This window comes from Suncus etruscus, chromosome 2, assembly GCF_024139225.1.
Source record: "Suncus etruscus isolate mSunEtr1 chromosome 2, mSunEtr1.pri.cur, whole genome shotgun sequence".
In the NCBI taxonomy this organism is placed as follows: Eukaryota; Metazoa; Chordata; class Mammalia; order Eulipotyphla; family Soricidae; genus Suncus; species Suncus etruscus.
The window spans coordinates 91,686,133-91,758,221 of record NC_064849.1 but is presented as its reverse complement, the minus strand read 5'-3'; the positions used below and the strand labels follow the sequence as shown (position 1 = coordinate 91,758,221).

Here is a 72,089-nt window from a genome sequence, read left to right as displayed (position 1 = left end):
AAATAAAAAAAAAAAAAAAAAGAAAAGAAAGGGAAAAAGGAAGAAAAACTTAACAGTACAAAACAAAGAATCAAACAAATAACCCCAAAAGCACCACAGCAATAAAGAAAACAACTAAACAATAACCACAGTCCCAAAATAAAAACAAAACAGAGTTCAAAAAAAACAAAGAACAAAAACAAACAAAAACAAAAACCAATAACTAACAAAATTAATTTGTGCTTTTTGTTTTTTGCATAGGCACAATAAATATTGGGGACATTAGAAAGGGAATTCCAGGGGCCGGCGAGGTGGCGCTAAAGTTAATGTTGCAAGCGTTAGCCAAGGAAGGACCTCCGTTCGATCTCCCGGTGTCCCATATGGTCCCCCCAAGCAAGGGGCAATTTCTGAGTGCTTAGCCAGGAGTAACCCCTGAGCATCAAACAGGTGTGGCCAAAAAACCAAAAAAAAATAAAAGGGAATTCCCTTGGCCTAAGAGATACAGGGTTTCTCTGCCCTTGAAGTGTACTGTCATGGGAATAACTCCAGGCTTCGTAGATGCTCTTCGACTCTCCCCTAAATTCTTTTGTGGTGTCTGGAAACTTTCTGTTCAGTCCTGTATGATAAACTCAGGCCTCTGTAACTAGAGATATTTGCACAGGTATTTGCACAGGCCATAGGATGGAGCCTAGGATGGAGTCTTTCTTTACAGTTCTAGAAGTTCTGTTCCATCACTGTTGTTTTAATCAATCTTTTGTAGTTGGTGATCTTGGTATTTGCACCAATCCTAGGATGAAGCCTTGTATAGAGTCTTTCATTAAGTTTGCAGAAGTTCTGCTCAATTGCAGTTGTCTCAGTCAGACCTCTGGAATTAGAGATCTTTGTTGTTGTACAGATCATAGGCAAAACTCTATATTAGGGTCTTTTTTATTGGTTCCAGGACATGTTCCCAGTCATGGTGTCACAGTCAGTCTTCTGTAATTAGCGATCCTGGATTTTGCACAGATCAAAGGATGATGTGTCTTCTGATTTCATCTTATTGTTAGGTGGTGATGTAAGATAAGCCATTCTTAGATCAAGTTGTTGCCATTTCCTCATTGTCAGAATGTCATATCAAAACTGACACATGTTGATGTCAGAGCAGTATTAAGAATGTCTCAGAGCAGTTTGGTTCCTGGAGCTGTTGTGGAGAACTGTGTCAGTTCTATGTCTGGGACCTAAGGTTCGGGGTTGGATGGTCGCTGTCTATTCCCTGGAGTCTAAGTTCGGTTCACATAACATATGTTCAAGGTGGGAGGTGCCCCTGTTTTGTAAAATGTATGAGTTCTTATCCCTTGTAAATAACAGATTGCTTCTATATGTAAAATTACCCCTTTTTTAGTATGCCTTTGCAAGGTAAGCACCCTACCCACTGAACTTTCCCTCTGGCCCTACCCTTCTTTATTATACAAAGAAATTTTTATGTTTTCTATTTAACCATAATATTTTCTGTACCTCCAAAAACATGGTGCCTGATGTTTCCCATCTTTATGTAAAAGAGTTTGGGGCATGATGAAATCATTCGGGAAGACTTTAAAAGTTTTTGTTTCTTCTCTTCAAAGAGAATCAAAAATATGGTAAATTTTTTTGTTTCGTTGTTTTTGTTACAAAATATTGACAGATCCTTATGTGGGCATGGGTTTTCTTAGTTTAATTAAGAACTTTTGGGGTGGGGTACAGACTTAAATTTTTGTTTTATAAATAAAGGAAAATTTTGTTTATTGTTAAGCTACACCTATTGGTGCTCAGACCTTAGTCCTGGCTCTGCACTCAGATTACTCCTGGTAGAGCTTGGGGGACCATACAGGATGCCAGGGACCAAACCCAGGTCAACTGTGTAAGGCAAATGCCCTTTTTGCTATACTATCACTCTGGACTCTAAAATAAAAAAATATTTAAAAACACAGTGTACTAAGTATAAAGTAAAATATTGGATTTGTGCCTTGACCTTTAATTCTTTCAAAGTCCTTCCATTCCTCTTAAAATGCAGAATCTCCCATAGCCTGAAAAGTTGCATAAGTGAGAAAGGAAAATGTACTTGTCAAGGCAGAGAGTGGAGCTAAGTAGGTGAGCCCATGAGCTGTTGGGCTAGACACAACCCTAAGTGGGTGACCCCATGATGTCATGGGCTGGACTCAGTTCTAAGTGGATGAGCTCATGAAGGGACAAACTGGACTCACCGCTGAATGGCCTTGAGATGTCCCTTAATGGCTTCTTATGTCTCCATTTTTCTTTTATGTGGGTGTGTATGTGATCTCCCACGCACTTCACAGGAGGCCAGGATCATCTATCAGTGGTCCTCAAACTATGGCCCACGGGCCACATAATGTATTTGTATCTGTTTTGTTTCTTCATTGCAAAATAAGATATATGCAGTGTGCATAAGAATTCGTTCATAAGTTTTGTTTTTACTATAGTCAGACCCTCCAATGGTCTGAGGGACAGTGAACTGGCCCCCTGTTTAAAAAGTTTGAGGACCCCTGATAGATAATGATTAGCCTGGGAGTTTGAGGTTGTGAGACTGATAAGGTGCTAGAAATAACTTAGGACACAACCGTGATCCCGGCTCAAGCACCACACCAAGCTGTGTTGGGAGTTTCTAGGTTTTCACTCAGTGGTATTCAAGGAACCATATGGTGTTGGGATTAGGACTGAGGTTGGACACATATAACCCCTGGATTATCTGCCCAACCCCTTCTTTGACTCAGTTGTTTATGTGCAAAACAGGCATTCATCTTATATGGTCATTCATCTTATATGGTCAGATTGTTGCACTGAATTCAAACACAAGAAACACTTGGAAACATTTCTGCCTAGGGAGGTAGTAAGCTCAGCAAAAGCAGGTGATATTATTTGTTGTAATCATGAGGCTGACTACAAAGGGAAAGTGTATCTCACCAAGTATTCTCTCTCTTTTTTTAAAATAATATCTTTATTTAAACACCATGATTCCAAACATGAGTGTAGTTGGGTTTTAGTCATAAAAAAAAACACACCCCATCACCAGGTAACCTTCCATCGCCAATGCCCCCATCTCCGTCCTCCCCCACAACCCCCCCCCCGCCTGTATTTGAGATAAGCTTTCTATATCCCTCACTCACTGACATTGTTATGATAGTTCTCAGCATAGTTATTTCTCTAACTGCACTCAACACTCTTTGTAGTGAGCTTCATAACTTGAGCCGGTCCTTCTGGTCCTCATATCTGGGAATTATTTCAATGTCTTTTATTTTTCTTAAAACTCATAGATGAATGAGACTATTCTGTGTGACTCTCACTAAGTATTCTCTTACCAAAAGATCTTGGTGATAGCTTCTAGAACTAAAAAGCAAAAAAAAAAAAATGCAACACCTTAAGTGTGGAATGTTTCCATTAGGTGAAAGAATCTAACTTTTGGTCAATGATATAGTCTTGGGTATTTTTTAGGTTTGAACAAGATCATAAACAAGTTGCAGTTATCCACTGTGAAGGAAACAGACCATCCAAGTTTTTTTTTATTGTTTATGAAACACAGTTATATATCATAATAAAGACAAATCACAATGAAAAAACATGCTTAAACACACACTAATTACATAGCCTTCAGAAGGAAGCTAAGATCCTATTGTCCTTATGAATGCTTAGTTCTCAAAAGAAGAGTGTGATATTTTAAAATATACTGAGAAAAATTGTGAATTATAGTGTCTGTTGAATTGGCCAAGACCAATAATTATCTTGAATTCAGCACTTGATATAATCAGAGAGAAACACTAGTGTTTAAGGCTAGTTCACTTTGATTTTATTATGATTTTCTTTTGACTGTTTTCTTCCAAGCAAAGTTGATGTGGATAATAATAGAGATTTTAGCATCTGTTGGGTAGTGAGATAAAGTAGATGGCATAATTTATGTATTTGCACTTATTCAATATTATAGCACTGACATTTAACATTCTATGGATTTTAGGAATAAAATTTTAGGTTTCAACATCTATATAAACTAAATGGTGATCCTCTTCAAAAGTCATGTCTCCATTTATCACCATGCAATTCACTTCCTTTACTTTCTCTTCTGAAAAACTACCCATCGTCTCCTTTTATTTTAGAGTTAATGTTTTAAGATTACTTCTTTCTATTACACATAAGAATGAAATAGCACAATATCTGTCTATTTCTGTCTAACTTATTTTACTTACCATAATGCCTTCAAGGTCCATTAATTTTGTTGCAAATGGCACAGTTCCATATTTTTATAGATGAGTGGTACTCCACAGAGAAAACTTCTTTTTCCTTTAGAGACCCTGAGGGCATTTAGGTTGGTTTCCCTATTTTGTCTATTTCCAACATTGCGGCAACAAATAGAAATGCTTATACATTTTCAGAGTAGTATTTTTTGGGCCACACCCAGCAGGGCTCAGAGGTCACTCCTGGCTGTCTGCTCAGAAATAGCTCCTGGCAAGCACGGGGGACCATATGGCACACTGGGATTCGAACCAACCACCTTTGGTCCTGGATCGGCTGCTTGCAAGGCAAACACCGCTGTGCTATCTCTCCGGGCCCTTGTTGAATTGTTGAATAATTATACAAAAATGAGATGACCAATTTCCTGGCAATTCTAATCTTATAGGGGACATAACCAGTGGTGTTCAAGGTTACTCCTGGCAGGTGTGGGGACCATATGGATGCTGGGGATTGAACCCGTATTGGCTGCATGCAAGACAAATGCCCTACCCACTGTGTTATCACTCTTGCCCTTCTAATCTTAATTTTATTGCAGTATCTACCATTGTTTTCCACAAAGACGGACCAATATCCTAGGCTCTACATTTCTCTTCTCTCCACATCATTTCCTACATTTATTTCCATCTTTCCTTTATAGGCCCTGCTGACAGCTGGTTATCTCATTGTGACTTTGAACATGAATTCCCTAATAAAATTATGATGACACTTTTCATGTTCCTGTTAGCCCTATGTGTGTTTCCTTGGAAAAATAACTCCTCAGATCCTCCTCCGACTTTATTCCCATTTTAGCACCCATACTTTGTTCCTATCTAATTATTTAAGGGGGAAAGATATCTACCATGGAAGAAGTAGGAGATTGGCCATTTCTGATGTGGTCTAGACAAAAAATCCAGTATGGAGAGTTAATAGCAGGAAGGCTCTGCTATTAAATAATAAATAAAAAATAAAAAAATAAATAAATAAACCCAAGAGTGAGAATCCCAGTGGTATAAATTTATATCTGCAGGACAGTATCTTGAATGAGCTCTTTCCCCATGAAAGATATGAGTTTCTGGGGCCAGGGAGATGCGCAGTGGTGGGGCATTTGCCTTGCATGTGGCCAACCCAGGATGGACCTGGTTCAATTCTTAGCATCCCATATGAGCCTTGAGCTTGCCAGAAGCGATTTCTAAGTGCAGAGCAAGGAGTAACCCCTGAGCATCGCTGGTGTGGCCCAAAAAATCAAACAATAAATAAGTAACTTGATTTGGGTCTTCAGGGCCACACCTGGTTAATCGGGCCCTGGGGGGAGGGGGGAGAAATCCCTCCCTATGCATCCAAAAACTACAGAGGCGCAGCTGGGCTCAGAACACTCCGCATGCCAGGATTTCTGGGTCTTTGACTGGTATGTTGGGGGCCCTGGGCAGGACAGCTAGCCACAGGCCCCCTGGGCTGAACTCCTAGTCCAGGGGACCAAGATCCCCCCAAACCTGGTGGGTCTTCAGGGCCACGCCTGGTTAATCGGGCCCTGGGGGGAGGGGGGAGAAATCCCTCCCTATGCATCCAAAAACAACAGAGGCGCAGCTGGGCTCAGAACACTCCACATGCCAGGATTTCTGGGTCTTTGACTGGTATGTTGGGGCTCTGGGCAGGACAGCTAGCCACAGGCCCCCTGGGCTGAACTCCTAGTCCAGGGGACCAAGATCCCCCCAAACCTGGTGAGTCTTCAGGGCCACGCCTGGTTAATCGGGACCTGGGGGGAGGGGGGAGAAATCCCTCCCTATGCATCCAAAAACTACAGAACCGTGCGGGGGCGTGCGCGTACTTCATGTATTAAGAGTATTCCTTACTGTTATGTTACGTTTTACGTATCCAGAATCTTTATTTTGTATTGTGCCCTTTCCCACATCCCTACAAAGCTCTTTTATATCCCTTTACTCTCTATCCCCCCCAAACATCTCTAATCTACATTACTCTTTTTAATCAGTAGTGTACAAGCCTTATCACAGACCAAAGCCGTGTATTGTGTGTAACAACCCCAAACTGTTTCAAGATACATAAAATGGACACGTATTTCTTTAGAATATTTTGTGTTTTTTCTCTGACAGCTATAATTCTTACTAAATGTTGTCTTATATAGTGATGATTCTAACCACTTTTCATCTTCTCTTTTTGAGCTGTTTAACAAGGAATCTTAGAGAAAGAGTCCCCCAGATTAATGCTTATGATTGAACCATAATTGTTCTTATCACCCCCATATGCGCCAAGAACACCACGTGGCATTGCTCCTTTTTTGCATAGGCACATTAAAATGGGAAAATACTATACATATAAATAAGATCCTATCTAATAGAGATTGGTACAGACAAATCTTATAGTGCAAAGGGACCTTACACCCTGAACATTGACATAACGACCTGGCACAGACCTCAGAAGAAAGGGCATTTCCCTGAACCAGGGAAGCCATCCACAAAACATCCAGGCTGGTCTATAGCATCACCTGGAAGCAATCCTCTACCAAGGAAGACTCTACACTGCTCAGACATTGTCCTGCACAAAAGAGACTTCCATTAACACTGAGAAGACTTAACAACAACAACGACCTGCTTACAGGACAGGGCTCCCTGCGTTGCACTTTGACTGTGAGGTGAAACCAGAGGACGCTCCACATCCTGACTTCAATGTTGGATATATAGATTCCAGGATCTTTAATACAGAAGCTTGATACCAACAACAGAGACTGTGTGAAAAATATAAGTGTGTTGGCACTACAATGTCTTGGATTGGACGATCTAGCTTGCCTGGAGCCTAGTGTTGGTCTTGTGCCAGGAACCTTCAGGGGTCGGGTCTTTTTGTATTTAGACCAAGGTTATTTCTTTCCATGTCCCTCATATTTTGGTGGGCCTATGCAAACAACAATTGCCACTCTAACACCATTTTTGCTGTGCTCCTTTGACTCTAATCTTTAAAAAGAACCCACTTAAGATTTGAGGTTAACTTAAGCTAATATGCATGAATATGGAAATGTAAAAAAAATGCTATGCCTATAATGTTTAAGGAGTTATGTAAGTTTTATGGCTTTAGATTGCCTTGTGTGCTGTTAAGAAATATTACAGTGTGTTACAATCTTAATGTTCTTTGGATGAAATTTCAAAGTTGGGATATCAGCAAGGGGACTTCTGAGAATTATGTTATGTATTGTCCTTCCATTGTAACTTTACCTTGTCCTCTTTCTTTGCATCCTTGTTCTCATAATTAAAAATAAAAAATTAAAAAAAAATTAAAAAAAGAAAGATATGAGTCTCAAAGAAATTTTAGCAGCTGGTCCATCATAGTGATGCATACATTAGTTGGAGAGAGTTCTGTGTGCTTCCATAAAGGACTCAGCTCTGTTATTTCCACTATGAGTCCTTGGGACAAGGAGATGAATTTATGCTGAGACACACTGGCTTACTCAGGGGGGATATGCTTAGTAGTGCCAATTATAAGGAGTAATTAAGGAGATGCTACTGGATTGGGCAAGGTCAGTGGTCCAAGTGAGATCACTTCCTACCTGTGTGAGGTCATAGACAAAGCCCTGAGTTTCCACATTCTTTGCTGTACATGGCAGTAAGGAACACTGGAACACTTGCAGAAAGCCTATTGAACACTTGAGTGTAATGTTTGTGGGCACCACCAACTGGACACCCATGGAACAGCTGTGGGGTATCTGCAGAGCAGGCCAGAGCCAAGTGAAACTTGCTGGTGTTGCTGCAAAGTCTGAACACACCTTCTCCAATTCATCAGCCATCCAGAGCTCTCTCCAAGAGACCCCTGTCAGAGAACACTCAGTTCTCAATTACTTAGTGATATAGAAAGGGGACTTCAAATATACAGGAGCAACATACATGGTGCATACAGTTTGTGGAATGACTGAGGGATGTTTAGTTCTTCAGTGTAATATAATCATTGTAGGTAAAAGCTGGAGACTCCAAAATACTTTCACAAAAGTACCAAGTGGGAAATGACCAGATTGTTTTGGACTAGCATAGAAGATATTTTGTGGAATTTTAAAAGGCTTTTGATTGACTCTCATCAACACATGATTGACATTGGATTCATTAGGCAATGCCCAATGAAATGATTTTTTATCTTTCTTCTCCTCCTGCTCTTCCTCCTCCTCTTTCTTTTTTCCTTCTCCTTCATTTTCTCCTCCTCTTTCTCATTTATCCATATTACTTTGCATTTACCAAATGAATCTATTTTCCATATCAAATCAACTGTCTAAAGCCAAATGTTTCATCCCTAGTGAGAGACCACAAACATGTGTGGCTAGACATCATTTTCCAAAATTCAACTCTTTCCTGGAAAATGAGCCTAAGTAGATACCCATTCTTTGATATCAGTCTTCTTGTGACTACTTTTTTGTAATTTTAAAACAATCTAAAAGCAGATGTAAACAAGAATTCTTGATCATGATGTGCCTGTTGGTAACACTTCTCTGCTGAGTATTTTCAGATACACAAGTTTAGTTGAAGTTTTGTGCCATACAGAGGAACTGAGTCTACATGCCCACCAACTTTGGAGGCTAAGGAAGAGGAGAATCTTCCATCCTCCCTGGGGAAGGTGCTGTAGGGACCAGCAGAGAGGGGTATTTCCAAAGGAAGAGGACAACTGGTTACAAATGTCACGAATCAGCAGATGAAGGTCACATGTTGATAGCCAGTTGTTTCCATTTTAGACACAGCATCAGTCAATGCCAGAAGGTGCAAATATGAATGTCAAGTGGCAGTGAGTTTAGTGGGAGAGAGAAGGTGACAGGACAGGAAGGTGGGAGAGGAAAGACTTTAGAATGAGCTGGAGGAAGTGAGCAGGTTAGGGGTTCCTTTGACAATGACACAAGGCATCTCTTTTTACTATGCATAGTGGTTTTAATTTACCTTTATTATTTTGTGCTGGGGACACTTTACTTTTAATATAAAAACATGAAAACAGAAACAAACTTAGGGTGGATCTGGCATGGCAAGGGGAGAGATTACTTTCTCCTTGCTTAGTTTCCTGTGTAGTTCCCAGGGCAGGGGGCTATTAGGGTCCATGTAATCCTAATATAATAAAATGCTGCAGCATTTTAAATGCATTTTAAATAAAATGCTACCAGCATCTGATGCCATCTCCAGAAATGATCAATGTACAGCCCCTGAGACAACAGGTGTAGTAAGGGGCAGTAGAAAGGTCTATGAGCACAAGAGTGAGGGTAAAGAGGATTTGAGAAGAGGATGAAAGGCCCAGTGGGTAGGGGATGAGCTTTGGCTCAGACAAGTCCCTGTGATTGGGCAGTCAGTGGATGCCAACAATCTAGTCCTGGGCATCAGAGTGAGTACTCAGTGCTGAGAATAGAATCAACTGGCTCTGAGATACTACCATGGCCAGCCTCACAGTGACCTTGGTTTACTTTATAGAATGTTTCTTGAAAACAAGTTTTACCAGTGTAATGGAACTAATATGGACCTAGGGAAGAGAAATTCCCATTGTGGGACTGGGTAAGACTTTCTGGCTCTTGTGAAGGTCACCTTTTGTGGAGGAATGCCAAAGTCATTTGGATCAGACAATGACTTATTATTTGGCTCAGCTGAGGGCAGGAACTTACCTCCTTTGCCTGACTTAATTCAAGTTGTACAAAGGCAAAGATTAGATGTCTGGAAACAATGGAGATGAAGGGATTAAGGGCAAAAATTCAGGGCATGTCTAAACCCTACATTCATCCTTCCAGAATTGAGCATCAAGGTTTACAGAATCTTGATAGCTTGAAGTTGGAAACCAGGTTAATAGGACCCACTGTCAAATAAATGGAGACAGTAGTAAGAAGGTTGCCAATTTTTGTCTCTTTTGAGAACATTATTGCAGCTGCTAAATTACTCTGGAATTCCTCCTTTGTGATAGGGTAGGTTTTGATGAGAGATTCTATTTCTTCTGGGAAAGGTGGTCTACGTTGCTTTTATTTCTCTCCTAAAAGACTGTGACCAATGTATCTCACAACTAAGCCTTCCATTTCCTGAGGCTCGCTTTACTAAAACTAAAAGAATACCTTTCAAGAAAACTTTAAAAGTAAGAAAAAAGTGTATAAGTAAAACTTTATCATCTTAAAATGTTGCAAAACTTTTCCTAATGCCCCCTAAATGAAATTACTTATTAAATAGAAGCTTGTTCTAATTGGAATTAAAGTGGACTGTACTGAACCTATTCTTAGGAAAGTTTGTGGGTTTGTATATTTCACTTATTTTAATCCATTGAATTTAATAATTAAAATAAAAAGCAATGAGAGTTTTAAGAATGTGACATCTAGGTAAATCAGATGTATAAAACTTTTGAGTTTTTAATGTGTTTTAATTTATCTTATATAGCAGATTCCAACTATTGTTCTAAAATATTTATTTTTAACACTGAGAAACCGGACTTTTTATTTATGTAATTTTTTAGGATGATTTATTGCAATTATTTATTTTGATTTGGGGTTACACTAGGCAGTGGGGGGTTGGGGGACAGCTACTCCTGGGAGTGGCTCAGGTGGTGCCAGAGATTGAACCTGGAATCCCAGTCTATTATCTCCCTGATTCAGCTTTATTACATCCTTAAAATGGTAACTTAACATGATGACTGTATTCTGCAAAGTGGGAAATAAAGATATCTCAAGTCTTAGTTCTTCACCCAGTCTTTGCTGTTTTAGTGAGATATATGGTTTTAACTGCACAGTATTTCTTGAGGACATTATATGTTTGTTTATTTTATTTTCCTTTAAGCTATACACCTGGTGGTGCTAAGGGCTTACTCTTCGCTCTATGTTCAGGGACCACTCCTGTTGGTTTTGGGAGGCAATAAGGGTGGCCAGAGATCAAACTCGGGTTAGTAGTGTCAAGGCAAATACCCTACCACTATATTATCACTCGGGTCCTATCACTAAAATATCACACACATAAAGACCTTAGGGACCGCAGAGATGAATCAAGGGGCTGAGCATGCAAGCTCTGTGATGCCCAGAATCAATCCCTGGCACTATAATGTCCCCTAATATTGCCAAAAGTGATCACTGAGCACCAAGATAAGAGTAAGCCCAGAACATCATGGAGTGTGGCAGAAAAATCACAAGACAAGGGGACCCGAGCTCAATTCCTGGCATCCCATATGAACCCCCAAGCCTGCCAGGAGTGATTTCTGAGTGCAGAGCCAGAAGTAACCCCTGAGCACTGTCCCCCACCAAAAAAAAAACCAAAAGGGAAAAAAATCACAACAAAAAACAAACCCCAAGGGGCTGGAATGATAGCATCGTGGTTAGAGTATTTGCCTTGCACTCAATTGATTTGGGTTTGATCCCTGACATCCAATATGGTCCCCCAAGCCTGTTATGAGGGATTTCTGAGCAGAGAGCCAGGAACCCCTGAATGCTGCCAGGTGTGGCCCAAAAGCCAACAAGCAAACCACCCAACCAATAAAACAAAACAAAAACCCCAAAAACCCCAACTACCAATTAAAAAAGAAAAACTGTAAAGCCCTAGGATTGTGGCTCAATGGCAAAACACACATCACATGTGTGAGGCTGGATCCCCAGAATTACAAACAATAAAACAAAACAAACACTATACTCCCTCCACCCCCCCTCCCAGCTAACATTTAGGGCACTCTTTTCCCAGCAGTGTTAAGAAAGAACATTTTGGTGTTTAAAAGTCTCTAGAATAGGACTTGAAAAAATTCCTTTCTAGGCTATACCTACAGGTGTTACCCTTTGAGCTCTCTCTCTCTAGTATAAGAACTTAAAACATTTCTCTCTTTCTCTCTTTTCTTTTTTTTTGGTTTTTTGGCCACACCCGGTGATGCTCAGGGGTTACTCCTGGCTATGTGCTCAGAAATCACTCCTGGCTTGGGGGACCATATAGGATACTGGGGAAATTGAACCTTGGTCTGTCCTACACGTAAGGCACACCTTACGGCTAGCACCACCACTTTGGCCCGACTTAAAACATTTCTGAGGGTATGTCTACGGTGGTGCTAAAGACAGAATCAGATGAGGTATATGCAAGACAAGTGCCTTAACTTACTTACTCTCTCTCTAGCCCTGAAGAGGATCTCCATTAGCTCACAGATTCAGTGAATTGGTAACACTCACCAAAGAGGTGAGATAGGAGAGGTGGGTTGAAGCACTTTTAATCACAGAAGAGTAAACATAGTAAAAACCGTTAATAGCTCTTCAGTGGCTGTTGTCCTACTCCAGCCCTCTGCTCTGTCTCTCCCACCCTCCTCCCCTCCCTGCGTACCATTGAGTAAGGAACAGGATTTCAGCAGCTGTCCATGTCACTTCAGGTGGCAGGTAGAGGATCTAGCAAGGAACACAGTAGTCCTGGTTATCCATCTTGGTTGTCTGTTTCGTATATCTTCATATGAAAAATTCCAGCACTCATGGAGAAATGTACAGAAACTTGGAAATGAACTAGATATGCTTCATTCAGATGGCCAGGGCCTCAAGAGCCATGGGCAATAAGGGAGGGAGATAGTCCAGAGTCAGCATGAATTAAGGTGCAGCCAAATCTGGGATTGAGATGGGTTCAAAGGTGGACCAGGCAGGACTTAGCCCAGAACTGTGCCCCAACCCAGACAATGGAACTCCTCATGCATATGCACAAATGTACATATACATGCATAAACACAAACACACACAGAGCAAATAACATTACTGAAAACCTGGAGACTATTAAATATAAAATGGCAAAGTTTAAAAAAAGTGAAAATATCTGTTTCTCTGATTTTTCTCTGTGCCTTGCAGACCCTCTATTCAAATGAGTAAAGGTGGTGGTGGGCTCCAAGGGTAGGTTGCCAATGGCCCTACAAGTTCGTGTTTGCTGAAGTTCCCAGACTATTTTCTTCACTCTTCAGCCCAGTAGCCGCCTCTCACAAGACCATTCAACCAATTGGCACCATTGCTGGAGCTGCTACCACAGGGGTTTTCAGCGTTGGTGGTTGTATCTTCTTCCTCTGAGCTGCTCTCTACATCACTTCGATTGTCCTTGGGTACCTTTCCCCAAGGCAAAGCTTTGAAAGCAATTCGTGTGATCAGGTAGGACCAGATGACATGCAGAACCTGCAGAATCAGGAGAAGGCCATTGAACAACTACCAAGATGGATAAGGTCCAATGATCTCCCAACTCTCCAAAGAGTGTCGTGTTCAGAATCCAAAACGGATAGATTCCTAGTCGAGTGACCACAAAAACAGCACTGAAGATGATGAAAAGGGTGTCACAAAGTCGCTGATACTTGGCATAATTGGCCAGCTTGGCTGCTTCTAGCAAAACGTCGGAGACATCATGTAGACACATGACCAGTGTTCCCACAGGAACCATGTTATTGATGTAGGAGAAGGTGATGAGCCCAATGGTGGCCAAGTGATGCACAAACATGATCAGAGAATCCTTTCTCTTAATGTCTGTAAACTGAGAAAACATAAGAGACCAATAAAAGGCCAATTCCATGATATAATAGTAATAAAGTCCACTTGTGAGAGGCTGATATGGATAGCTATGCCAGCACTGTCGAGTGTTCCATAACCAAGAAGACAACCAGAGAAATCTAATTCCGTAGCAAAACATACATAAATAAAAAGTGAGTCTCCACGTGCTTTCACAGAATTTAGTGAGCGTTGGAGGCTTTTCCTGATTCCTCCGGTGACGAAACCAGCACTGGATTTTTCGAACATCCCAGTCCAGTTGCTTTGACAGGCCCTCCAGCCTTTTCTCATCAGGATACTTGGCAACAGATATGAACACCTTCTCAAGGATAGCATTGGGCTGGACCAAATATGGACCACTGTCCTGGATGCCAGCATGGAGTGCACAAGGTTTGGCAATAAACCAATCGAAGATCAGCCGCACGGAGAACACGCAGCCGCCAGCTGGAACACCACCAGGATGTGGCGGGCCTGCGGGTAGGCCCAGGTCGGCCCAGCTCACGTTGCGTGGGAGCCAGAAGCGCTCGCTCCACAGCCAGCCCCACTTACACCCCGCGGCCACCGGCCACCGCTCCAGCCTGCCCGTGCCGCGGCCATGGCCAACGGATCTATTTATGTAATTTTGAAGTTAAAATTTATTTTTTATTTATTTTTTTTTTGGTCACACCCAGCAGCGCTCAAGGGTTACTCCTGGCTCTACACTCAGAAATCGCTCCTGGCAGACTTGGGGGACCATATGGAATGCCAGGATTCGAACCACTGTCCTTCTGCATGCAAGGCAAACGCCCTGCCTCCATGTAAATCTCCGCCCCTGAAATTAAATTTTTAATAAGACTCTAGTTGCTTATATGTCTTAGGAATAGAATGTTACCACACTCACATCAAAGTGTTCCAGCATTATTGCCCATTTGACTCTTTTGTTTGTTTGTTTTTTGGACCACACCTGGTGACACTCAGGGGTTACTTCTGGCTATGCACTCAAAAATCGCTCATGGCTTGGGGACCATATAAGACACCAGGGGATCAAACCACGTTCTGTCCTAGGCTAGCACGGTCAAGGCAGATGCCGTACTGCTTGTGCCACCATTTTAGCCCCCATTTGACTCTTCTTGAGTCTTCTTCTTCTTGTCTGTTGAGATGATCCAGAATTATATGACTCTGAATTTCATCATTTTGCTAATCTTACTCTCAAATAGCTTAGGTTGACTTTCTACTTGAAATTTGGCAAGTTTTTTTTTTCCACAAAGATATTTAGAATGAATTTAGAAACCTATTGAAGTTTTCTGGCTTAGATATGCCAATGAGTTTTTCCTAATAATAGATCTTTGGTTTGATTGTTTTGGGGTTATACCCAGCAATGCTCAAGGCTTATTCCTGGCTTTGCACTCAGGGATAAACTTCTGGCAGGTTCAGGGAACCATCTGGGATGTTGGGGAGATTAAACCCAGGTCAACAGTATGAAAAGCTAGTGTCTCACTTCCTCTACAATGGCTCCAGCCCTATGGATATTTTTAAAAAGCATACCTGTATTAAAAAATCAGTAATGTTTATTCTTGTTAACTATCCCCCAAACAGAAAAACATTAATCTAAAAGACTATATGCATATACATGTTCACTACAGTACAATAGCCAGCTCTCTCTCATATTGAGAATTTAAGTGTACACAACAACATAGCAATGAAGGGCCAAAGACAACACAATGATCTGCACAACCAAATTGGGAGATGGGGTATTGAATGGGAGGGGCATTGGGATCATTGAAGGACAGGGTACGTTGGTGATGATTGTGGTATTGGTGTTAGAATTATATGCAGGGAATGTAATTAATGATATAATAAATCACTGCATCTCAATCAATTAAAAATTTAACAAAAATAGATGATGTCTTGAAATTGTATTAAGGAGGAATCTTGTTTTGCCAATTTAGGGATCCTTGTTGTGATGGGAGCAGATACCACTGTCTTGGGGATCACTTTGGAAATTACTCCCCTCATAATTCAAGATCCAAGATCCCAAAATCCCAAAGCAGCTTTGACTTTATGCTTACCTTATCTTCTTGTTGAACTGATGTCTGAGGTCTTGTTTCCAGACAGGCTATCTCCACCTTGGAAAACAGAGCTCAGAACAACTTGCTGTAGAATAGTGCTCTCCTCTTCCCTGCCCTCTGGACACTGCTGTGTGCATCTCCCCTCAAGTTCTGGAGTAAATAGAACTTGAGATAGTCTGCCCTTGAGCAAGTCCCAGGCAATCTGGACACATGATGAGCAAGAAAAGGGATGAAGAATTGACCAGTTTATCAGGTAATAGCAAATATGGTCAAAGGCTAATGATAGATTTGAGTTTCATAAAAATTTTCTAATTCACAAAGAGAGCACCTTTAATTTGAAATTTACCATTGTGTGTGTTCTTTTAATACATAAGACATAGACTTGTAAAAAAAGAGCAAGGGGACAATTGTCTTTTATCTTTTTTAGAAAATTAATTTTTTGGGAAAGCAGAGATAGTAATCAAGGCTTTTGCCTTGCATTTGGCTCAGCTAAATTCTATCCCTAGCTCACTCTATGATCCTCTGAGACACCAGAAGGGATCTCTGAGGTCAGATCCAGGCATAAATCCTGAGAACTGACTTGTGTTGCACAAACACAAAACAAAAACATGCATTCATTATTTTTGCATTTATTTTTTAAAAACGGAAATAATCTTATTGGTTAGGCATTCAGTGCTGCTACATCATGCTATGATGGTCTTTTTCCAATGTGGAATTAACTCTTTACATGTTCTTATGATTTCTTTCATAACATTTGTTGTTAGCTTCAAAATAACCTGCTGATTGGACATGACAGTCACTAATCTTTTCATCTTCCCAATTTTACAGACAAAATCACACTGATTTATTTCTATCCCAGAGCAAATTCACTTATTGAGTCAATACAATGAAAATCTTCTGCCACTTAATACAGTATTTTCCTCAATTGAATCAAATCACAAACAAACTATTTGGCATTTTCACAACACTTAAAATGCCATTAGGGCTCTATGTTCTATGTAGGGAAGATGATGCAGTGCTATGGAATAATTCTGGATCGCCAGCATGGAAAGTCTTTACTCAGTCTGGCTCTAAATTTGAAGTATCTTTACAAGGAGGATGTTGTATGCCATGGTTAAAGTAGCTTTGTACTTCAAGAGTATTAACATTTATGTGATGCAACTAACTGAGCTCAATAACAATAAAATATTTTTTAAAGATTCCTGTTCTAAATAACTTTAGACACAAAACATTTAGCTGCATTGAAAATGCTTTCATATAAGTTACATTTAAACAAGTAATTAAGTTTGATCATCATTGGGAAGGGAGTGGGGCCACACATAGGGATGCTCAGGGCTTCCTCTTGGATTTCTGCTCAGGGATTATACCTGGAGGGACTTGGAAGACCATATGGGGTGCCAGGATTTAGCCAGGGTCAGCAATATGTAAGACCAGTATTCTACCAACTCCCTGTACTCTTTATAGCCCTGATCATTTTCATTTTGAGAATAGTGTACCTCCCAAGGGGTGTTTCTGAAACAGTTGGCCCATGATTCAATACAAAAATATCGTGTTGTTTGGCAGTGGTGGAGGACTTTGATTATCCAATATTTATGCTATAATTGACTCTTTTAAAATTTGTTTAATTTAAACCATTGTGAGTTAAAAAGTTATTCATATTTGGGTTTCAGACATACCATGTTTCAGCACCAATAGCACCACCAGTGTCAACCTCCCTTCATCCATCTACCCAGACCATCCCATGCTACGACTCCACACCCCAACCTACCAGCATAGGAAGAACCTTTTTAAGTTTAGTTGTTAAAGTTTGAGTCTCATGATTTTATCGATGATCACTCTAGCTTGAAGATTCAGTTATATCTTTTTTGGGGGGGCCACACCCATTTGATGCTCAGGGGTTACTCCTGACTAAGTGCTCAGAAATTGCCCCTGGCTTGGGGGGACCATATGGGACACTGGGGGATTGAACCGCGGTCCTTCCTTGGCTAGCACTTGCAAGGCAGACACCTTACCTCTAGTGCCACCTCGCCAGCCCCTATATCTTTTCTTAACACCACCAAATGCACCTGAAAACCCTTGCCCCCCTGTCCCTTGTTTTTTCATATTTGTCTTTCATGTTTTCCTCAACAATTCCCATTTAAAATATTCCGTTTCTTCGTGCAATTATTCTAAATACCATATGGAAATGATATATCCAGTGTTTATCTTTCTTCTTCTGGATTACTTTATTTAACATAATATCTTCCAATACCATCCATATTTCAGTGAATTTCATGAGGAGTAATTGATTTCATCTGTCTTTGGGTGATGTGAAAAAATTCCTAAAGGTATCAAAATATATTTGTTGTTATAAAGAAACATCACTGGGGACTTTGTATAAAAGTTACACACTTCTTTATTTCCTGGGGACATCGGATTCATTGAGACTCTTGGGAACCAACATTTGTTTTGCTCTGTGTGCTTCTCCATAAAGGAGCTTGAAGTTCCAACGTGCACTATTCAGGCACTGCTCTGGGGGCAGGAATGCTCTCACAATTCCCGCCACTCTCCAAGCCAGCGCCAGGTTTTCAGCACCATGGACAGCTCTCACTGTTCCTGGGCAGGCAAATAGATGCCTTGTTAACAGCAGCTGCTGCAGATCTGCTTCTACCAAGGAGAGAATATGTTGATGATGGGAAGGAAGAGAAGGAGAAGGAAGAAGAAGAGGAGGGAAAGGAGGAGGAGGAAGAAAATATGTGAAAGCTGTGAGGAAGGGAGGAGGAGGAGGTGGAGGAAATGTGAAAAATGTGAGGAGACAACACTGAGGAGGAGGAAATGTGAAAGATGTGAGGAAGAGAGGAGGAGGAAGAGGAGGACGAGGAGGAAGAGAAAAATGTGAAAGATGTGAGGAAGAGAGGAGGAGGAAGAGGAGGACGTGGAGGAAGAGGAGAAAATGTGAAAGATGTGAGGAGGCAACACAGTTTTTAGTCTTTTAAGATTTTCACAGGGGCAAATTTAGGAATCCCTGAAGAAGGGGGTGGAGCCACCATTCCCCATTTCCCAAAAAGAAAATACGGGGCACATTTCTTAAATTGTGCATTTAAGCTCCACAGATAGAATAAATGTTTAAGAAGCCCACACTTACCAGAGTAGGTGTTTGGATGCTAAGGGAACAGATACTTTCAGTGGTTGGTTTTGAACCAGGGAAAATTTTCTAGATCTTTCCAAAGTTTCCTGTATTGCTGATGCAGTGTTATTTTTTTAAATTATTTTATTTAAACACCACGGATACAAGATTGTTCATAATACAGCTAGGCATTTTTTTCAGTTACAAAATTGTTTATGATTGAGTTTCAGTCAGTCACACAATGTCCAACTCACTTCACCAGTGCATATTTCCCACTACTAATGTTCTCAGTTTCCCTCCTGCCTTTCTCCCCTGCCTGTCTCTGGGGCAGAATTTTTCTTCTACCTTCTCTATTTCTTTCCCCCCTTTTGATACTGTGGTTGCAATAGTTACTTAAGGGATATCATGCCTATCACTTTATCTCCTTTCAACACCCAGTCTTTACCAGAGTGATCATTTCCAACTCTGATTGTCCTAGTGGTATCTTCTCTACCCTACCAGCACTTCACCCATTCTTTGTGGCAAGCTTTCTATCATGCTGTGGTGGTCCTCATGGCCAATTGTCTCTATTGACTCTGGATATTAATACCAGAATATCTTTTATTTCTATCCCACAAATGAGTGTGATTATTTGATATCTATCTCCCTCCCTCTGACTCATTTCACTCAGCATATTACTATCTATATCTATCCACAAATAAGCAAATTTTATTACTTCATTTTTCCAAACAGCTGCATAATATTCCATTTTTTGTAGATGTACCACAGTTCTTTTAGCCACTCATCTGTTCTTGGGCACTTAGATTATTTCCAGATTCTGGCTTTTGTGGAAAGTGCTGCAATGATCACAGGGGTGAAAATGCACATATGGGCCCCTAGAACATATTCCTGCAAACATTATTGCAGGGTCAATTGGAAACTCTATGGTCTCTTATATATAATAAAAACTCTTGGTTTACTCATCTCCAGGAAGATGAATAACTCCTTTGTGACTCATAGAGCTTTGCACTATGAACTCCTTGCACTACTCTGTGATTCATAGAACCCCACTTTTAATACATTTTTTTCTTGGTTTTTAATCTTGACAGCAGAATATGAAATTTATCTCCCAATGGGATAAAGTGAGCTAGATGCATCAACTTAAAACCTGCATTTCTTTAAGAAATTGAATTGATGCTTAATAATGAAAAGATATTCAGTTTTCTCTTTCCCTTCCAGGCAGCTGCAAAAACCAGCATTTCTTAGGTGGTGACAATAATCCAGATTACTTGAGCTTTAGGTCTTTCTTTATTGGTTGTTCTATACTATAGAATTCTATAATAGCATCACCACCCTGTTTGATTCTAAAAACCTTGATAAAATTGGCAAGACTTCATTTTTTTAAATTTTTGGGTCACACCCAGCAGTGCTCAAAAGCTACTTCTGGCTCTGTGCTCAGAAATTGCCCCCTGGAAGGCTCAGGGGGCCATATGGGATGCCAGGATTCAAACCACCATCATTCTGGATGCAAGACAAATGTCCTACCTCCATGCTATCTCTCCGACCCCGCAAGAGTTAATTTTTAAGAACAACTCATTTACCATGAACTTTCAGTGGTCATATATATGTGCTTCTTATAAATGTTCCTTAGGACAAACAGAGGTGGCAGCATCCTAAGGTGACTGGGAGAGCAGTACCTGGGAAAGCAGTGACTGTGAGAGCAGTAAAATGGCCTAAACTAAATAGTCTCAACATAATCTCTGAAGCAAACTAATCCCAGAGGAATATGACTAAAAGTTAGCTGTATATCCACATATTCTAGCAACCCTGGGGGTGAGGGAAGAGGATATGGGAGGTAGGACAAAAACGGAGGTGTAGAGAAGACAATTTGGTGATGGGAATCCCCCCTGATTTTATGTAAATATGTACCTAAAATATTATTGTCAACAATATATAAGCCACTATGATAAAAATAAAAATTATATTTAAAAAAAAACAAAAAAAGTTAGCTGTATATAAGAGCACAAAATAAGAGAGATTTTAGAAATTTGTGTCATTTGGTAAAACTTTATTACAAAGAGAAACTTGTAACACACTTATAAGGAAAATGATATCCTGTTTACTTTCTCATATTTGGTTTATAAACTATATTTGATGGTGTTCAGGGCTTACTCATGGCTCTATACTCAGGAACCAGTCCTGGTGGTGTTCATATATAGCATTATTCATAGCATGCTGGGTATTGAACCCAGGTGAGCCACATGCAAGGCACTCACCATATCCACTACACTTGATCTCCATCCCATGGAAAATGATATCTTTAACAATTGTTCATTTAAAATATCTAGGCTTCAAACTCCATTATTGAAAATGTGTTCTGATAATAATGATCTTTTGATTTTACCTTATATTATTTCTTCTGGGTTCAAGGTAGGAATGATGGATAGGAACTAAAATATTTATCTCCCTAAAAAAAAATCACAGAATTGAATTCACAGCTTTGCTCCCATGATGAGTGGGACTGTCAGATTGTGCTGTGCTGAGTTACATGATCTTTTGTTTTTTTTTTTCCAGAATAAAATCTATGGGTCTTGGTGTTTCTACTCTTTGGAGAAAAATAGATATCTCAGGAGACTATTTATACTGATTTCCTCAGTTATATGGTCATTTATGATCATCTATGGGCTTTTTCATCATGAAAGGCCCCTGGCTGCAGCAGAGAATAGTTTTGCTTTTTCTATACAGAAGCATGCCTTGGACTGCATGATGAACTTCCTGGCTATGTGTGAAAGTATTATAAATATTAACATGACCTGTATTTATTCTTGCATTTATTTTGAGTCCCTCACCCCCCCTCAATGTTTGGAAAGAACCAAGTATCGCAGTTTGCATTGCCTTTACAACTAATAGCAATAGTCTCTATTCTACCCTGGAAAATTCACAATGATGGTATATAAACAAGAAGTTCAATATTTTGTAGGTAAGGCACTATATAGTTAGGAGGCTTTAAATCTAGGGGTTTTGGTTCAATCAAAGGAAAAGAGAACAAGGTAGATGAAAGCAGTTGGTTCAGGGGCCAAAAAAAAGAAGATTCATATAACAATGAAAAAAGAGTCTAAGTAGCAGTGAAGTAGACATTGCTGGTGTATTGCTCAGAGGGTCATAATCTTCTCTTGATACTAAAGATAGATAGCAATATGTTATTCATATTAAGCTGGAAACTGTTAGAAGAAGCATTCCATAAATGATTTAGGGAATTGAATGTCTGGGCTTCATGAACACGAAAACTATTTCTGTTCTTGCTCCACTTTCATTAGGACAGTTAAATAGCTCAGATGTTTATCAAAATGCTAATTTACATAAATTTTTCTTGTAAATTAGAATGCAATAAAATTAAATTCATCCAGCAGAACTATAAGAACCAAAAGGACCATAAAACAAAAATGTATTGCCCAAAGTTGACTGCAAAAGTAAAAAAGAATACAAACACAAAAGGGGACAGACATACATGGATCATCCAATCTCTCGGGCCACTGGACAACTCTAGTGGTCTCAATATCACTTATTTGACACTGTATGGCTCCGCCACCCACACTGGACTCCTAACATGTGAGCCATGATTTCATCTGGCTGACACATTAAGCACAGTGAGTAAACACAAGAACATTCAGTAGTTATGAGCAGAGCTAAGACTGGGGGGTTTCCCAGAGCCAGTTAGCAGACTAGCCTTTCCCAGGGTTTTGCTTGCCTTGTTATCTATTCTATTATTTCCAGGGTGCAAGTTTGAAGACCCTTTGTATTCTAAATCTTAATCTGTTTAATTCAGGGGAATAAGCCAACCTTGTGATTTTTTTTTGTTAGAGGCTCGATTTTTCACTAATTGGGGGGGGGGAATTGTGTTCCTACAATATGTATTATGGGATAGGTTTGCTTGATTTTATGAGATGGTCTAGAAAGGTGTATTGTGAGAATTATTGGGGCTATCCTATTATAGATTTGGTTATGAGGATTGGCTATGGGATCAGTTAGTAGTATATCATGAAGTAAGATAGAGTTATTGTCTAGGAATTACTAGGAGATAGAATTGATTGGCTCTGGTTCATCTTAACATGAAAGCAGTGGAGATTGGGGCCAGTGGCTGTGAGGAGTCAAATGTTCCAAGGGTTATTGTTTGGTTCTCTGGATAATGCAGTGAATCTAGCACAGTGAGACAGTGTGAAGACAGGGAGAATTTTTGGACTTGGGCTCTCGGTAATTGCCCATCCCTGAACAAGTTGCAGTCAATTGCAGCAACTAGTTTTAAATCCTAAAACAGTTTAGGATTTGAATATAGTTTAGGATTTAGAATTGCATATTTCTAATTTACATATAGATGAGACCTTAGATCTTGTCTCTTTATATGAAGAGTTTCTCACAATGCTATGGCCCCCACTGATATGGGAAGATCATTTTGCTTAACCTCATGAATCACAACATGTTACTGCCAGAATGTCTAGGTTACAGAATCTGAAATCAAGGCATGATCAGTTCATGGGTTTCTCCAGCCCACAACAAGCAGAGGGAGTGCCACTATTAGGCTCAGATCAACTGAGCACGGAGACACTGACTAACTCTGAACAGCTGCACAATCTTGGTTCTGAATTTTCATGTTGCTGATCTCACATCAGCTAGTCTAGTTTTGTTTCTGACTTATTGAAGGCTTGATGCCTAGCATGTTAGAAAAAGCCTCTTTTTACCTCCCCCTACTGTTTCTCTTCAAAGAACTGTGTTGATTTCTAGATCAGAGGATTTACCAGGGTGTCTAATGAACTGTCCAGACAGAGTTGAATGGGTCTATCCTCTGAGGGGGCCATGGTTTTGGAACCCACCTGGCAGCAGGAAATACCCTCCTATCTTTTCCCAATCATTCAACAATTCTGCAGGGTAGCAGCACTGTACCTTCCATGAGGAGCCCATAGGCCCAATTCTGAAGTCTGCAATAATGAAAATAATCAATTAAGTTGATTCAAAAGAACTGGAGGGTTTCACTTACATGTGGTTCATAGAAAAAGAAGAATGCTTACCGAAATGCATTCATAGAAAAAGAAGTCAATTGGGTGAACTAAATGAAGTAATATGCCAGAAGGAAAAGGGAGGAGATTAGGGGAGTAATTCAGGTATAAGGAGAAGGAGCTCAAAAGTAAAGGTCAGAATTGAACTTGCAGTGGTGAAATTCATTTAGGACACACAGCTCACTTGAAGGTGCACAAAACCTTGCATTAGAACATTAAATTGCAATATTATCATGCAACATAACTTCAACTTTTAAAAGAAGCTTAATCTTAGGAGAGGCTTAAACAGTCTTCTATTACATTCATTCGCATTTATCCACATTTTTATATTTAATTTCCAAAATAATATGTGCCTGCAAGATGATTTATCATGTTCATAGTTAAGTATTGTAAATATTAAAAGAATAAAATTAAGATTTACCTTCATGACATAGTTTCTTAAGAACAACATAAAGATTTTTAAATGTACCTTTTGAATAAATATATCTAAACCTGATATTCTTGGAAATTCCAGTAGATCATTTGAATGAGAGCACATAGTTGGAAAATCACACAAAACAACAGTGGAATTTAAAATGGGCTGACATAAATATTTTAATTGGATAGCTCTTCAATCTCCTTGTTATTGTAGGTTTTATCCAGCATTTTTATATTTAAAGTACTTTGTCCCCTTCTACAGTGGTGGGTCTGCACTCAGGGTAACATAAAAAGTTAGAATGCTGAAAGGGAATCATTAATTTAGAGAAATGACTCAAACTTCGGTTACACTTGGCAACCTTCTATTTACAGAATAAAATGACAGACTGATCTTTGCTTGTTGGAATTGTGACTATTCTGAACTGCATTGGAGACCACAGCAGGTCCAACTTAGCAATACTGCAAAATATTGCAGAAGACACATAATTAGGAACTGCAGCAATCCCAAGCTGTTCACATGGCAACCACATTGGGGTGCCTCTGGGGACAGGAGATTCCATTCCAGATTTACATCTGTAATCTTTGATTTTTATTATATTATATATTATGGGAAATACATAAAAGTGCACAATGTGTTCCCCATAAGTGGTCAGGGGAGATGTAGTCTCATGTGATAGTACACTGAATTGAAGTTGCCAGATGCCTGCCTAGGGGATGAGTTGAAGCATTGTTGGAAGAACTTCCTGTTAGTTTTGTAGAAGCAGGAAGGAAAAGGAAGAAGAAAGGAGGAAGGAAGAAGGATGGAAGAAGGATGGAGAGGGAGAAGAAAGAAAGGAGCATGGAAGAAGGGAGGAGCAAGTTGGGAAAAGAGTAAGTTTGGGTCCCAATTTCAGTGAAATCATTATTAATAACCACTTCTTAAAACAGTTTATTGTCTTAGTTATTTTTACTAGTGAGAATTTTGCTCAGGTGTCATTCCCAGCATACTGACAGGCATTCCTGCTCTAAGATCCTGAAGGCTAATGTCTTTAACTCTGTAAAGAGATAAACACCCGAAGGAGAGGAGACCATCTTCCCTAAGGCACTGTTGCTTCTCACCCTTTCTCAGGCTTCTCACATACTCAGAAAGAAATTGGCTCTGGCTTTTGACCATGTTCTGCACAAAGCCCCATGGAATTCTAGGTCGAGGATTCTCTCTGGAGAAGAGCATACAAATTGATTTCTTTGATGTTTTCTTGCAGTATCTTTAATGGCTCTCAAATCTGAGCTCTTCCTGCCTTGATTTCTGTCAGTTTTCCCTTTATTCTCTGACCCCTCTTTTATGTGAGGGAAACACATTACCTTGCTCTGCCTTATCAGTCCCTGGAATTCTATCTTCTTTCACTATTACTATTTCCCAGAACCCATTGATTTTTATATGGTCATAATTTTGTAGCTTTCTGGCATCTCACTTACCTAAATGCATATATAGTAGACTCCCTGTGATTCTTAGTAACACCTTGTGCTTAAAGCAGCAGATAAAACATTTTTGGAGACTTCTCAGGTCTAAACTTTCCTGTTATGCAACTTTCCAGCTTAGAAATAAAACTAGGATTTCACTTCTAACCAGAGCATCCAATCCGCATAAAAGGAAGAACCAAAGAACAATTTGGTCATCATGCATTTTGCTGTAATCACTTCTTCTACTCTAAATGAAAACATGGGCCTAGATGTGGTTTCAATGGTGGCACTAAATAGGGATTATTTACATGAGTCATTTAGTCAAATTGTTTTTCTTAACAATGGGTGGTCTAGCCCAGAGCTATCTAGAAGGAGAAATAACTGCAGTCTGTTATTTTGCTGTTCATTTAAGTCTTGACAGACCCTAAATTCTAGCAAAGCAAGTCCTGGTAGGAAGAAATGACATTATTTTCATAGCTGGGAGTGCCAGTGAGGGTCTTGAGATTTTTAAGAAAAAAGGATGCTGTGTGATTATTTTTATATGATCACAAATAAAGATGCAGAAGGAAGCATGGCAAAGCACATTTTATAGATTTGGCAACATGAGGAAAGAGCAAAAGCAGAAATCAGAGAATTAGTCAAGGTATAGATCCATTTTTTTTCCCATGGTACAATCATGTTGCATGGTGACATTAGAGAAGTTTTAGGTATGTTTCATGTGTCATTGATAATCAACATAAAAAGGCAGTATTAAGTTGTCTGCTAAGAGTTCATATATCTTATACTAGACCACTGACCTTTTCACCCCATTTGCTCACCTCCCAACCAGCTTCCCCTCTTGATCATGAATCAATTTTATGGTCTTATTGTTTATTTGGGTTTTTTTTTTAATTTTTATTTTGATCATAGTGGCTTACATATTGTTGACAATAATATTCTAGGTACATATTTACATAAAATCAGGGGGGATTCCCATCCCTAAATTGTCCTCCCTACACCTCCGTTTTTGTCCTACCTCCCATTTCTTCTTCCCTCACCCCCAGGGTGGCTAGAATATGTGATCCCCTCTGTATCTGACCTACTACTTAGTAGTCTTGCATCAGTTTGGTCTTGGTGCCTCCCTTATTTCCCCCTCTAAGTGGGGGCAGGGCTAGCAGTTCAAGTTAGGTGGTTTTGCCTGAAAAGGAGACAATGAGTAAACTGGGGTAAGAGTCTAATATCCCAAAAATGGGCAGAATCCTTCTAGAGGTTCTCCTCATCGATTTGGATAATGCAGGAGAAAAAGAAGGTGAAACACCCCATCAGTACCAAAAGAAGTGTCAAATATCCAGTGAGGACTCCAGTTATATCGATAAGCACCACAATAAACTGATAAAAAAATACAAACAAAAACAAACAAACATATGAACAAAAAAAAAACCCCAAAAAACAAAAAAACTCGCTGTGGTCTTGAAATAAGAGACATGGTGTAGCACATAACGAAAGAAAAGAAAGGAAAACACACACACACACACACACACACACACAAAAAGAATAATTGGGGACAACAATTTCAATAATCACATCCGAACCGAGAAATCGACCAAAATAGCTAGGTAAATAAAATTAATAATAACAATAATAAATGAAGGTAATATATATATATATCCAAGGTTTTGTGCTTTTTGCATTTTTGTTTTTTCCCTCTGCCCTGGCACAGTAAATATTGGGGTCATTCGAAACGGAATTCACTTGCCCTATGAGATATGGGGATTCTCCGTCCTTGGAGTATACTGTCATGAGATCAGTTCTAGGCTTTGCTCAGGATCATTACTCTCCCGGTGGTGTTTTTTCTTTTTTTTTTTTTTTTTTGGTTTGTTTTTTTGTGTGTGGAAGACTTCCGCTTTGTCCAGGGTGATACATTCAGAGCTCTGTGTTGAGTGGTCTCAGTATCTGTACAACTCCTGAGGTGGGCCTTATGGTGAAGTCAGTCTTTGTGAGTCTAGAGGTTCTGTTGCCTCAGTGCCAATTGGATCCGTCTTCTGTGGTTGGTGATCTTGGTCTTTGCACTGAACCTAGGATGGCATCTAGGATAGTGTCCTTCTTTGTGCTTCCAGAAGCCCCTTTCCGTTACAGTTGTCTCTGCCGGACCTTTGGTACTGGGGATCATGCTTATTGTGCCGGTCTTAGTTCAGAGCCTAGACTAGGGTTTTTTGATTGGTCCCAAGATGTATACAGTCTGGTCGTGGTTCTAGCAGCCAGTCCTCTGTAAATCACGATCTTGGCTTTTGGACCTACCAAAGGGTGCCACGTCTTCTGGTTTTGTCTTGTCGTTAGCTGGTAAAGTAGGCTAAACTGCTCTAAGGTCAAGTTGTTCACGTTTTCTTCATTGTCGGGATATCATGTTAGCGCTGGCCCTTGTTGTTGACCCTGCAGTATTGAGGCCGTCCCAGATGGAGTTTGTTTCTTGCAGCTGTTGTGAAGAGCTGTGCCGTTTCTATGCCTGGGAACCAGGGTTCAAGGCTGGATGAATGGAATCCGATCACCTGAGGTCTAAGTTGATTCCACATGACATATTTTCAAGGTGGGAGATATCCCTGTATTGTAAACAACTATGAGCTCCTATCTCTAGTAGGTAAGAGCTCTTGTTTTTTTGTTTTTTGTTTTTTTTTTTTAATGTAAGATTTCCCCTTTATTTATTGTGCCTTTGCAGGGGGAAGTGGTGCTCCATTATATTGTCGGTGTATTTGGGGTGGACAGAGTGGGTAACATAAATAGGTCACATACCCAAATATGATTAAGAAAAAAAAATTTGCATGTGCCCACAAATGTATATGTAGGGCAAACATTTAAAAAAAAAGGAAATATAATGAGTTAGTGAAGTTTTTAAAGGACCAAAGTGGTGCAAAAGACTACTTTACATTTGGGGGAGAACAGGTAAAGAGGTGGTGTATTACAGGTCTTATGCCTATGTTGGAAGTACTGTTTATCCCCTTGTCTTTTGGATTTTTCTTGTGGTGTGTGGGTTCCCAGGCATCTTCCAATCTCACCCCCTGACCTTCTTCAGATTGGTATAAATTTGCAGCAGGGAGGTCTTGGAAGAGTTCTTGCATTGGGGATACTATTGGACCTAAGTCCGGTTTCAAGAAACAGTCCACTTTATGGGGAGTTGGTAGGGAGGGTCTCGCAGCATGAGTCCACAGGGGGGTTGGCTGTCTTTTCTTGCAGGAGATGAGGTGTGGGTTCGGCTGGGTGTCCCCTCCCCTGGGTGCTGGGTACTGGGTCGTTGGGTAGGAGGTCGATCTTGATGCCTAAAAGATTAAGGACTGAGGGTGGAGAGTTTCATTATGGTGGGAGATCTGGATGGGATTGAGGGGTGAAGGGATAGTTGGATTTCCGGGGGGGGAGAAAGGGGAAGGTATATGGGAGGGGTATGAAGGAAGAGAAAAGAGAAAATACCATAGAAAGAAAGGGGGAAGAGAAAGGGAAAAAAGTAAAGAGAAGAATAGAAGAGAAAAAGAAAAAAGAAAAGAAGGAAAAAGGAAAAAAATATAAAAAAAATATATAAAAATAATAATAATAAAGAAAAAAAATAAAGTAGTGAGAAGAAAGGAGAGAATAACAAGGGAATTTTGGTTTGGCTGAATGTGTTCGATGGCTAGAGAGTACGTTGCGGGTACTGCTTTGGTGGTCTGACTGGTCACGTGCTTCAATTCCTAAAAGAAGGTTTAACCTAGAAATAAAGTGTATGTTAAAGAGTTTTCTCGTGGTCATCTCGTAGTGCAAGCAAGGTACGGTATCTCGTGTGGTATCCTGAGTTGCCATCTTAGTTTGTTTGCCCTTTGTATCTAAGGGCGCCTGTGGACAGAAAAGCTGAGAGGTTATTTAATATATAGTAAGGTAAAGGGAGTAAAACGTAGTGTTATGGTATGTTGCCATCGCATTCCGTGATTTCCCGTGGTGTTCTATACTTGTGTTCCTGTTAACGATCTCTAAGGGGTTATTGTGGACCTTTGTTGTAGGAGTCTGATTACATACCTGTTCTCTCTATGTTACTGTTTTCTTTGCAGTATAATGTGCAGTCAAGAGTTTGCGTTATTCCTTCTTCGTGTTTTTTGGACACTGCTCCCATGTATATGTTGACTATTACAGTGTTCGGAGTTTCTACCCTGTTAAACCCTGTTATCTGATTGTTAGGTATTAGTTATGTATAAAATATATGTTCTAGGTGTTTCAGAATAGTGCTACCATTCTGTGTTTCTCTTTTGTCTTCTGACTTACTTCGTTTAACATAACATGATCTAGGTCCATCCACGTTGCTGCAAAGTCTGTGATTGTATCATTTCTAACTGCCATGTAATATTCCATTGTGTATATGTACCACATCTTAATGATCCATTCATCTGTTGTTGGACATCTAGGTTGGTTCCAAGATTTGGCTATTATACTGAGTGCTGCGATAAATAGTGGGGTGCATACGTATTTTGGAATGAATGTCCTTCCATCTTGTGGGTATATGCCTAGGAGAGCAATTGCGGGGTCAAATGGCAGCTCGATTCTGAGTTCTTTGAGCACTCTCCAGACTTTCCTCCATAGGTGTTGGACTAGGGGGCATTCCCACCAGCAGTGGATGAGAGTTCCTTTCATACTGCATCCCCGCCAACAAAGGTTGTTTCCATCATTTTTGATGTGAGCCATCCTCACTGGTGTAAGGTGGTATCTCATTGTTGTCTTGATTTGGATCTCCCTGATGATGAGTGAAGGTGAGCATGTTTTCATGTGTTTGTTGGCCATCCTTCTGTCTTCCTTAGAGAAGTGTCTATTCATTTCATCTCCCCATTTTTTATAGCTTTGTTTGGTTTTGGGGGGCTCAGCTTTCTGAGTGCTTTGTATGTTCTAGATATTAGCCCTTTATCTGATATGTCGAGTGAAAAAATTTTTTCCCATTCTGTTAGCTGTCTTCTTGCGTTAAGTAGGGTTTCTTTTGCCATGCAGAAGCTTTTTAGTTTGATGTAGTCCCATTTGTTTATATTTGATGCTAACGTTCTTGCCATTGGTGCTCCATTCTCAAAGACCTTTTTGATATATAGGTCTTCGAGTGTTTTGCCTATTTTATTCTCGATAAACTTTATAGATTCGGGTCTGATTTCAAGGTCTTTGATCCATTTTGAGTTGATTTTTGTATAAGGAGTAAGGTATGGGTTGATTTTCACTTTCGTACATGTGGTTTTCCAGTTGTACCAACACCATTTGTTGAATAGGCTTTCTTTGTTCCACTTCAGATTCTTGCCTCTTTTATCAAATAATAGTTGGCTATATATCTGGGGGTTTATGTCTGGGAATTCTGTTCTGACCCACTGGTCTGAGGTCCTGTCTCTGTTCCAGTACCATGCTGTTTTGATTACTATGGCTTTATAATATAGTTTCAAGTTCGGTAAGGAGATGCCTCCCAGCTTCTTGTTTTTCAGTATTTGTTTGGCTATCCTGGGTCTTTTGTGGTTCCAGATGAATTTTGTGAATTATTGTTCTAATTCTTTGAAGAATTGTGTCTGGATTTGGATAGGGATTGCAATAAATCTATATAGGAGTTTGGGTAGGATAGTCATTTTGATTATGTTAATTCTACCTATCCATGAGCATGGGATGTTCTTCCATTTCATTAGATCGCCTTCAATTTCTTTCTGAAGTATTTTGAAATTTCCCTGGTATAGGTCTTTCACTTCTCTTGTAAGGTTGATTCCTAGATACTTGATATTTTTTGATACTATCTTAAATGGAATTGTATTTTTAATCTCTCTCTTCTCAGCTTCATTGTTTGTATATAGAAACGCTACTGTCTTTTGTGTATTGACCTTGTAACCAGCCACTTTGCTGTATTGGTTAATTGTTTCTAGGAGTTTTACTGTGGACTCTTTAGGGTTTTCGATGTATATCATCATATCATCGGCAAATAGAGATAGCTTGTGTTCCTCTTTCCCAATTTGAATTCCTTTGATTTCCTTCTCTTGTCGGATTGCTATTGCTAGGACTTCTAAGGTTATATTGAATAAGAGTGGAGAGAGTGGACAGCCTTGCCTAGTTCCTGATCTTAGTGGGAATGCTTCTAGTTTCTCACCATTGAGTATAATGTTGGCTGTAGGCTTTTCATAAATAGCTGTAACTATCTTGAGGAAGGTTCCTTCTAATCCTATTTTGCTGAGTGTTTTTAACATGAAAGGATGTTGGATTTTGTCAAACGCCTTCTCTGCATCGATTGATATGATCATGTGGTTTTTGTCTTTCATGTTGTTGATGTGGTGTATAATGTTGATTGATTTGCGTATGTTGAACCAACCTTGCATTCCTGGAATGAATCCCACTTGATCGTGATGTATGATCTTCTTGATAAAGTGCTGGATTCGGTTTGCTAAGATTTTATTGGGTATCTTTGCATCTATGTTCATTAGTGAGATTGGTCTGTAGTTTTCTTTTTTGGTAGTGTCTTTGCCTTCTTTGGGAATGAGTGTGATATTAGCCTCATAAAAGGAGTTGGGGAGGATTCCTGTTTTTTCTATGGTTTGGAAGAGCCTATGGAAAAGTGGTAGTAACTCTTCTTAAAATGTTTGATAGAATTCACCTGTAAATCCATCTGGGCCTGGGCTTTTGTTCTTAGGGCGTTTTTTAATTACATCTTCAATCTCCTCTGAGGTGATTGGTCTATTTAGGATCTCTAGATCTTCCTTTTCCAGTCTTGGAAGAGGGTGTTTTTCCAAGAATCTATCCATTTCTACTGTGTTCTCTAGCCTAGTTGAGTATAGTTGTTCATAGTATGATCTCATTATATGTTGTATTTCTTGGGGTTCTGTTGCAATATCTCCCCTTTCATTCGTGATCCTACTGATTTGGGTGTTTTCTCTCTTTTTTTTGGTGAGTTTTGCCAATGGTTTGTCTATCTTGTTTATTTTTTCGAAGAACCAACTCCTGGTCTCATTGATTTTTTGTATTGTTTTCTTAGTTTCTATGTTGTTTATTTCTGCTCTAGTTTTTATTATTTCTTGCCTTCTGGATGTGGTTGGCTTTCTCTGTTGCTGTTGTTCCAATTCTTTGAGGTGATCTTTTAAACTGTTGGTTTTGTTATTTTCCTGTTTCTTGACATAGGCCTGTATTGCTATGAGTTTCCCCCTAATTACTGCTTTTGCTGAGTCCCATAAATTTTGACATGTTGTCTCTTCATTGTCATTTGTCTCAAGGAATCTTTTTATTTCTTCCTTGAGTTGTTCTTTGATCCAGCTGTTGTTGAGCAGCATGTTGTTTAATCTCCAGGTATTAGTTTTTCTCCATTGCTTCTTCTTGACATCGATTTTGAGCTCTGTTGCATAGTGATCTGAGAGGGTACTTCTAATGATCCTTACCTTTGTGGTCTTATATAGGTTGGCTTTGTATCCTAAGACATGGTCTATTCTGGAGAAGGTTCCATGTGGGCTTGAGAAGAATGTGTATTCTACTTTCTGGGGGTGGAGGGCTCTATATAAGTCTATTAGCCCTAATTCTTCTAATTTTTCATTCAGAGCTCTTATTTCTTTGCTATTTTTCTGTTTGGTGGATCTGTCTAGTGTTGATAGTGGAGTGTTGAGGTCCCCTGCTATTATCACATTTTCCTTCATGTGTTTCTCCAGGTTTGCCAGCAGTTGTCTCACATATTTTGCTGATTCTACATTAGGTGCATAGATATTGACCAGGGTTAGTGTTTCTTGATCTAATGTTCCCCTGATCAGTAAGTAGTGACCCTCTTTGTCTCTGACCACTTTCTTGAGGTTGAATGCAATTTGGTCTGATATGAGAATGGCTGTCCCTGCTCTTTTTTGTTTTCCATTGGCCTGAATAATTACTTTCCATCCTTTGATTCTTAGCCTATGCTTATCCTGTAGCTGTAGGTGTGTTTCTTGTAGACAGCAGAAGTCCGGTTTATTTTTCCTAATCCAGTTCTCTACTATGTGTCTTTTAATTGGAGAGTTTAGTCCATTAACATTTAGGGAGATTATTGAGAGAGAGGACTGTTGTGTGGTTGTGTTGTGTAGGGTGGCTTTTGTTACAATCGGGGGTTTGGATTGTGTAATTCATCTCTGAGTAGGTCGTTTAGGATAGGTTTTGTTTGGACAAATAGTTCTAGTTCGGTCTTGTTTGAAAATGTTTTCAGTCTCTTCTCCCATATGAATGATAATTTTGCCGGATATTGGACTCTAGGTTGGAATTTTCTTTCATTCAGTCGTTTAAATATGTCGTTCCACTGTCTCCTTGCTTGGATTATTTCAATTGGGAGATATGGTTTGATTCTTATGTCCCTACCTTTGTACTTGAGGTTTTATTTCTCTCTTATTGCCTTAAGAAGTTCCTCTTTCTCTTTGTTTTTTTTTTTTGCCATTTGGATTACTATATGTCTTGGTGTAGTTTTATTAGGATCTATTTTACCAGGAACTCTCTTGATTTCCTGGATTTGCCCTGAAGTTTCATTCCAAAGGGTGGGGAAGTTCTCTGCTATTATCTCTCTGACTACTTGTTCTTCTCCTTTCCCTATTTCCTCCCCTTCTGGTATACCCACGATTCTTAGATTGTTTCTTTTGTCCTTGTTCATTAGGTACTGGACTTTTCCTTCCAGTGCTTTGCCTTTTATTTCTTTGTTGGTTTCTTGGTTATTTTTTGTTTGCAGTTTTCCTTCGAGTTCTTCGATGTGCTTCTCCAACTCTGTGTTTCTGCTAGTAAGGCTTGTTACTTTGTCTGTTAATTCCTTCACTTCTTTTTGTATGGACTCTCTCATACTCTTTAACATTTCTTCTTTAATTTGGGTGATTTGTTCCTCCATAGCTGTTTTATACTCGGTAGCTATAGTTTCTCTCATTTCTTTAATTAGTTCTTGCGTTTCCTTCTTCATTGCTGCTTTTAGGTCGCTTTCCCACAGATCTGTGCGTTTTGGCGGATTTGGAAACTTGTTAAGGTTTGTCTCCGTATCTTCAGATCTTAGGGTTCTCTTTGATTTACCCATATTTCCTTGTGTTTATTGCTGTGCTTTAGAGTGCAGTTTCTTCCACTTTCAGCCTGTTTTGATCCCCTGTGGTGTGGGAATGGGTCCCCTCCCTGAGGGTGGATCTAGTGGTACTGTTGGGTGGGCTTGTTGCGGTTTGGCTCCTCTTGTGCTCCTTCTGTGGTCTGATTCGTTGCTTTGCCTTATTGTTGCCAGCTATTTCTGGGAGGTAGGAGATTCTCGACGGGGGGCGGGGCACGTTCACGCTGTCTGCGTGAGTGACTGTACCTTCTCTACCTTCCCGTGGGCAAAGGAGCCCCAGCAGGAGCAGGGCAGCCGTTCGCGGGGTTGGAGTGGGTGGGCGGCCCTTCCCTACCTTCCCGGGGACACGGGAACCCCAGCAGGAGCGAAGCAGCCCTTCGCGTGGTCGGGGCTGGCGGGCGGGGCATCCTTACCCTGCCGGGGGTTAGGGGACCCCAGCCGGGGAAATGGAGCCGTTCACGCGGTCGGGGCTGGCGGGCAGGGCGTCCTTGCCCTGCCGGGGGCTAGGGGACCCCAGCCGGAGAAATGGAGCCGTTCGCAGGGTCGGGGCTGGCGGGCGGGGCGTCCTTGTTTATTTGGGTTTTATTGAGTTCATCCAGTTGTTTATTTTCTCTGTATACCTCATTTGAGGGTAATCAGATGGTATTTGTCTTCTGCCACAAAACATCATACCCTCTATTTCCATTCATACTCTTGCAAAATGGCAGGACTTCATTTCTTTTATCATGAGGACTATTCCACTGTGTATATTGAACTAGTCATCTCTCAATGGGGACTTCAGTTGTTTCTAGCTCTTAACCCTTGTTCATAATGCTACTATCAGTTCCTACATGTATAAAGGCAACACACTTTTTCTTAAGTCACACTATGAAATTAATTCCCAAAGACCCAAGACCCATGCTCAGTCATGTATGAAAATGTAGACTGTGCTTAGGAACCAAAAGATTTTATGTTTAACAGGAAAATATGCTCCATAAAGATTTCTGAAGGGGCTCAGGGATGGTGTGATGCTAGGCTAGCTGTGGCATGTCAGTGAACTTATCCTCATGTACTCCTGAGGTACTAGCACATCCCCAGTACCACCCACATGCCCTGTGCAACCTTACCACACTGTCCTGGGAATTCCTGGGGCCTCAGTTGAGTGAGAGATTTCTGGGCTGCTGCACACATGCATGTGTGAACATTAGTAATAAAGTGGGTGGCTCTGCTCACAACACAACCGAGTGTCACCTACCCCTACTCATTGTCATAGGGAGCACTATAAAATGATAGGGGGATGGTTGAATACACTTGTTGGTTCTCAGGACTTATCAATGGTTTTATGCTCGGGACTCACTTTTGTTGAGGTTGGGGGACCACACAGGCTGCTGGGGGTTGAATTTGATTGCAGGTTGTTGAATGCAAGGCAAGCCCTTTAGCTACTATAAGATATCGCTCTCTGGCCCTTTATTTATTTATTGTTTATTTGTTTGTTTGTTTTTGGGCCATACACCAGTGACATTCAGAGGTTACTCCTGGCTATGCGCTCAGAAATCACTCCTGGCTTGGGGAACCATATGGGACCCCGGGGGATGGAGTTATAAGTCCTAGAGATGTAATATACCGAATAGTGGCTTTAGCCAGCAACATGTTTTCAATATAAACATCATGGTTGCTAAGAGATTAGATCTGAATGGTTTCTACTCTAGAAAGTGTTAATTACATGATGTGATGGAGGTTTGAGCTAAAACTCTGTTGGTAATCACATAGCAATACAATGGTCTCTAACTGATGATGGTTCACTTACCATTTCTCTACATTAAGATATTGAAAGTGATGCACTTTCAGTTGAAGCCAGAATGTAAATGTTGATTTTTTTCTCAAACTAGAGACATGTGGTAGAGTGATCCTGCGCTTTGGCCATGAAATGGGACTCCATTAGACACCTGACCAGGGGTAAACAACCATCCACTGCAGCTTTATTTTGGCTTCTGTGAAACATCAGTAAGTTACAGGAGATACTCTAAACTTGGTTATAAAATAGATTTAATATTTGATGATTTTTGTATATAGATTAATGCATGTGTTCTGAGAAGGTTTAAAGGATACACAATTTTTGGTTAAGTTGGATGTACTAAATACACATTTTTTACTTGGAATAGTTTTATTAGGACAACCCCATCTGAAGTTGATTGAGTTATTGATTTCATAAATGTACAAATTAATACTTTATGCACCTTAATTAATGGAATATTATATTAACTTAAAATATTAAATCTGTAAATAGTGGGATTCATTGAGTTATTCTTAAAAGTTTAGAAAATTTGATAATAGTTTCTTCTTGAGTATCCATTAGACATTGGAAATATTCTAGGTCTGTCTTTCTTATTTTCAGATCCTAGAGTTATAAAACCAAACACAAGGTGTAGGATTATTTCAGATAACTATGTCTATCTTGGTCTGGAAGGAATGGTGGAGGCAGTGGGGCTGAGGTGGAGGTGGATGTTATTTCCAGGTGGGGTGGAGGAAGCTGGGTGTGGCCCCCACCTTGCTTAATTTTTATGACAAGATCTGAAAATGTCTAATGTTTAATCAGGATTTCTGCCAAGTGTTTTTTGTTTGGAGGCAGAGAGATATGGCTGACCCTGGTTCAGTACCGCATATATTCCCCAAACCACCACCAGGGATTCACTTCTAAGTAGAGATCTATTAATGGCCCCTTAAAAACTCTAAGGGGTCAAGTCACCATCCCCCCAAAACAAAATGAAACAATGTTTATTTATTGTTTTAGCATGTAGACTATATCACTGCAAATTTATAGTAGTGATTGATACTAGAGTGGTGATTGAGACTAGAGTAATGATTGATGCTATAATAGTGGTTGTTGTTAAAGTAGTGACTGATACTAAAGTAGTGATTGAAGCTAGAGTAGTGATTAATACTAGAGAAGTGGCTGATGCTAGAGTAGTGATTGATGCTAAAGTAGTGACTGATAGATACTAGAGTTGTGTTTGAAGCGAGAATAGTGATTAATACTAAAGTAGTGTTTGATGTTAGAGAGTGACTGAGGCTAAAGTAGTGATTAATGATACAGCAGTGATTAATGCTAGAGTATTGTTTGATGCTAGATTAGTCATTGAAGCTAGAGTTGTGTTTAACGCTAGAGTAATTGTTGATACTGGAGTACAGACTGATTCTCATGGACACTGGCAACTGACAAAAGATTCACCATCTAGTTCTGCTCTCACCTCCACCTTCCAAAATTGTAGCACAAGGAGGATATGGGGGGTCCTCATCAAAGAGACAATTTAGAACCCTCAGAGAGATGGTTTCACTCCTAATCATAATGGAAGCCACAGCCTCCTCCCATCATTTAAGTTAGAAAAGTAATATGACTAATATCTAACCCTGAACTTCATCGAGCAGTAATGTGGTTTTGTCTGAGAATAAGTCCAACTCCCAAAATGTTTTTTTCAGCCTGAATCAGAACATTATCTATTGGCTTCATTACTCTCTACCCGCTGCACCCAAGTGAGTCTAGGCTGACACTGATATGTCATTGATAAAGACATTACATTTTTCTCTTTTCCAGAGCTTTTTTCATGTGATTTTTATCTGTCTGTATGACTAGTACCAAGATGTAGTGATGTAGTGTAAGAATAACACATTTATTTAGTATATTTCATCAGCCATAATAATCTGCATGAACTTCTATACATTTCAGAGTATATAAATAAGGAGATGATAATATCTTAGAAAACTGAGCCAATATTAAATGTGAATTCAAAAAGTACAAAAACCACGCAACTTGAACTAGCTAGTCCTGCCTACAGTTAGAGGGGGAGATAAGAGAGGCATCAAGACCAAACAGGTGCAAGACTACTAAGTAGTGGGTTGGATACAGAGGGGACCACATATTCTAGCCGCCCTGGGGGTGAGGGAAGAGGAAATGGGAGGTAGGACAAAAACGGAGGGGTAGGGAGGACAATTTGGTGATGGGAATCCCCCCTGATTTTATGTAAATATGTACCTAAAATGTTATTGTCAACAATATGTAAGACACTATGATCAAAATATTAAAAAAAAAAGTACAAAAGGCCAGCACATTGGTCGAAGGTCCTTTAGTATCTTTGGTAATCACACAAGAAAAATGGGGTTGGAGAGTGACAAAGGGGTTTGTCCTAGAAATGTGAAAGGGGTGAGGAATGAATGCCTCCCAGTAGAAATATAAAGTAACATTTGGGAATGAGGGTAGTGGGAGTTGGAAAAACTATTTTAAAGTTGGTTGGCATTTAATCCACACAGTCTGTTTCTAGATAAACAGCTAAGTTCTTTAAGTAGTAGGTGGTGAGCCAGCAAGATTACTATCTAATGGGGAATCAGACTCAGTTCCTTGCTTAGTTTTTGGCATGAAAAGTGGGATAGAATGCGCTATCATTTATTTACTGCAAAGTGAATTAATTATTGCAGGAGGAACTTTGTGTGGAAGAAATTTAATCATAGAGTCTAACAACCTGAATATAGTTAAGCTTTATGTAGATGTAGCTATATAAGATCTGTAGATCTAGCTTGTATATAAAATAACTTAATGTGGTGATATAGGTGAGTCACTGGTCTTCAGTGTTGAACATGTATGTTGGATTAAAAAAAAGATTATAAAGGTAGAAGGTGTGGTAAGAAAATGAAAAGAGAAAAAGTAGGAGAATTTGATGTGAATTAATAGTGGGGACAAAAAAAAAAAACAACAAAAAAAACATAGAGGTACCAAGAGGGATTAGGGAAAGAAAGTGGACTAGGCTTTGCTTTTTGTTAGCTTTCTTGGTTTATATATATTTTTAATAATATCTTTATTTAAACATCATGATTCCAAACATGATTGTAGTTGGGTTTCAGTCATAAAAAGAACACTGCCCCCTTCACCCCTGCAACCTTCCCATCACCAATGCCCCCATCTCCCCCCCCCCCCCGCCTGTATTCGAGACAGGCTTTCTATATCCCTCACTCACTGACATTGTTATGATAATTCTTAGCATAGTTATTTCTCTAACTGCACCCACTCCTCTGTGGTGAGCTTCATAACTTGAGCTGGTCCTTCTGGCCCTCATCTCTGGGAATTATTTCAATGTCTTTTATTTTTCTTAAAACCTTGGGTTATTATTTTTAAAACATGGTTGAGACTACAGAGAAGGTGAGAGGGACTGTGCACCAAAATGCAGGTCTTGACAGATGTTTGTCTGGGAATGAGGAGTGTGAAGATGAGCCCAGGATTGCCACGGGAGGTTAGAGGAAAGAGGGGTAACTGGTCCTTGTTATTAGAAGAACATGTGAAGCAAAATGCAGGGAACTGTGCAGATCTGGTGTCCCAGACAAAGCTAGACAAATAGCTCAGCTCCTGCAGGACTGGAGGGAGCTTCTGTGGATAAAAGTATGGAAAGCATTTAGGGAAGGAGAAAATGCTCATGGAAGTCACTAGAGAAGGGGAAAGTTATGAGGCACAAGGTTGAGTCTTTTCAGGAAGGGAACAAAGTGCCCCATGATGGCTTGTTTGGAGAGATTCCCTTTTTATTTATTCAAATACTGTACCAGAAGTTGTAAACACTAAGTTTCCCAGTGGTTGGGAATGAAAGGAGCCTCTTTATTCTACAAGGCTCATCTGTCCACTGGAACGTGCTTTCTCCGTTTGTCATTTTGTAAAAAGCTGGAGTTCAGGGTACAGCCCAAAGGTTTCATAAACAGATATATAATAGGCAGAAACAGAACACAAGGACACATTTCTAATGACATATTGCAATTCCTCTACTGTCTGACACTAAAAATGACTTGAAAGTCTCTTTAACCTATGTAACAATGTAATAAAATAACCAGTGGAAAGACTCTTTGATAGCCAATTAAACTGTAAATCAAAATTTTACCAAAATATAACTCTTATATCCAGGATTATTATAAATTCCACATATGATCTACTTTTAATTGTACAAGAAATAATCCTTATTGTTGCTATGGTTAATTGTTTTTTTTACTTTTCAAGACTTACTTTTATATTTCTTTAATTTTTTCTGTTTTTAATTTTATATATATACATATATATTTTTTATTTAAACACCTTTATTACATACATGATTGTGTTTGGGTTTCAGTCATGTAAAGAACACCACCATCACCAGTGCAACATTCTCATCACCAATGTCCCAAATCTCCCTCCTCCCCACCCAACCCCCGCTTATACTCTAGACAGGCTTTCCATTTCCCTCATACATTCTCATTATTAGAATAGTTCAAAATGTAGTTATTTCTCTAACTAAACTAATCACTCTTGTGGTGAGCTTCATGAGGTGAGCTGTAACTTCCAGCCCTTCTCTCTTTTGTCTGAAATTATTATTGCAAGAATGTCTTTCATTTTTCTTAAAACAATAGGGGGCCCGGAGAGATAACACAGCGGTGTTTGCCTTGCAAGCAGCCCATCCAGGACCAAAGGTGGTTGGTTCGAATCCCGGTGTCCCATATGGTCCCCCGTGCCTGCCAGGAGCTATTTCTGAGCAGACAGCCAGGAGTAACCCCTGAGCACCGCCGGGTGTGACCCAAAAACCAAAAAAAAAAAAAAAACAAAAACAAAAAAAACAACCCCCCCCAAAAAAAAAAACCAACAATAGATAAGTGAGACCATTCTGCATTTTTCTATCTCTCTCTGACTTATTTCACTCAGCATAATAGATTCCATGTACATCCATGTATAGGAAAATTTCATGACTTCATCTCTCCTGACAGCTGCATAATATTCCATTCTGTATATGTACCACAGTTTCTTTAGCCATTCATCTGTTGAAGGGTATCTTGGTTGTTTCCAGAGTCTTGCTATGGTAAATAGTCCTGCAATGAATATAGGTGTAAGGAAGAGATTTTTGTATTGTATTTTTGTGTTCCTAGGGTATATTCCTATGAGTGGTATAGCTGGATCGTATGGGAGCTCGATTTCTAGTTTTTGGAGGAATCTCCATATCGCTTTCCATAAAGGTTGAACTAGATGGCATTCCCACCAGCAGTGGATAAGAGTTCCTTTCTTGGGCCCGGAGAGATAGCACAGTGGCGTTTGCCTTGCAAGCAGCCAATCCAGGACCAAAGGTGGTTGGTTCGAATCCTGGTGTCCCATATGGTCCCCCGTGCCTGCCAGGAGCTATTTCTGAGCAGACAGCCAGGAGTAACCCCTGAGCAACGCCGGGTGTGGCCCCCCAAAAAAAACCAAAAAAAAAAATGAGTTCCTTTCTCTCCACATCCCCGCCAACACTCCTTGTTCTCATTCTTTGTGATGTGTGCCAATCTCTGTGGTGTGAGGTGGTACCTCATAGTTGTTTTGATTTGCATCTCCCCGATGATTAGTGACGTGGAACATTTTTTCATGTGTCTTTTGGCCATTTGTATTTCTTTGTCAAAGTGTCCATTTCTTCTCCCCATTTTTTGATGGGATTAGATTTTTTTTTTCTTGTAAAGTTCTGTCAGTGCCTTGTATATTTTGGAGATTAGCCCCTTATCTGATGGGTATTGGGTGAATAGTTTCTCCCACTCAGTGGGTGGCTCTGTATGGTTAATTTTTAAAATTCAGATTATAAGATTTAATTTAGTATTTTCCTGTGGGTCAATTGTCAGTCATTTATCTTTTTTTTTTTTTTTTTTTTGGTTTTTGGGTCACACCCAGCAGCGCTCAGGAGTTACTCCTGGCTCTAAGCTCAAAAATAGCTCCTTGTAGGGCATGGCAGGATTTGAACCACCATTTGCCCTGGATAGTCTGCGTGCAAGGCAAAACGTCCTGCCACTGTGCTATCTTTCCAGCCCAGACATTTATCAATTTTTAACATTTTAAAATAATTCTGGATGTTAGAGAAAGAACTCAAAGGATAGGGGTGTCACGTGGATGGTCTGGGTTTGATTCTGGCTAGCAGGACCTGGTTGAGGAGTGATTCAGGTTAAAGAGGGACCTATAGCTATACTATGATCCAATTTGACTACTGAGCTGACAGAAGGTAAAATGTAAACTCACAGAGAAATAACAGGAGTGACAATGTGGATAAGGAGTTGGGCAGCCACAGATCAATCAGAGACATGTCTTAGAGGCCACCATGCTAGTGTAAGTTTGAACCTGGGCATTGAACTTTCATGAGTATGAAGAAATATTATAAGCCACACAAGTCACTGGTGCTTTGTTTTTGGGTCACACCTGGGAGTGCTCAGGGGTTCCTTCTGGGTCTGAGCTCAGAAATCACTCCTGGCAAGCTCAGGGACCATATAGAATGTCTAGGATTGAATGTGGATTGGCTGCATGCAAGGCTAAAACCCTCCCTGCTGTGCAATAGCTTTGCCCCATGCTTTGCTAGGCATCCCTAGCATCCAAACCACCTCTATAGGGTCTGAGAAACTGAATTATTAGTATTACTAGTTTGCTTTGATTTTCTAAGTCAAAAATCAGGATACTTGCACATAGGGCCACTCACCTTTTCATTTTCTATCTTATATTTTAAATAAAATATTTATTTAAGCACCATGATTACAAACATGTTTGTAGTTCAATTTCAGTCATAATAAAAGTACACTTCCAGTGTACACTTCACTAGTGTAACTTTTTCATCTCCTTCCTCCCCCAACCCCTGCCTATATTCAAGACAGGCATCTACGTCTCTCACACCCTACCATTGTCATGATAGTTGTTAGTGTAGTTATTTCTTAACTGAACTCACCACTCTTTGTGGTGAGCTTCATATCATGAGCTGGTCCTTCCAGCCCTCAACTCTATTGAATCTGGGTATTATTATAATAATGTACTTTATTTTTCTTATATTCACAGATGAGTGAGACTATTCTGTGGCTAGATCTCTCCCTTTGGCTCATTTCACTCAGCATAATAGCTTCCATGTCCATCCATGTACAGGAAAATTTTATGACTTAATTTCTTCTGACAGCTGCATAGCATTCCATTGTGTATGTACCATAGTTTCTTTAGGCACTTATTTGTTGTTGGGTATCTGGCTTGTTTCCCATTTCTGGCTATTGTAAATAGCACTACAATGAATATAGGTGTGTAGAGGGCATTTTTGTGTGTGTGTGTGTGTGTGTGTGTTCCTAAGGTATATTTCTAGGAGTGATATAGCTGGATCATATGGGAGCTTAATTTCAGGTTTTTTTGGAGGAAATTTCTTATTGTTTTCCATAAAGGCTGGGCTAGACAGCATTCCCACCAGCAATTAATGAGATTTTCTTTCTCCCCACATCCCCACTAGCACTGACTGTTCTTGTTCTTTGTTATGTGTGCCCATCTCTGTGGTGTGAGAAGGCTACCCACGAGTGGGAGAAACTATTCACCCAATATCCATCAGATGAGAGGCTAACATCTATGATATACAAGGTACTTACAGAAAAGTCTAATCCCATCAAAAATGGGAAAAAGAAATAAGTAGACCTTCCTCAAATAAGAAATACAGATGGCCAAAGGCACATAAAAATGTTCCACATCACTAATCATCAGGGAGATGCAAATCAAAACAACAATGATATACCATCTCATTTTCTATCTTAATGGTGGTTACATATATTTATTTTCTGATTACTCTGGGTAAAACCTCCAGCTCAAAACAACAACAAATGTGCCTTAGTATGTCCCTTTTGATCTCAGGAATGATTCACTATTTTAACATTATGCTATTATGCTTTCTTTTGTAAGGCCCTTGGACATCTGTTTGCTTGTTTATTTGTTTGTTTGTTTTTAGCAGGATTAAACTCCTGTGATTGTGTTCAGGAACCATGCAGTGTCAGGATTATGGGCTTCAGATCTTGGATCTGACATTTCTACTTCACATTTTACTACACAGTATAGCCCTACTCTTCAAAGAGAGATTAGCATGAAGTTCAGAGAAATTCTCCAATACTGAACATTTGATCACAAGCATCTACCAAATAATAACATGTTAAATTTGTGTGTTTTGGCTGGTTTAAAGTTCAGTCTGACAAACTGAGATATGTAGTTGCAATCATGTATATTTATGATTGGAAGTATATTATTATTTGTTTGCTTTGGGGCCATACATGGTGGTTTTCAGGCATTACTCATGGTTTTATGCTCAGAAGTCACTCCTGGCAGGCTTGGGAGACTATATGGGATGCTGGGGATAGAACCCAGGTCAGACAACATGAAAAGCAAATGTTCTCCCCACTGTGTTATCATTCTGGCCCCAGGAAGTCTATTATTTTTTTACTTTTGTATTTATCCTACTTGTGTTATATTTTTCTTATTTATTTAATCAACTATTATGTGTTACTGTTTTATTCACTGTAGATAACAGTTCTTGTTTTTGTTTGCAACTCTTAGTGGTGCTCAGGACTTTCTCCTGCACTATACTCAGGGATCACTTGGCGACCACCACTTGCTCTGGCAATAGTACAATAAATAAAATGATAGTTTTATATTTTATACATTCTGTAACTATTGTTTAGTTAGTAACTATTAGTTTAGTTAGTATTTACAACTGGAGTTGTAAACTTTTGAGTTCCAAAACCCAACACATATTCTCTTTTTGGAGGGTGGGCCACACTTGGTAGTGCTAAGGGCTTACTCCAGTCTCTGCACTCTGGAATCATCCCACAGAGTGCCTTGAAGGACTTGGATTGAATACTTACCTGCTCTACTCTTTGTCCAGCCCCCAACCAAATTCTTACATTACTTTCAACAACTCTACCTATTTTTTCTTTGTTTTTCACTTTTCTCATCTCTTCATATTCTAAATATTTCAAATCAGGCTCTATTATTAGTTCATTAAAAACTCATAGTCACATGCCTTTCATGGTTTTATTTTATTACAAAAAGTTATCCTTTGGTCTTTAGTCTTTCTTCTGTGGTCATTCTTTGTGGAATGTCTTAGTAGAAAATTCTACTGGGTTTTATTGTCTGAAATGCCCTTACTTTGACTAAAATCATAAATGATGCTTTAGTGGATATAAAAAATAGAACATGCCATTCCTTACATTCAACAATTTGATTATAGTGTTCTGGTTCTCCAGGCATCTTTTCTTTTGGTTGAAAAGTCTTTTTGTGAAAATTCAGGCATGCATGGCCACAAAATATTTGTGGGGCATGCTAATTGTGAATATATACATTAAAATAGTGTTCTAAAACCAAGTTCTACAATTGTGGTTCTTAGCCCCCTATGGGGTTACAGAAAATTTGGCAGCTGTAAAAAGTTTATGAATGTGCACCAATGAAAAATTAAATCAAATTCAACTGTGTAATGGACCCAACGTGCTTCTGGCAATGCACTTCATTTTACATTGCATTAGGGTGAAAAAGAATTTTAATGTGAATGTTTAAGTGGCCTGGCACTAAAATACAAGAGGATAAAAGGGATCAAGCAATATTTAAATAAGAGACTAAAATTTAAAAACTTGATTAGAAATATTCCAAACTTCTAGCTTTACTTTGTCTAAACAAAAAGCCCCACTGATCAGCGGAACAACATTAAAAACAACTAAATACAGAAAATCATAAAGGTATTTTTGTTTAAAAGGCACATACATTTTTTTTATTTTTTCTCAGGTTACTGGGTGGTAATCAATCTCTCATCTTCTCAGAAAAAATTGACTCTTAATTTTTTTCTTATTATTTGTAATTCGTTTTGACTTTTGCCCTGTTGTCAGTTCTAGAAAAGAACTGAGTGTAAAGATATATGTCACATTGTTCATGAGCGTCACTATCATTCTAATTTCTCTGGACTTGGCATAAACAGTATCTTTGAAACCAGTGAGAGCCATCAGCACTGCTGTACCGAATGTTGTGGCGTAAACTAAAATTTATTTTTATATACATGTGGGTGAATGAAAGCTGCTTTGCAAAGATGACTCACTTCATTAGTTGAAAAGGGAGGGATTTATGGGATATTTGCAGTGAGAAAATCATTTGGTGACTGAGGAATTACAGATGGCATATGTGATCCTTATGTCCTGGGAGACACCTGCTGTCTCTACCTTCATCCACTTTGCCAACTATTGAGAATTGTGTCTTCTGGGAGCAGATAAAATTGAAAGAGAAATGTCTTAGGGGATATTAATAATGGAGAAGAGATGATACATTGAAAGGTGGTGGTGATTAAAATCAGAAAGGATTGCAACTCCAGTTTCTGTTGGCTGACATTTATTACAAAACTTTTTTATTGCAGTATCTACAGTATAAAATTTATTTTCATAACTGCTGTCCTTGGAAAAATGGTCAACATGCTCTTTGATTGGGTTGAAGTTAATGTTATGACAACCTGCCATTTCTTGTAAACTAATAACAGATTTGCTAAAAGGACAAGTGAGAGAAAAATAAAATCCTAAAATATAAGTGCAATTAAAATAATAGTGGTAACTTAAATTGAGGGAATCGCATATAAATAAAAACTTTCTCTGAAGGGCTCATATTGAAGAACTAGAGAGTATCTCTGAAGCAAATGGCAACTTATTCTATTTAAACTTAACCACAATCACAGAATCTTGTAAGATTCAATATGAGAAAAATCAGTTTATCAAATATGAGGTAGATAAACTGAGAGTTCAATATTGAGTGACTTATAGCATGTTGTATTCCCAAGCACCATTCCTTGCCTTCATTCTTTGCTATGAACTTAATTAAATTAACCTACTATTTCTGTAAAAACAAAAAGGGAAAATTATAACAGCATTTCAAATCAAGTTCATAATTTTCAAAAGATATAAATCTAGTAGAAGTTTCTATTAAAAAGCTTCCTATTATTTGCTCCAATTTATGCTACAAGTTTCTCCACACTGAGAGGATAATGTATGATCTATTATTACTCAGTAGGCAAAGCTACCTACCATCTACCTGAAAAATGTACTGCAACTTCCTTCTTCTCAGGCTCTGGTTCCAGCCTCCACCCTCTAACCTTGGAGAGAAATCTCCATTTCCCCCCATTTTTAGCTTTCTTGTGTGTTTTCCATTCATGTTCCCTGCTTTTTAACTTTTAAAATGGTATTTGAACCATATCTGGTGATGCTCAAGGGTCACACCTGCCTTTGCACTCAGGAATTACTTCTGAGGGTCCATGTGGGATTTTGAAAATTAAATCTAGTTGAATTGCATGCAAGGCAGGTCTACCTGCTGTACTATTAGGTTATTATTTTGTTTGGGGGCCATACATGAGGGTTCACAAGGGTTACTCTTGGCTTTGTACCCAAGAATTACTCCTGAACTTGCTAAGGGGATTGATTATATGGGATGCTGGGGATCAAACCTGTGTTGGCCATATGTAAGGAAAATGCCCAACACACTGCACTAATGCTCTAACCCCTGTTCATTGACTTACTACGAATGTCTTAGCTAAAGAAATCATTCTTGACTATCACTTAAGGTATTAAGCACTCAGCTGGTATGGTGAAGGGTTTGTGGATCCTGTTGTTTAGAAGATTTCAGTAGAGTTAGAGTGAAATGTCAAATATCATGGTCATACATTTTCATGAGCTATAACATAGATAATGCTATGATGAAGGAGCTGGAGGTAGATAGAAAACCAGAAAAATGGAATAATGGTTTATTTGTGAATGAGGATGCCTCATGCAAGTCATGTGGCATTTGGACTGAGAGAAAGGCCAAAAAGTGGAGGGCATGTGGGGAAGGCTTGACATGTAGTCATGCAGGGGAATTTTCTACAACCTCACAGTGCATTAACACATTGCTGGGAGCAAAGGCAAAAAGGGATCTAAAAAGTAGATTGTGAAGGGCCTATTTGGATTGTTGGGCTATGTGAAAACCACGTGGACTGGACCTTTATTTAGATCCAGTTGCTATGAGCCATGAGACATCCCTCATCTTTTTTAATCCATCCTGATTGTACTCTGAGACGTACTGTCTCTCATGTGGGGAAGCTTCAGATTGTAACTCAGTAAATAGAATGTGTACAATTCTAAAAACGTGTAGGAGGTGTTGAAAGAGCCCCAAAGAGACCAAAATACTCAAAATAAATCAAGTGGATCATTGTTGTCTGGTTACTAAATTACAGTAATTGTTCCTACCCACAATGATGAATTTATTTTACTTTGAAAAACCATTACAAAAGGGACAATAAAACATGGACATCTGCTAGTTTTTATTCTTTTTAATTTATTTTTATTAATATCTTTATTTAAACACCTTGATTACAAATATGACTTGTAGTTCAGTTTTGGTCATGTAAAGCAAACCGCTATACATCAGTGCAACATTCCCATCGCCAATGTACCAATACTCCCTCCTCCCCATCGCACCCTACCTTGTACTCTAGGCAGTATTTCTACTTCCCCCATTCATTCACATTTTTATGATAGTTCTCCACGTAGTTATTTCTTTAACTGCACTCATCACTCTTGGTGGTGAGCTTCATGTCGTGAGCTGAACCTTCCAGACCTCCTCTCTTTTGTTGCTGAGAATTATTGCAGAAATGTCTTATTTTTCTTAAAACCTATAGAAGAGTGAGACTCCTGCACCTACCTCTCTCCCTTTGGCTTATTTTACTCAGCATAATAGATTCCATTTACATCCATGTATAGGAAAATTTCATGACTTCATCTCTCCTGACAGCTGCAAAATATTCCACTGTGTGTATGTAACAGTTTCTTTAGCCATTCATCTGTTGAAGGGCATCTTGATTGTTTCCAGAGGTTGGCTATTGTAAATAGTGCTGCAATAAATATAGGTGTGAGGAAAGGATTTTTGTATTGTATTTTTGTGTTCATAGGGTATATCCCTAGGAGTGGTATAGCTTGATCGTATGGAAGCTCGATTTCCAGTTTTTGGAGGAATCTCCATATTGCTTTCCATAAAGGTTGGACTAGATGGCATTCCCACCAGCAGTGAATAAGAGCTCCTTTCTCTCCACATCCCCGCCAGCACTGCTTGTTCTCATTTTTTGTGATGTGCACTAATCTCTGTGGCGTGAGATGGTACCTCATGTTTGTTTTGATTTGCATCTGCCTGATGATTAGTGAAGTACAGCATTTTTTCATGTGCCTTTTGGCCATTTGTATTTCTTCTTTGACAAAGTGTTTGTTCATTTCTTCACCCCAATTTTTCATGGGACTAGATTTTTTTTTCTTCTAAAGTTCCATCAGTGTCTTGTATATTTTGAATATTAGCCTCTTATAAGATGGGCAGTGGGTGAATAGTTTCTCCCAGTCAATGAGTGGCTTTTGTATTCTGGGCACTATTTTATTTGAGGTGCAGAAGATTCTCAACATAATATATTCCCCTCTGTTTATCTCTGCTTCCACTTGTTTGGAGAATGCTGTTTCTTCCTTAAAGATGCCTTTAGTCTCAATGCCATGGAGTGTTTTGCCTATGTGTTGTTCTATATACTCTATGGTTTCAGGTCTGATATCAAGGTCTTTATTTCATTTGGATTTTTCTTTCATACATGGTGTTATTTGGGGGTCTGAGTTTTCTCTTTTGCAAGTGTCTAACCAGTTGTGTCAACACTACTTGTTGAAGAGACTTTTCTTGCTCCATTTAGGATTTCTTGCTCCTTAATAAAAAATTCTGTGATTGTATGGTCTGGGGAACATTCTCTGAGTACTCAAGCCTATTCCACTGAGGGTCTGTCTTTATTCCAATAACATGCTGTTTTGATAACTATTGCTTTGTAATATAGTTTAAAGTTGGGGAAAGTAATGCCTCCCATATTCCTTTTCTTAAGTAGTGATTTAGCTATTCGAGGGTGTTTATTGTTTCAAATAAATTTCAGAAGTGTTTGATCTACTTCTTTGAAGAATGTTATGTGTATCTTTAGAGGGATCACATTAAATCTGTACAATGCTTTGGGGAGTATTGCCATTTTAATTATGTTAATCCTGACTATTCATGAGCAGAATTTGCATTTCCATCTCCGCAAGTTCTCTCTTATTTCTTGGAGCAGAATTTATAGTTTTCTTTGTATAGATCCTTCATGTCTGGAGTCAAGTCGACTCCTAGATATTTGAGTTTGTGTGACACAAATATGAATGGGGTTATTATCTTTCTTTCTTTTTCTTCTTTATTTGAACATCTTGATTACATAAATGATTGTGATTAGGTTTCAGTCATGTAAAGAACACCCCCTACACCAGTGCAACATTCCCACCACCAATGTCCTAAGTCTCCCTCCAACCCACCCCACCCCCACCTGTACAGGCTTTCCAGTTCCTTCATTTATTCACTTGATTATGGTAGTTCTCTGTGTAGTTATTTCTATAGCTGTACTTACCACTCTTTGTGGTGAGCTTCATGGAGTGAGATGGTTTTCCAGCCCTCCTCTCATTGTCTCTGAGGATTGTTACAAAAATGACTTTTATTTTTCTTAAAACCCATAGATGAGTGAGACTATTCTGTAGGTGTCTCTCTATCCCTCTGACTTATTTCACTCAGCATGATAGATTCCATGTACATCTATGTATAGGGAAATTTCATGACGTCATCTCTCCTGACGGCTGCATTAAAATATTCCATTGTGTATATGTACCACAGATTCTTTAGCCATTCGTCTGTTGAAGGGCATCTTGGTTGTTTCCAGAGCCTGGCTATTGTGAATAGTGCTGCAATAAACATAGGTGTGAGGAAGGGGGTTTTGTATTGTATTCTTGTGTTCTTAGGTTATATCCCTAGGAGTGGAATAGCTGGGTCGAATGGGAGCTCAATTTCCAGATTTTGAAGGAATCTCCATATCGCTTTCCATAGAGGCTGTACTAGGCGGTATTCCCACCAGCAGTGGATAAGAGTTCCTTTCTCTCCACATCCCCGCCAGCACTGATTGTTCTCATTCTTTGTGATGTGCGCCAATCTCTGCGGTGTGAGGTGGTATCTCATCGTTGTTTTGATTTGCATCTCCCTGATGATTAGTGACGAGGAGCATCTTTTCATGTGCTTTTTGGCCATTTGTATTTCTTTTTTATCGAAGTGTCTGTTCATTTCTTCTTCCCATTTTCATAGGATTAGATGTTTTTTTCTTGTAAAGTTCTGTCAGCGCCCTGTATATTTTGGATATTAGCCCTTTATCTGAAGGGTGTTGGGTGAATAGTTTCTCCCACTTGGTGGGTGACCCTTGTATCCTGGGCACTATTTCTTTTGAGGTGCAGAAGCTTCTCAGTTTAATGTATTCCCATTGTTGATTTCTGCTTCCACTTGTTTGGAAAGTGCAGTTTCCTCCTTGAAAATGCCTTTAGTCTCAATGTCATGGAGTGTTTTACCTATGTGTTGTTCTATATACCTTATGGTATTCGGTCTGATATCAAGGTCTTTAATCCATTTGGATTTTACCTTCATACATGATGTTAACTGGGGGTCTATATTTGCTTTTTTTTTGCAAGTGGCTAACCAGTTCTGCCAGCACCACTTGTTGAAGAGATTTTCCCTGCTCCACTTAGGATTTCTTGCTCCTTTGTCAAAAATTAGGTAATTGTGTGTCTGGGGAACATTCTCTGAGAACTCAAGCTTATTCCACTGATCTGAGGGTCTGTCTTTATTCCAATACCATGCTGTTTTGATAACTATTGCTTTGTAGTACAGTTTAAAGTTGGGGGAAATACTGCCACCCATTTTTCTTTTCCTAGGAGTGTTTTAGCTATTCAAGGGTGTTTATTGTTCCAGTTGAACTTCATAAGTGTTTGATCCACTTCTTTGAAGAATGTCATGGGTATTTTTAAGGGGATTGCATTAAATCTGTATAATGCTTTGGGGAGTATTGCCATTTTAATGATGTTAATCCTGCCAGTCCATGAGCAGCGTATGTGTTTCCATTTCCGTGTGTCCTCTCTATTTCTTGGAGCAGGGCTTTATAATTTTCTTTGTATAGGTCCTTCACGTCTTGGTCAAGTTTACTCCAAGATATTTGAGTTTGTGTGGCACTATTGTGAATGGAATTGCCTTCCTGACTTCCATCTCTTCCCTATCATTATTGGTGTATAAAAAGGCCATTGATTTCTGTAGGTTGATTTTGTAGCCTACCAACTTGCTATATGAATCTATTGTTTCTAGAAGCTTTTTGGTAGAGTCTTTAGGGTTTTCTAAGTAGAGTATCATGTCGTCTGTAAACAAAGAGCTTGACTTCTTCCTTTCCTATCTGGATTTTCTTGATATCTTTTTCTTGCCTGATCGCTATAGCAAGAACTTCCAGTACTATGTTGAAGAGGAGTAGTGAGGGCGGACAGCCTTCTCTTGTACCAGAATTTAGAGGAAAGGCTTTTAGTTTTTCTCCATTGAGGATAATATTTGCCATTGGCTTGTGGTAGATGGCTTCAACTAGATTGAGAAAGATTCCTTGCATTCCCATCTTGCTGAGAGTTTTGATCAAAAATGGGTGTTGGACCTTATCAAATGATTTCTCTGTATCTATTGATATGATCATGTGTTTTTTATTTTTCTTCTTGTTGATGTTGTGTATGATGTTAATAGATATATGGATGTTAAGCCATTCTTGTATTCCTGGGATGAAACCTACTTGGTCATAATTTATGATCTTCTTGATGATGCATTGGATCCTATTTTCCAGAATTTTGTTGAAGATCTTTGCATCAGCATTCATCAGGGATATTGGTCTGTAATTTTCTTTTTTGGCAGCATCTCTGTCTGGTTTTGGTATCAAGGTGATGTTGGCTTTATAAAAGCTGTTTGTGAGTGTTCCTGTTTTTTCAATTTCATGGAAGAGCTTGGTTAGGATTGTAGTCGCTCCTCTTGAAAGATTTGAAAAAATTCATTAGGAAAACCAGCTGGACCTGCGCTTTTCTTTTTTGGGCAGATGATTGATTACAGTTTCAATTTCCTCAATAGTGATGGGGGGGTTTAGATATGCCACATCTTCCTTACTTAAATGTGGAAGGTTATAAATGTCCAAAATTTCTTTTATTTCTTCTAGGTTCTCATGTTTAGTAGCATAAAGTTTCTCAAAATAGTCTCTGATTACCCTTTGGATCTCTGCAATTTCTGTCGTAATCTCCCCCTTTTCATTTCTAATATGGGTTATCAGATTTCTCTCTCTCTTTTTCTTTGTGAGTTTTGCCAATGGTCTATCAATCTTGTTTATTTTTTCAAAGAACCAGCTTCTGCTTTCATTGATCTTTCGGATTGCTTTTTGGTTTTCCACTTCATTGAGTTCTGCTTTCAGCTTTGTTATTTCCTTCTGTCTCCCTATTTTTGGCTCCTTTTGTTGGTCATTTTCTAATTTTTTGAGCTGCGTCATTAAGTTATTCAGGTATGTTCCTTCTTCCTTCCTGATATGTGCTTGTAGAGCTATAAATTTTCTGCTTTTGCTGTGTCCCATTGATTCTGGAAGTTTGTGTCTTTATTATCATTTCTTTCCAGGAAAATTTTGATTTCCTTTTTAATTTCATCTCGGACTCACTGGTTGTTCAGTAGCAGCGTGTTAATTTTCAATTGTTAAAGTTTTTCTTCTGTGTGGTTTTGTAGTTCACATCTAATTTTAGAGAATTGTGGTCAGCGAAGGTAGCCTGCAAGATTTCTATCCTCTTGATTTTATGGAGGTATGTTTTATGTGTCAGCATGTAGTCTATTCTGGAGAATGACCCATGTACATTGGAAAAGAATGTGTATCCAGGTTTTTTGGGATAGAGTGTCCTGTATATATCTACTAGTCCTCTTTCTTCCATAACTCTTTTCAGGGCTAGTATGCTTTTGTTGGGTTTCAGTATGGTTGGCCTATCAAGTGTTGATAGGGCCATGTTGAAGTCTCCCATAATGATTGTGTTATTACTGATTTCTTCTTTCAGATTTGTCAGTAATTGTATTAGATAATTTGCTGGTCTCTCATTGGGTGCATATATGTTTAATAGTCTGATTTCTTCCTGTTGCACATATCACTTGATTAGTACATAGTGTCCATCTTTGTCCCTTACCACTTTTCTGAGTATAAAGTTGGTGTCATCAGATATTAATATGGCCACCCCAGCTTTTTTGAGGGTGTTGTTTGCTTGGATGATTTTCCTCCAGCCTTTGATTTTGAGTCTGTTTGTTCTGACTATTCAGATGTGTTTCTTGTAGGCAGCAGAAAGTTGGATTCATCTTTTTGACCCATTTTGCCACTCTGTGTCTTTTAATTGGTGAATTTAGTCCATTGACATTGAGGAAGATGATTGTCATAGGATTTAATGTCATCTTTGTAGATAAGTTTGCTGTGTTTGTTGGTCTCTCTTGTCTTAGAGTAGACCTGTCAGTTTTTCCCTTAAGGCTGGTTTATCATCTGTGAAGTTTCTGAGCTGTTGTTTACCCATGAAGCTGTGTATTCTTCCTTCAAACCTGAACATGAGTCGGGCTGGGTGCAGTATTCTCGGTGAGGCATCCATTTCATTCAGTCTTGTCACAATATCCCACCATTGTCTTCTGGCTTTGAGAGTTTCTTGTGACATGTCTGCTGTAAGTCTTAGGGATGCTCCTTTGAATGTAATTTCCCTTTTTGATATTGCTGCTTTCAGTGTTCTATCTCTATCTATGGGATTTGTCATTGTCACGAGGATATGTCTTGGGGTGTTTTTCTTTGGTTCTCTTTTAGCTGGTACTCTTCGGGCATGCAGGATTTGATTGCATGTAGTTTTTAACTCTGGGAATATCTCTTTGATGATGTCTTTGACAGTTGATTCTTCTTGGAGATCTTCCTGAGTCTCTGGGACTCCAATGATTCTTATATTATTTCTGTTGAGTTTATCAAAGACTTCTATTTTCATCTGTTCACATGCCTTGAGTACTTTTTTCATTGCCTGTTCATTTGTCTTAAGGTTCTTTTCCAATTTCTTCTGTTGTGTTGATTTTTCTGCATCATATCTTCCAGTACTCCGATTCTCTCCTCAGCTGCTGATTCCCTGTTGGTGAGGCTATCCATTGAGGTTTTCAGTTGAGAAACTGTGTTTTTCAAATCTGTTATTTCAGTTTGGAGTTTTCTGATTTCTGTCTTTGTGTCCTCTTCAGATTGATCTATGATTTTTTTGATTTCTACGAACATATTCCATAATTCTATTCTAAACTCCTTATCTGAAAGGTTGATCAGGTGGTTGGAATTTATTAGGTCATCAGAGCTTTCGTCTTCATTCTCTGTGGATGGTGTTTGCCTGTGTGAGGTTTCCCCATTGTCATGCTTCTAGTGTGGTTTTTCCTGCGTGTTGTGGTGGGGTTCATTGGTTAGAAAGAGTGCGCAGCCGCAAAGCGAAGTGGCCATGCTCTTCTTTAGCCTCTAGTTGACAGTCCTCGGAGTGAACAAAGGCACACCAGGCAGAGCCTCCACAGGCCAGAGACCTTAGCTTATTGGACAGCGACCCCCGCAGCCAGAATGTACTCACTCAGCAGCTTCAAAATGCAGTTTTTTGGGGTTGTGCTACCTAGGCCTCTGAGGAAACTTTCGAGGATTCAGAAGCACAGGCACAGGCAGAGAGATGTAGAAGTTTCCCCTCTGGGGTCATTTTTTTAATGTCCATTTCTTTCCTATCATTATTGTTGTATAAAAAAGGCTATCGATTTTTGTTTGTTAATTTTGTAGCATACCACATTGCTATACTAATATATTTTTTCTAGAAGCTTTTTGCTAGAGTCTTTAAAGTTTTCTAAGTATAGTCTCATGTCATATGCAATCAGTGAGAACTTGACTTCTTCCTTTTCTATCTGGATACCTTGATATCTTTTTCTTTTTTTAATTTACTTTTTTATTTAACCAACTTTATTACATACATGATTGTGTTTGGGTTTCAGTCATGTAAAGAACACCACCCATCACCAGTGCAACATTCCTATCACCAATGTCCCAAATCTCCCTCCTCCCACAAAACCCCCAACTGTACTCTAGACAGGCTTTCTATTTCCCTCGTACATTCTCACTATTAGGATAGTGCAAAACATAGTTATTTCTCTAACTAAACTCATCCCTGTTTGCGGTGAGCTTCATGAAGTGAGCTGTAACTTCCAGCTTTTTTCTCTTTTGTGTCTGAAAATTATTATTGCAAGAATATTTTTCATTTTTCTTAAAACCCATAGATGAGTGAGACCATTCTGCATTTTTCTCTCTCTCTCTGACTTATTTCACTCAGCATAATAGATTCCATATCCATCCATGTATAGAAAAATTTCATGACTTCATCTCTCCTGACAGCTGCATAATATTCCATTGTGTATATATATCACAGTTTCTTTAGCCATTCATCTGTTGAAGGGTTTCTTGGCTGTTTCCAGAGTCTTGCTATGGTAAATAGTGCTGCAATGAAAATAGGTGTAAGGAAGGGGTTTTTGTATTGTACTTTTGTGTTCCTAGGGTGTTTATTGTTCCAAATGAATTTCAAAAGTGCCTAATCCACTACTTTGAAGAATGTCATGGGTATCTTTAGAGGGATCACATTAAATCTGTACAATGCTTTTGGGAGTATTGCCATTTTAATGATGTTAATCCTGCCAATCCATGAGCAGGGTATGTGCTTCCATTTCCACGTGTCCTCTCTTGTTTCTTGGAGCAGAGTTTTATAGTTTTCTTTGTATAGGTCCTTCACATTTTTTAGTCAAGTTGATTCCAAGATATTTGAGTTTGTGTCGCACTATTGTGAATGGGGTTGTTTTCTTAATGTCCATTTCTTCCTTATTACTATTTCTGTATAGAAAGGCCACTGCATTTTGTGTGCTAATTTTGTAGCCTGCCACCTTGGTATATGAGTCTGTTGTTTCTAGAAGCTTTTTCATAGAGAATTTAAGGTTTTCTAAGTAGAATATCATGTCATCTGCAAACAATGAGATCTTGACTTCTTCCTTTTCTATCTGGATTCCCTTGATATCTTTTTCTTGCCTAATTGGTATAGCAAGTACTTCCAGTGCTTCAAGGATATTCCCTTGAATGTAATTTCTCTTTTCGATCTTGCTGCTTTCAGGATTCTGTCTCTATCTGTGGTATTTGTCATTGTGACTACGATGTGTCTTGGGGTGTTTTTTCTGTGGTCTCTTTTAGTTGGTACTCTTCGGGAAAGCAGGATTTGATCGCATGTATTCTCTAGCTCTGGTAGTTTCACTTTAATGATGTTCTTGACCGTTGGTTACCTTATTCTTGACTAATAACTATAGCAAGTACTTCCAGTAGTATGTTGAGTAGCAGTGGTGAGAGAAGACAGCTTTGTCTTGTACCAGAATTTAAAGGAAAGGCTTTTAGTTTTTCTTCATTGAGGATAATATTTGCCATTGGCTTGTGGTAGATGATCTTACCTATATTGAGAAAGGTTCCTTTCATTTCAATCTTGCTGAGAGTTTTTTTTTTGGGGGGGGGTTTCGGGCCACACCCGTTTGATGCGCAGGGGTTACTCCTGGTTACGCTCAGAAATTGCCCCTGGCTTGGGGTACCATATGGGATGCCGGGGGATCGAACCGTGGTCCTTCCTTGGCTAGTGCTTGGAAGGCAGACACCTTACATCTAGTGCCACCTCGCCAGCCCCACTGAGAGTTTTTTTTTTTTTATCAAAAATAGATGTTGGACATTATCAAATGCTTTCTCTGCATCTTCTGATATGATCCTATTATTTTTATTTTTCTTGTTGTTAATGTGCATTACGTGATAGATTTATGAATGTTAAACCATCCTTGCATTCCTGGGATAAAACTATTTGATTGTTGTGAATGATCTTCTTGTTGAGGCATTGGATCCTATTTGCCAGGATTTAGTTGAGGATGTTTGCATCTGTGTTCTTCAGAGATATTGGTCTGTAATTTTCTTTTTTGGCAGCATCTGTCTGGTTTTGGTAGCAAGGTGATGTTAGTTTCATAAAAGCTATTTGGAAGTGTTCTGTTTTTTCCATTTCATGAAAGAGCCTCACCATGATTGGTAGATTTCCTTTTGAGCTATATGAAAAAATTATTGGTGATACCATCTGGGTCGGAGCTTTTGTTTTTGGACAGACAGTTGATTACTATTTTAATTTCCTCAATTATGATGGGGCTGATTAGATATTCTACATGTTCCTTAGATATGATTAGATATTCTACATGTTCAGCCATGGATGGTATTAAGAGTCCAAGAGTTTATCCATTTCTTCCAGGTTCTCTTATTTAGTGGAATAGAATTTCTCAAAGTAGTCTCTGATTACCCTTTGAATCTCTGCAATATCTGATTGCATGCAGTCTTTAGCTCTGGGATTTCTCTGTTATGATGTTTTGACTGTTGATTCTTCCTGGGAATCTCCTTCCTGGACCTCTGGGGCTTCAATGATTCTTACATGGTTTCTGTTGACTTTATCAAAGACTTCTATTTTCATCTGTTCACATTCCTTCAGTACTTTTTCTATTGTCTGATCATTTGCTTTAAGGTACTTTTTCAATCTCTTCTGCTGTATGGCGTTCTGCATTTCATCTTCCAGTTCACTGATTCTGTCCTAGTATGCTTTTACCCTGTTGAAGAAGCTTTCCATTAAGGTTTTCAGTTCAGCTTCCATGTTTTTCAGACCTGTCTTTTCTGTTTGGAGTTTTCTGATTTCTGTCTTTGTGGTCTGTTCAGCTAGAGATATTTTTTCTTTTATTTCCATGAGGATCCTCCATATTTGTATTCTTAACTCCTTATCTAAGAGATTAATCAGATAGTTGGTATTTTTTTGGAAAGCTATCAACTTCATTCTCTCTGCATGGTGTTTGCCTGCAAGGTTTCCCCATTGTCATGCTTGTAGTGTATTTTTTTCTGTGTGTTATGATGGGGTTCATTAATTAGAAAGAGTGCAGGGTCATGAAGTGTAGCAGAGTGGCTGTGCTCTTCTGGCTGTGCTCTTCTCTTCTATGAGACAGTTTTTGCTGGGCCCTTCCTGGTCCTCTCAGGAGAGCTTCTCGAGACATAAGAGAAGAGAAACACGCAAAGCAGACTGGTCCCCTCAGTCTCTCTCAGTTGTGAATCTCACAGCAGGGGTAGAGTACTCCCACATTCACGGACAATGGGGTCATCACTCTGCCGGGCACTTCTGATAGCTGGTTTTCACTCACTCAGTCTTTTTTGGCCTTTAGGCCTGGGCACCTTTCTAGGAGATAATTTTTTGCTGGGTCCTTCCTGGCCCTCTCAGGAGAGCTTCAGGAGAAATAAGAGAAGAAAAACATGCAAATCCAACAGATCCCTTAAGTCTCTCCCATTTGAGAATCTCACAGCCAGGGGCATACACCTCCCACACTCACAGATGATGGAGTTACTCTTTCTAGTTTTTTATTCTTATAAAGTACATTTCCCAATCATCTCTACTATTTCATGATGTTAAAGACCAACAATTCCTAACAGAAGAAAAAATGATTACTTTGAAAGGTCTGAGAGATAATACAGGAAAGGAGATCCATGCCGTTCATGCCACTGACTCTAGTGTATTCCCTGGGACTAAATATATTCCTGAGCATCACTGAGGGCACTTCTCGAGATTCTTGAAACACTACTGGATATAGCATTGATGGCCCAGGCCCACGACGGACCAACATCCACAGCATCCTCAGTCCCTCAATATGCACAGCTTGCTGTTGATCCAGTTCATAGGAGTTTCCAAGCATTCTTAATCACTACCAGGGAGAACTCTCAACAAAGAAAGGGAAGACATTTCTTTTCAATATTTAATCCACAATTTTCTTGATCTAGAAAAAAGTGAGTAACTTTTTCCAAAGTTAGACTTATGAGTGACAAACCTACAATTCACTTCTGTAATTAAAAAGCACTTATGGGCAGGAGAGAAAGCATGGAGGTAAGGTGTTTGCCTTGCATGCAGAAGGTCGGTGGTTCAAATCCCAGCATCCCATATGGCCCCCTGAGCCTACGAGGGGTGATTTCTGAGTGTAGAGCCAGGAGTAGCCCCTGAGCACTGCCGGGTGTGACCCAAAAACCAAAACCAAACCAAAACAAAAAATGCACTTAGCAAAATTTGTCTTATAGGAACTTTGGGATTTATTAATAATTTATTTTCTTGGACAGTGAATAAAATTAAACATTCAACTTTACTTAAAAATTGTGACCAGTTCTAGCTATTCGGTTTGACTGTTGAGTAATTAGATCATCACTTTAGAATTCTGGGAGTTAAACAGAAGTACAAAATGGTACTCTCAGCAATTATCTAATGCCTTAGTCAATTTCAAACTAGATTCATAATATTTTGCAAGATTAGAATTTAAACTGTGTGTTCTCTCTAGAAGCAATAAATATGTTGCACATAAAGTTCTCAGTGGCACAGGAAAAAGAAACATCTCTTACTAATAAATACCACTAATGACCTTGCTTAATATATATACATATAAATACTACACATTTTTATAATATTTTTGTTAACCACTAAGTTTTATCTTTTTGTATCTGAAGGTGAATGTGATTTTCTGATAGTAGGTAAGAGATTATCTTGACTTAGGATCATGGTTTATTCAGGAATATTTGGAAAATGCTCAGTATATATCTGTGAAGCATGAAAAATATATAAGGGACATAAATGTCTATGACAATTCCATAAGAGTATATGTGGATAGGAATGTAAGAGAAAAGGGAACTTTTATGTCTGCAGAATATTTTGTGAAGAAAAAACAATAAATAATAAAAATAGTAAAAACTAAAATTTCTCCTGAAGCATAGTGTTAGGGTGGAACATTTCTCACTCCAAATGTTTACTTTTATATGGGGAGAGATCAATTAGTGTAACATTCTGCCCTACATACCCTTTCCTCTCTCCATTCTAGAACTTACTCCGAACTTGAAGTGGTGAATAAAATTCTGGATTCTTACTTTAGGAATGAGCTTGCTTAGAGCTTAGGTATTTTCTCCCATTTTTTGAAACTTCACTTAAAAACTGGTTTCCAAAGTAGTTAATAAAACAATATACAGTAATTCAATGTTCCACCGTCAGTGTGACTTTCCTTCCACCACTGTCCCCATTTTCCCACTATCAGAGTGAAGCTTCTTAAACTACCAGCACATCAGGTCAAAAATATCTCTTCTTAAATAAATGTATGGTTTATTTAGTAGTAAATTTTTGACTTCCATATCTAGTGTATGTTCTTAGGGTCAGAAATGTCAACATTTCTTGGGTGAGAAGGATTTGTGAGTAGAAATAGTTTATTTAGAAGTTCTGATTTGGGGAAACTAGTTCTCTGATCCTGCATCTTACCTTGACAGGTGGCTCAGGAAAGACAGGCATGTCCAGCTTCCTCTGTAGCTGATCAGTGAGAAAGTTGGATGCAGCTGTTTTATGGGTGGATACGTTCAAGTAACGTGGGCATTAGCTGTCTTTTTTTTTTTTTTTTTTTTTTTTTTGGACTTTCATCTATTTCTTCATTCTGGGTCAGGACTCACCCTACATCCACCAATACCGACTTTCTGCTTCCATGGAAACAAATAACCACAAAGGTGGAGGGATGACTCCATTTCCCAGCAATCTTTGCAGTTGGGTCATGGATCACAGGAAACAGGAATCTCAGCAGGGGAAATAGAAGCAAGGTGAGAGTTGAGTGTTCTTCTGTTCACTTCTAGACCCCTGCTGAGTGTACAGCTGCAGAGGGTGCCTCTGGGAATGTAATACTCGATATCCTAAAAGGATTCTAGATGCTGGGTCCTGGAGCAGGAGACACAGAGAGGTTCCAAACAGCACAAGCCAACATATGTCCTGGATTTAGGTGTCAATTTTTCACTTGATGTATTTTAAAACCTGCTAGAAATTGGGGGCAATTCTGCTCCTTTTCCATTTAGTCCTTGCTTGCAGGTCCTATTGATACTCCATATCATGGCTGGGTTCAGTGCCAAGTCCCTTATTGGAAGTAGCTTATTGAAAATGTAAATGTCCCAAACTCAACCATTAGGTTATTTGTGATAGCTCAAAACTGCACCCATTGCTAGTAAGGATTGGGTTTCTGCTAAATTATGAGCATTCTGGTGAATTGTCACAGGACTGACCCTCCCTAAAGCAAGGAATGCCCTTAGCTTATGAGGAGAATTTGTTTGTTTTGCACAGACCCTGGGCTGATTTGGATAATTTGTTTTGCACAGAATGGCTGCTGGGTTCTCAGACTGTGTGAGGATTACACAGGAAAAGGGCAGTGAGAGTCCCGGAACTGCAGGCTGTAGCGAGGGACCCTGCTCTGCTCTGAGTGCTATACAAAGTTGAGCTCCCCACAGTCCCATTGCCAAGTGGAGAGAAAGAGGGTGACGTGGGGGGGGGCAGAGAAATAGCACAGCATAGGGCATTTGCCTTTCATGTGGCCAATCCAAGATGGACCTCGGTTCGATTCCCAGCATCCCTATGGACCCCCGAGCCTTCCAGGAGCATTTTCTCAGTGCAGAGCCAGGAATAACCCCTGAGTGCCATCACTGGGTGTGGCCCCCAAACAAAACCAAAATAAAAAAGGAGGGTGATGAGCTCATGGCATAGCATGGAGGTTGTAGTTCCATCATTTTTGGGAATCACTTGAAGCTATAAGTTGTAAACAATGACAGGAAATAAAATTATTCACTCTGAAGCTCATCCATGAGGAAGTTTGATGTATATGTAAACTAGAGATACTGTATGAAAATCCAGAAAAAGAGTAGTAGTAGTAGTAGTAGTAGTAGTAGTAGTAGTAGTAGTAGTAGTAGTAGTGTAAAGAGAAGGAGCCTAGAGCCAGGGGTGTTGACAAGCTGCTCCTGAAGGTTCTTGAGAAGGACCAAACAATGCTGGGTTTGAACCTTAGTGTCCAGCATGAAAAGCCTGTACTGCAGCTTTTTTATTTTTAACTTTTAGGCAATGTAAGGTGGTCTTAGGAGTTACTCCTGGCTTAGTCCTCAGACAATCTTCCAAGAGCTTGATGGAGTTGGAGCCCAGGGCTCCTGGCTGCAAAGCACTTACTAGCCCTTTGTATTTTTTTCTTGGTTTCATTTTAATCCTTTATCCATTAAAGATCTGTATCCAAATATGCCTGCATTATGGGATGATGACTTAAATCTTGTAGATCAGTGACATTTGGAAGGTGGAAAGAGACATAGTACATGGAAATTGGGACAATGGTGCATCATGGAACTCAGTGAGAAGTAGCTGGGCCAGAGGGAAGGATACAGGATCACTTCGAGGGAAAGACAGCTATGATCATTTTGGGGGACCCTATTTTTATTCAGAGTGATAGGGTCTAACTTGTATTCTCCTAAGTCTCTCAACTACATAAGGAGAATATTTGAGGGAAGCATCTGCATGAGAGCAAGAGAAATCAGTAGTCAGGAGACTATCACTTTGATTCTGCTTCAGACTCTGGAGTGCAGGCCAGAAATCTTTGTGCAGATGGATAAGGCAATTAATGTGAAATAATTTCTTGCTGTTTAACTGAGGTGGTGGTCAGAAAATGCTTATTGATGAGCCAAATGTGGGTGTAGGAGATGCAAGGATTGAAGAGCAGACACTCATAAAATGGGGGTGGATAGATGTGTTTTTCTTTGTTTGTTTGTTTGTTTTTTGTTTTGTTTTTGTTTTAACCAGGGAGGGTGTCTTGAGTTCACAGCTGTCCTAATAGATGACCACAGCTCAGTGAATTATTTGACAATTCCAAAAGGTCAAATTCACTTGCACTCAGGCTATAAGTCAGGACATAACTTCTCTGGAGGAGCCAGAGACGATTGTGTGCTCTGCACTCTCCAGCTTCAGAGGCTGCCTGAATTTCTGGGCTTGCAGTTCTCTCCTTCACTGTCAAGGTGCCTCACTCCAACATCTGCTTTATTTTTTACATCTGTTCTAATTTTAACCTTCCTTCTTTCCTCTTATAAGAACTGACCCATCTAAATAATCTGGAAAAACCTCCACATGTTAAGATTCTTTTCTTGGTCATAGTTGAGAAGTTATTTGTCATGTAGATAACACATTAGCAACACACATCAAGGAATAAGATGTCTGCATTTTTGTTGGTCACAATTCTACTTCCCACATACCTAAAATTTTAGCAATTTCTAGTCATTCACATATCATAGGATTTCTCTATTTGTTGATTTGTTTTGGGATTATACTATGTGGTCCTCAGGGGTTAGCTCAGAAATCATTCCTAATGGTCTTGGGACCATATGGTATGCCTGGAATTAAATCTAAATCAGTCATGGACAAGGCAAGTCCTCACCCTCTTATCTATCCTCTCTGACCCACCTCATAGGCTTTTACTGTCTCTATTTGATTAGAATACAAGGGTTATGTTTCCCATCTCTCTAAAAGAGTCATCCAGATTCCTTCAGGGAAGGAAATTAAGTTTTCTGAGCCACAGCTCTGCCAAGCCTGACATATCTTCTCTTCCTATAATTTAGTGTCACATACCTTACATTAATATTTAAACATGCAATTTCAATGTCACACATCTGACTGTACTTCATTAAGAATTTATAATGAAGCTATAATTGTCATCTTGAAATCACAGCAGTCCAAAAATATCAAAGACTTTCTGACTTTATAGCAAGTTGTAAAGTTGGCCTTTTTCTCTGTTGTGGAAATGTCCTTCCATGTCTTAACAGAAATGCATCTAAATTAAGGATTTGATGATCAATGTTCGATAATAGTAATATGTGGATCTACTCAGTGGTTATAAAATTTTGATTGGTGAAATTTTCTAAGTCAGAGTGGTACAGTGCTACCACCTCTCAAACTTTGATAGCCCATTGCTAAATATGGACTTCTCAATTTGGTTTATATTCTCTTATAACATGCAGAACCAATTCTGTTGCTCTGTGATAACTGTTGCAGTGAATTTATTAACATTGGGCCAGTTCCTATGGCTACCAATTAACTAAATGATCCTGTGTTTTTTTCCCTTTATAACTATACATAAAAATGTCTGCAATAAAAACATCTATTTGTACTGGCCAGCTAGAGTTTTGGCAAAGATTTCAGAACTTACTAGGGAGGTTTTGGAATCAATTCATTTTGCTCTTTCCTACACATCTCAATGAGTGGATCAACATCTCAGTACCCTGAGATGGTCCTTCCCTTGGCCACTCCTCAGAGTCATTTAAAAAAATAATAGATTGTAAGCAAATAATAGATTTTTTTGGTCCTCATTTCATTCACTTTCTGGACCAAAGATGGTCTTGCTTATCATAGTAACAGACTACCTACGCTCAAGGCTTCTTCCTGCTGTCTCCCATTACATATATGAGCTCCAGTTGGACATGACAGAGGGAGAGGGGAAATATTTGTATCTCTAGGTTCCAGCAGCATGAAATGAAATTCTCCTCCTGCCTTTACTGTGACTCAGAGAGTTCTTTGATTGACTTGGAGTCTTTGCGCTTCTCTCAGTATTCATAGAAGGTGGCCGACTCATATTGTGCCCTCCACACTTCAAAACTGTCTCAGCAGGTGACAATTGGAGTGTTGTTCCAATGCCCCCTGGAGGCCATTCCAGGAAAGCGTTCCTTCTGCAACAGAACAGCTGTCAATTTGGTATAGACTGCATGCAGGAGAGGAACATTTCCTGGTGGGTTCAGAGATCCCTCTTGTGAGCAGTGAACCTAAGAAAAGTTCATCAACTGCATCAGAATCAAATGCTGGAAACAGCTCCACAGAGGTTTCTTGGACATAGTGTCTCTTCTACAGTTGTAGGATAATTATGGTGACTTTGAGAAGATGTGTACTACTAGTAGTAGCAGAAGGCTCCTAGTAACTACAACTAGACTCAAATAAACATTTGACATCCTCTGATGGTCAGTAGATGCCTCAAGAATTTTCCTGGCATGCAGCTTGAAGAATAGCCACGAAGACCCATCACTTTCTCTTACTTCTCAAGATGAACTAATAGGACAGACTTCCCAATAATATCCTTTAAACTCAGAGCATCTGTTTATAGATAGGGCTTTAGGAGAAGCTAGAGGATGAACTACTATTCTAGCATTAATACCAACTTGTCTGCAAATCAATTTTCTTGTAATGCATCAGACCAAGCTGGAAGGAGACATGATATACTGAATTCTAATTGACTTTATGTGTGGCCTGCCAATCACTCATACACTCCCAGGGTCTTATGGAATAATTTTTCTTACCTGATTGAGTTTGAAGACTGAGGGAAGGTCAGCACCCAGGAAGGGGAAAACACATTTATCTTTAATTAAAAGGGCAAGCATGTCTCTAGCACATGGAGCAAATTTCCTAGACTTGGTCCACAGGGTGCTTTTCTTTATCAATGTACATTGTCCGTTTAATTAGGAACAGGCTGATTCTCTCTGCTTGGAGGACCTGTGCTGTGTGGGGGCTGTTTCAAGAAGCTGGAAGGAGAAACTCATTCTTGTCAGCTTAGGAAGGACTTAGATCCCCAACTCACATTCTGGGCAGCCATGGTGAGATGAGTCTGGATGCTTATGGATCCTTTGTATCCCCAGAATCAGGAGACCCCAGGATTTCTGGGTTTTCAGCTCATAGTCTACAGAATGACCCCTAGTTTATGGTGGTTGTGTATTAATGGGTTTGTTATATACATCAGGGAATCAAGAGGGCTACTGAAATGAAGTCTTTTGGAGCCAGCTGGAGCTCAGGTCCCACTCCAGGTATGGGCATAGGTTGGGCTTGAACTTGAGGAACTCAGATTATTCAGAGACATCCCTGCAGCTGAGAGTGAGCTATTGAGTTTATATTTAAGAGAATATTCTTAGGAAAGTTGCATTGGAGTCTGGATTATAAAAAGCTATATGGAAGACTTACTGTTTATAACTCATCTGCTCATGATGAAAAGCTAATCCAGTCTCCTACTTAGAGGAGGCTACATCTCTTTATTAATGAATGCTGTTAGATAATTTAGAAAACCCCATATTTTTGTTTGTGAATCACAGACAATGGTGTTTATTGGATAAAAATACTCATATCTACTGGCATATTGAGGAAGACCACCTGATACATATTCTGGGTACTATGGAACTTGGGTATGAAGAGCACCATTGTTCTCAGAGTTGCAGAAGTGGGACATAGGTTGTCTGTTCCTTCTATCCCTGGAAGTTTGAGCCACAGTTTCATATTCTGGGTACTATGGACCTTGGGTATGAAGAGCACCATTGTTCTCAGAGTTGCAGAAGTGGGACATAGGTTGTCTGTTCCTTCTATCCCTGGAAGTTTGAGCCACAGTTTCAACTCCTCCCAGTACTGGTTCCCACAGATTGGGACTTCCAGGCCATGGGGCTCCAGGACCCCTGCATATGCATGGTTGATGAACTAAGTTTCTGCTTCTTTCCTTGCAAATAAGAAGGGGTTTTCTCAGCAGTTAATGCAAAACCCTTCTTCATAACCCATGGCCCAGAATGTACCATTACTACTCTAGAACCCATCACAAATGACAAAGATGGTCTGGGTCTGGTTTGCTTGAACCCGAGGGTCTACACTCAAAATAAAAGAGTATCTAAGGTATGATCAAAATAATATGTGGGGGCCGGAGAGATAGCAGAAGGACTCAAAATAGCAGAAGGCTCAAATCCCGGCATCCCATATGGTCCCCCAAGCCTGCCAGGGGCGATTTCTGAGTGTAGAGCCAGGAGTAACCCCTGAGCACTGCTGGGTGTGACCACCAAAAATATGTGGAAGGATATTTATATCTGTACTATATTAAATAAACAGATTTAGCAGGGAAAGAAAAGTGAAAAGGAGGAAGGAGGGGAGATAGAAAAAGTGGATTCAACATTTTGAAAAAAACTTAGGCTGCTTAGTCAAGAAAATTAGGATGTCACATGATAACAATAAAGAGATGAAAAGGTATAAAACAAAAACAAAAGGGGTCTTTCTCTCCTCATGTCTGCATCACTGTATCTAAATCTACATCCTGTTAATTATAAAGACATAAAATAGAATCCTTTTTCTATGCATGTTTGCCAAGACTAAAAAGTAACTTAATACAGAGCATCTAGTAGGGGTCTCAAACTCAATTTACCTGGGGGCAGCAGGAGGCAAAGTCGGGGTGATCCTTGAGTGAAAAGTCAGTAGTAAGCCTTGAACATTGGGGGGTGTGACCCAAACAACTAAAACAAAACAAAAAGATTCCTCTAGGGCAGGGCCACAAAATGTTGTATGGAGGGCCATTTGCGGCCCGCGGGCCACGAGTTTGAGACCCCTGATCTAGAGGGAGCAGTGCTCAACTAACACATCCCATGGCAAAGATGCATAGTTGGCAATTTTATTCACAACAAACCAAGCACAATATTACATTCCTGTGAATCTCTAGTGATGGTCTTTCATCTCAATATTGGTTATTGGCATGTGTATTTTCTTGATTATTCTATTTAGAGTCTTATCATTAAAAACATTGTTTGAAGAACCAGGTTTGGTTTCAAATTTTTCTTGCAAGTCCACTTTGTATTTTGTTGGTTTATGCATGCATGCCTTTCTAAAATAAAGATATATAAATATATATGCATATAGAATTTAAATAAATTATTTTGCTGATGTCATTGCAGTGTCAAAGAATAGAATCATGCTGTGTTATGGTGCTAGAGTTAGTACTCAGGTCTACACACTGATAGGGCAGGTGCTTGCCTTGGAGTCATAGGTTTGCCTCTCACCCCCACCCCAACTGGTTTTGGTTAACATTCGAGAAATTCTTGCTCTTTTCAAGTGAATGCACACATATACACAAATGCATTATTTCTCAGTTTCTATTTTCAATATGCTAAACATATTGAAAGTAGACATAATTCACAGAAATAAAAATGTCTTGGTATTCTAAGTGGGCTTTCTTTAATACAAAAGCATCTGGAGACCAAAAAGTTTGAAAATGCATTAAATAAACTACAAAGCACATTTTAAAGTTTGTCATATTTTTTTACATAACTTCCATTTTCACCATTTTACCTACCTTTATGAAGATACAAGATTATATAGAGTTTCATTTTCTTTAACCTGAAGAAATCTATTGACTTTTCTGGTGCAATTTGCTGCAATGGATTGTCTTTGTCTAATATTGTTTTCATTTTGCCTTCATGCTAAAACAAACCACATAGAACATTCTAGGATGACAATTATTCTTTCACAGAAATTTGTGGTAAATAGTATAATCTTTCTTCTCTTTTCTCCCTCAAAACAACTAGCTATACCAATTTCCAACAAAGGATATTTAAGAAGCTTAAACCAGGCCTTAAGGGACAAAGGTAGCTAGAGTGAGCAGTGAAACAGAGCAGTATGTTCCCCTTTAATTTCATGCAATAATTCTGTTCTGACTATAAAAACAAAAATATTTTAAGTTCTCCAACAAAACTTCAACTTGTGCCCTGACCTCAAAATTTGAACAGCTTTGTTCTCAAAACCCTATAACTGTCAACAACTGGCTAATAAAATTTGGAGCTAAATTTAAAATTTATGTCAATTTATGTCACTAGTATGATATACTTTGGAAAAATATATGTAATATATATTTAATAAGTTTTTTCTCCCTTTCAGGAGATTTTCTTTTATTATAGCTGAAGTTTATTTTCCAGTAGTCTTTTAATTGCTGATGTCACATTTATTTGTTTTGTTTTATTGTCTTTGTGGTTAGCTCACTGGTTCATTTTCTGGAGAATTCTGCCAATATTTTCTTCAATGTATTTTATGGATTCTGGTCTAATCTTAAGGCTTTGAGTCCACTTTGAGTTTACTTTTGTAAATGCTGTGAGGTTTATTCCTAAGTTTTTTTTTTTTCCAAATGTGTCTATCCAGTTTTCCAAACACTTTGAGTTGAAGAGGTTTTTTGTTTTTTTTTTTTTTTTTGGTGGTGGTTTTTGGGTCACACCCGGCAGTGCTCAGGGGTTATTTCTGGCTCCAGGTTCAGAAATTGCTCCTGGCAGGCACAGGGGACCATATGGGACTCCGGGATTTGAACCGATGACCTCCTGCATGAAAGGCAAACGTCTTACCTCCATGCTATCTCTCCGGCCCCTGAAGAGGTTTTCTCCACTTCATATATTTAGCTCATTTGTCATAGATTTAGCTGTCTGTAAATCTTGGGGCTTAATTTAGGATTCTCTATTCTGTTCTATTGGTATACAGGTCTATCTTTATTCCAGTTTTGATTATTGTTGCTTTGAAATATAGAATAAAGTGCATGAGTAGTTATCACTAATAGTATTGTGAATCACAGAATTTCAGTCAATAAAAATGGTTTAAGAAAAGTTGGGGAGCTGAAGAGATAGCATGGAAGTAGTGTGTTTGCCTTAAATGTAAAAGAATGGTAGTTCGAATCCTGGCATTCCATATGGTCCCCCGAGCCTGCCAGAAGTGATTTCTGAGTATAGAGCCAGGAGAAACCCCTGAGCACTGCTGGGTGTGACCCAAAAACCAAAAAAAAAAAAAAAAAGTTGGATGATTTTTTTGTAACTTTCCCTTTTGTATTTATGTTGCTACCAGTGACATGGGAAAGTGTTAATGGACATTTTCAATTCTTTATATAATGCCATACAGTGCTTGTTTATTTCATTTGGCATCTGAACACAAATGTTTGATTAAAAAATTCAAAAGTTATTGATATGACAACTTTAGAAAAGAGAACCAGGGGCCGAAGAGATAGCATGGAGGTAAGGCGTTTGCCTTTCATGCAGAAGGTTGGTGGTTTGAATCCCAGCATCTCATATGGACACCGAGAGTGCCAGGAACGATTTTTGTGCATAGAGCCAGGAGTAACCCCTGAGTGCTGCCGAGTGTGACCCAAAAAAAAAAAAAAAAATAAAAAAAAAAAAGAAAGAAAGAAAGAAAGAAAGAAAGAAAGAAAGAAAGAAAGAAAGAAAGAAAGAAAGAAAGAAAGAAAGAAAGAAAGAAAAGAGGACCAGTGGAATTCATCCAATATCAACAAATGCCAAACATAATTGTGATCAACATTTAGAAAAATTTCATTTAAAAAGAACTATTTAAGAATACCAAAAGGTAGGTTGAATATTAGGAACTCAGGACTTCCTGTTTTAACTGAAGCTTTGCCTTGAAGGGGAGGGAGGTAAACAAACAGTGTGGGAGAGGGAAAAGGAAAGCTTTGTGAATCTCTGCTCCATTTTAGCACTATGTTCTATGAGTCTATAATGAAACCTGCCTTGCAAAAAGAGGTATAGCCTTTAGGGAGGAAATATGGTCCAGTCATATTTGCAGAACACTAATGCAGAACACTCATGTATCTTCAGAGACCTGGGAAAATGAGAACAGCTACATCAAAATCCTTCAGATCTGCTTGTACCAGAGTATCACCCTCTTTTCTAATCCACAGTCCCACCCAAATGCCTTTTCCTTTCTCATTCAAGCCCCACTGACTTTCAGGGTTTCTTGTCATGACCTGCTCTCTACAAGATTTCCCCATATCAATGCTCCACAGAATCCTGCTTTTAAGTCTGTTTAGATTTATTTGGGTTGTTTTTTATTAGAACTTGTGTTCTTCCTGATCTGTGAAAAAGGGTGAGTTTCAGACACCACCACCCTTTGGTGCCAATGGCACAGGGGCTATGAT

General features: G+C 39.2%; 1 protein-coding gene across 1 annotated transcript; it reads right to left on the bottom strand.

The window, feature by feature from the left end:
- Window positions 1-13,088: 13,088 nt before the first annotated feature.
- On the bottom strand, window positions 13,089-24,845 carry LOC126001797 (ceramide synthase 5-like). Its single transcript, XM_049769026.1, is given in 7 exon segments — window positions 13,089-13,390; window positions 13,392-14,119; window positions 14,122-14,168; window positions 14,170-14,292; window positions 18,174-18,378; window positions 23,686-23,790; window positions 24,656-24,845. Coding segments are annotated over 7 exon segments (1,683 nt in total). The 3' UTR covers window positions 13,089-13,105.
- Window positions 24,846-72,089: the final 47,244 nt, after the last annotated feature.